This window comes from Mixophyes fleayi, chromosome 2 (genome assembly GCF_038048845.1).
Source record: "Mixophyes fleayi isolate aMixFle1 chromosome 2, aMixFle1.hap1, whole genome shotgun sequence".
NCBI classification, from domain to species: Eukaryota; Metazoa; Chordata; class Amphibia; order Anura; family Limnodynastidae; genus Mixophyes; species Mixophyes fleayi.
The window spans coordinates 154,145,828-154,217,916 of NC_134403.1; positions in this window are offsets into that span (position 1 = coordinate 154,145,828).

The window sequence follows — 72,089 nt, forward strand, 5'->3', positions numbered from 1 at the left end:
GGAGAAGCTCCCCGAAGACCAGGAAGCAGGTAAGGCCCTTCTGGGGCACCACCTCTACCGGGCCCCCGCCCACAGCACACACCCTTCTGATTCGGGCACTAGGCCCGTGGCCACGGTTGGGCACAAGGCCGGTGGGCATTGAGTTAGGGGCAGAAGGCCCAGGGAGTTGGGCACTAGGCCCCAGCGGTTAGAGGGCAAATAGCTCAAGTTGTATAAAGGGCACACGGCCCTAGTTAGAGGCTTAGAGGCCTAAGCAGGAGGGCATAAGGCCATGGTGGTGTAGTCAGAGGCAGTAGAGAGCCCTGACTAGTGTAGGGCGCGGTCCTGTGTAAGAGGTGAGTACACTGAGAGAAGAAGGTAACAGTAGAGCAGAAGGCTCCTGTTGGTGCTGTAGCAACCGGCTAGTTGGCTAGTAGCTGCGTACTCTGGTGAGTAGTTTGCAAAATACTGTATTACTGTTTTTATTCTGTCTGTGTGGTGAGTATTGCTTGTATACTGTATTTTTGGTGTGCTACATATTTGTTTCCAGGTGCAAGACGTCAGGCCACCATTAAAGGTAGGCTCTTGTACTTGTTGTTGTCCTGTACTAACCTGCACTGTAGGGATAAGTGTAGTTACCAGCTGGTACACATAGCTAGGGGAGAGCACACATAGTTTTCCCGTCCCATAGGTCCCTGGGGTTACCCTGGTTTCCAGAGGGGGTGACTGAGTGAGTCAGTTGCAGTGCAGCACAGCTTGATTCAGTTCCAGGGGCGGCCCGTGGTTCTGGTTCAGTTACGATCGGTTATTCCGTGCAGCAGTTGACTCCCAGGTCAGTGCGCTGTTCCAGTGAGCCTCGTGCAGCCGGTCCTTAGGATCCGTGGGTGACCCAATAGCAAGAAGACAGTCTTCTTGGTACGACCTGGGTGAGGGGGTTAGGAACTGCCCTCCGGAGTAGTCCGTGAACACCGGCTGGTATTCCCCGTAAAGTACAGTGAGTAGTTCCTGTTAGTACACCACACCTAGTTAGTTATAGTTGTTTAATATAGTTGCATTGTTTAGAGAGTTGTTAGGGTCGGGTCGCTGTTGTAGTAAGTTTAGTGTTGTGGGTGTACACCTTAGTCTTACTGATAGCGCAGAGGGAGGCTGTGTGTTCTTTATCATCCACAGGTGTCGGGGAGGAGCAGGAGAACAGGACTGGAAGTGGGAGTGTCCCGGTGAGTATAACGCTCAATTCCCGATTTTGGTTAGGCCCTCACCGAGAGGTGTGGGAGGCACTTGAGGCGGGACTGTTCCTGGTCTCAAGTGCCTGTAGTCCCCCGCGCCTTGGCAAGAGCAAAGCGAGGAGGTGGCAAGTGAGCTTGACTAGGAGTGTCTTCGCTCATTGCCGTGACCTCGGACAGCCCTTTCCTGATAGGCCTGGCTTAATTCTCCGTTTCTCTTCTTAGGGCGATCCCAGCAAGTGTACAGAGAGTTTCCTGCTCTGGGGCAGAGGCACGGTCCAGTCATCCACGTGAATCGTGGTAAGTTCCTAGCTACTAGGAGTTAGTTGCCCTGTGAGGCACTTCTCCTCTCGGGTCCTTAAAAAGAAAGAAACCATATTTCCACAGTTGCGGCCGTTTCTTTCTGACGCTTTCTCTCAGCTTTTGCAAAACTTCCTTATAATAATGCTGATTAACTGTTGTGCCTTCTGGAACCCATTCTTCCAAAATTACACCCTTAATATCGAAAAAAAACAAAGAACATTGCTTTAAATTTTGACTTGCTTTGACAAACTTTTTTCATTCTTGGTGATGACGGTGTTTTCCAGTGCATTGACTGTGTTTTGGTTTCAGGATCGTACTGAAAGATCCAGGTCTCATCACAAGTGATTACTTTATGAAACAGGTTTAGATCTGTGTCAAGTTGCTGCAGAATGTCAACACCACATTCCTTGCGACGTTCTTTTTGCTCTGGTGTGAGAACCCTTGGGACCATCTCTGCACAAACTTTCGTCATGTTAAGATCCTAACGCAAATTTTCATACGGTGCCATTGTCAATGTTCATGGATTCAGTTATCATTCGAACACTGAGTCGGTGGTCTTTCGAACAATCTAACTGATATTTTCCACATTTTCTTCGGTTTTTGAAGTGCAAGGTTGTCCAGGGCGTTCATCATCTTCAACATTCTCACGTCCCTCGCTAAATCTTTTGTGCCACTCAAACACACGCGCACGAGACAGGCAGTCATTCCCATAGGCCGTAGTTAGCATTTGAAAACATTCTGTTGGTGTTTTGTGCAATTTTACTAAAAATTTCAAATTGACACACTGTTTGGCTTTTAAATTTAGAATTTTTTCGGCACTCTACAGAAAACACAACCAAACTAAATAGCGACTCACAATCAACTGAAAGTTATAGAGTGTTGCAGCTTGTCATGCAGGTTTAGATTGGTTCAAGGTTACTACGTATGTGTCACGATCACAAAGATTCTCGACCCAGAATTCTGCCAATAGTGGTTACTGCACCAGAGGCGCGGAGTCTAACACAGTGGTTGGTCTTCTCCAGGGACCCCCGCAAGAGGATATGGGTTTAGCGGTTACCACTGCGCAGGTCGCAGCCCTCAGGTGAGTGTAGCAGGGTTAACGGACATACAGCTATGAGAATTGAGATTATGGCAAACTAGATAATAGAAGGCAATGAGAGGCTCTGTGGATGCGGGTAGTAACCCAGAAGCAGAGGAGAGAATCGGAAGAGCTGCAGGTGGTAGACAACACAGACGTGGAGATAAGGTTGTCCAACAAGCAGGTAACAGAGGATGCTGCTATGATCGGCAGATAGCAGGAATTTACCACAGGCGTGGCGATGAAGTTATCCAGCCAATAGGTGAGACCATAGGAGACGCTGCTAGGATCAGCGGATGGCAGGTCTTTACCACAGACGTGGCTATGAGGTAATCCGGCCAGTAGATGAGATAATAGGGGATGCTGCTTAAGATCAGCAGGATGCAGATATTTACCACAGACGTGGCGATGATTAATCGGCTAGTAGATGAGATATAGGAGATGCTGCTATGATAAGCAGAAGGCAGGTATTTACCAAGGACGTGGCAATAAGGTTATCCGGCCAGCAGGTGATATAATAGGGGACACTGCAATGATCAAAGGGTGGCAGGTATTTACCACGGACGTGGCAATGAGGTTATCTGATCAGCAGGTGAAGAGGTCTGGAGACGCTGAGACGCTAAGTAGAACAGGAACCACAGGAAAGTAGACCACGGCTATCACAGAAAAGTGAGGATCAGGAACAGACAATTGAGAGAAGGTCATAGGTGCCTTAAATAGGGGAAGGCTGCCAGGTAGCCAATACGGAGTGAGAGAAGGTTTTAAAGTTTGTTCCGGTCTGCACATGCGCAGAAGTGTTTCTAAGATGGTGGACGGCCGTGGCGCTGCATGGACACCGGCAGATCGGTGAGTGGCCTGGATCTAGGTCCAGAGGAACTAGAGATCCGGCGAGTGACAGCATGCAGTTATAACCGGTTCTGACTGCATTGTTCACTAGGAGGAATCACAGTCTCGTTATTTAATAGACATACCTCGTACTATTTTTTGTTTAAGAGATCTGCTAGTCAACAATCCATTCTGTCTGTAAAAAATATTTTCAGTATATGAGTTTGCAATTAAATATTGGTTGTAAATAACCATACATGTTGTAGTATCAGCAGCAATATCAGACAATCAATATATAAATGTAACGTGTTCCCCAAAATGACCGCAATGTCTGTTTGGCCACCGTAAGTATCATTTGTAATCCAAAATGGTCTAAATACTTCTGTAAGGCACTGTATACACAAAAGCCCATCCATTGTGGAAGATACAGTGGCTATAAAATGTATTCACCCCCTTGGACTTTTTCATATTTTTCTGCGTTACTACATGGAACCATGATGGATTTATTTGAAATGCATTCATACTAATCAACACAAAAGGTTCTTGAGGTTGTGCCAAAAAAAATAATCAAAAGAACTGTGACAGGATGGACCGCCCTGTCCATTGCCGCTGGGGACCGACTAGGCTTACTTTGCCACCATCCCTTTCTTTATCCCAAATACGCCCCTCTTGTCGCAATAGGAGGAGCTTGCTGCCACCACTAGGCTCCTACAGCGGCACCTGGAACTGCTTCCTTCTGGGTAACTCTCGCAGCTAGGGTACTCGCTTGCTGGTACACCTGGGCTGGTATACCTGACCTCTTGCCTTCAGATCAAGGTTGCTGTGGATGGTTTCGCCCTGGCCTATCACCGTGCCTAGAGCTGCAGGTAGCAGGCAAAACACTGGTACTGGAATGCTGGGTCCACCTCAGAACAACCGGAGAACAGATTAGATTTGGGTCTAATCTGTAGGTCACAGGAATTTTCAGCAGGGTAAGTAGTCGTCAAAGCAGGTTCTTGAAGCAAAATTATGTTTTATTAGCTCAAATAGTCTTAACAAGGGCAGTTCACAGTCACTAGTTGAAAGTACTAGTGACATCCAGAAAGGTACAGATGGTATGAAAAATTACATACTCAAAAAGCCAACTTTTTATACAGTTCTGACATAACTCCTGGTAGGGGGTAATGCCGCCCCCTGATCCTCCCCGACCCCCCCACGTCTGAGTTATTTTTAGTATCAGGATACAATATATTTTCCCAAACATGGATTTTTACATGCAATGCAAAGTTATCAATATTTACACTACTCTGTCATATGCTAAAACTTGCTGCTTGCATTATCTAAAATGCAGCCACACCAGACAAGAAGGCAGTGGCCCCCTGTTATGTATACAGGATAACAGACATGTTGGACACAGGGTTAATTAGCATGAGTTTACCTGTTTCTAGACAGTTTCAAAAACACATCCCCTCCACTCTATTGCTAACTTGTGAATTCCCAGAGAAAAGTTACAACCCGAAACAAGACATTTCCATACAAAACACATTCCAATGTGACACAATAAGTGTATTTGAAATTATATACATTGGTGCCTGCACCATTAATTGAAATACATTTCTACAATGTATTATTTCTACATGTTCCAGGTACAAATAGGTTATTTATAAGTGATCCAGTCACACCAACCATTTGTCCAAATTAATTATGAAAAACCCCTGAAAAAGGCATAATAAAATGGCCCCCAACCTTGGACTCTCAACACAACCTGGTAGTGCATAATAAAAAATACCCAGATTATGAAAGGTTGTTTTGTATTGCACCTGGTGAACTTTAAGGCTAGGGCAATACAAACCCATGTGCTGTACTGCGCATGGTCATACTGGGGGGCCGGAAGGCTACAGTGGCATTACCAGGCTCCTATCCAAAATTTGCCAAGGGGCTCAGTGATGCGCTGTTCTGCTCCTACCACTTCATGCTCAATGGTAATACTTGTTATCTGATCTCATCTACTCAACATATCAAATGAAATCAGGTTTCATAATTCAAAATTTAACCAAAATAACTGTTTCCGCTACCTGAATATCTGTACTTTGTTGTGGAACAGTGTCAAGTGAACTGATTTCAGCTCCTGGGACAAAGGATGATTTGTAGGCTTCTAATTTATTTTTGTACAGTCTCTAAATGAAAAACAAAATAAAAAGATTAATATGTCAATAGATAAATAAAGATGGAGCACATTTCACTGGGATCAATGATATGGTCAAGTGCCAGTTTCATAACACTTTTGCTTACTCTCAAATCCCGCTTTAGATCTCTCACCTTATGAGAGACTGTGCTAATAATAGACACAATAATAGCAACCATTAATTAGGAGTGCATATTTATAAAATAAGCCTAAGGAGTTAAGATTCTCCCATATCAGGGAAGGCTATACATTTAAATAAATATTACACACAAGTGCTCCCACTTAGATATTATAACTTTTTGCCAAGTTTAACTTAACTTTATAAAAGCTGTTATTGTTAGTCAATTATACCTGAGGTAGTGAGATCTGAATCCTAGCAGTGGTAGTTCTTTCACCCAATTACCTTATTGGATGATTTCTGTCTGCTGTTTTTTAATGAATTATATTTAGAATGGCTGCAAGCCAGTGATGGCTGCATAGTTAGTGTGTATAGTTCTAAGTGTGTTAGTTACAATATATATATTTATATAGCCTAATTCAGAGTTATACCGGAGTTAAACAGGAGGAAACAGGAAAAGATCATTCTGCCTATTATCACAGCTACACAAGGACAACAGTCAGTATTCACCTGAAACTCCAAATTCTAATCCTGATGTATTCAACTCTCCTTGGCTACAAGTTACATGCAACATGAGGACTGTTTTGGACTCTCATCTTTTTTTCTTCTGACCTCATGGAAGTTTGTTTTATCTGTCAGCTTGTTTTCGCTGCAAAATCCACTGTTTAATCAGCCTGCTGTACTACTTGCTCAGCCACTCCCTACCCATGCTACAGTTATTTCAGTCCCCTACCTTAGCATTGTACTTTCAATTCTACTCTAAGCTTTGTCTGCCATCACAAGTAGGAAGAAATGATACTGTCTTTCAACCACTCTCCTCTCTTATGACTCTGCAATAACTTAGCTACTCAATCACCTGCTCTTTATTACTCTCCATTTAACACTTCCACCCACTCCCCCCCATGGCTGACCACATCATTCCTCTATACTATCCAGACATTCATGAATACACTACATTTGCTGCAGCCTAGCTCTGCACTACTTATCTGATTACACAGGACATTGCAATTAGGTAATTCCTTTAATTCACTAATTTTTGCTATTTTACTCATAAACCCCAATGCTTGCCAAAATATTCTTCTTTCCCTCTTTTCATGGCATTATCTTTAGGACTATATAATTCCTCACCCATTCTGCAGCACACACCTCTGTCCATATTGCCCCTTCATTACTTCACTCACCTCTAGTGAACACTCATGAACTCTTTTCCTATTTAAATTCAATAACTTTAACAGCCTCACTCTGCCGCCAACTAAAAAGACACACATCTTATAATCATATTTCCTACCTTTCTTCCTCCCTGCTTCTATTAGCTGGTGATATATCACCTAATCCAGGTCCCCCCTCAATTCTCCCACACGCATATATCTGAACACTACAGAAATCCAGCAAACCTCAAACGCATCACCTGTCTCCCGTCTCTTCCAAAGTCCTTTAAATGTGCCCTTTGGAATGCACGCTTTGTTTGTAACAAACTTACCTCCCTACATGATATCTTCCTCTCAAACATCCTCAACCTTCTAGCAATAACAGAAACATGGCTCACGCAATCAGACACTGCCTCACCTGCAACCCTTTCACATGGTGGTCTCCATTTCACCCATACCCCAGACCAGGAGGCAGACAAGAAGAGGGGGTTGGACTACTTCTCTCCCCACAGTGCACTTTCACAGTTCTACCAAATGTCCCATCACTCACGTTCACATCTTTTGAAGTTCATGCTGTTAGGATTTTTAACCCATTCTCTATGCGTGTTGCTGTCATCTATCGCCCCCCTGATCCACACCAACAATTTCTTGAACACTTCTCTGCGTGGCTCCCTCACTTCTTATCCTCTGACATCCCCACCATCATCATGGGTGATTTCAACATCCCTATTTCTATTTCACGCTTCAATGTTGCTTCCAAACTACTCTCTCTAACCTCTCTAGACTATGCTCAGTTTTTGATTTCCTTAACACTCCTATCCCCCTCTCGGATCATCACCTTATTAGCTACTCGCTCACCCTCAGTTATTTACCCTCCCTAGTGTCAAACTCTTCCAAGCCTCATCACAACCGCAGGAATATCAACTCTATGTTTTGATCTTACCTTGTCCCCGCTCCGCTGCGCTGTCAGCGTTGTCTGGCAGCTGTATCCGCTCTGACAGTTCAGCGCTGTCTCCCGATGGCGTCCCCGCACTTCCGGGTTCTCCCAGCATCAAGTCATGTGACTCCTGGGCGGGGAATTCAAATCTCTATATCTACTCTGCTCTGACACGCTACCTGTGTCAGAGCAATGTGTTTCCTGTTCCTGGCTACCTGTTCCTGTGTACCTGACTCCTGTGATCCTGCTCCCTGTGTACTCCCATATTCCTTTTACTCCTGTGTACCAACCTGGCTGTGACCTGACTATTCTTTGGCTTAATCCCAGGCACCGCGAATCAGACTGACCATCCCGTGTACCGACCCGGCTGTGTTATCAACTACTCTCTGGATTTCCCTCTGGCACCGTATACCTGATGACCTCCTGTGTACCGATCCGGCTGTGTTTCTACTCCTCTGGACCCATCTCCGGCTACGCACACAATCGACTCTGCGCATCTAACCGGTTACTGCTCCAGACCTCCAAACCCTGGAATTCACGGTTAGTGCCTGTATTTGCATCACCTTTTCATATTGCCTGTTTGACTACCCATCACTTAGAGCCTTCTCCCTTACGTCAGTAGGCTAACCTGGGGGCCGCGACCTGCAGTTCTTCGGCAGCAAAGTCCACCCTACCTTGCGGTGGTTCTTGGTGAAGACTGGAAGGCCGTTAGACTCCGCGCCCTAGGTAAGCCTGTGCAAATACTGGCTAAGGCATCAGAACCGTAACACTCTATTGATCTTCAACACTTTTCCACCTCTCTCCAACACCTTCTCTCCCCAATTTCTACATTCCCCTCCCCTGATCGGGCCCCCTGTACCCCATTTTCACCAAACCCTAGCAACTGCCCTGGATCAAGTGGCTCCAGTGACACTACATACAAAATCTGTAATCTCTCTCTTTCTACTGGTGTTTTTCCATCACTATTCAAGCACGCAGTGATTACTCCCATTTTAAAAAAACAAAATTCTGACCCTAACTCTCTCGCAAATTACCGCCCCATCTCTCAGCTCCCATGCCCCTCCAAGCTTCTCGAAAGAATTTCCTACACTCGCATCACACACTTTCTTACAGCAAACAACCTATTGGATCCTCTTCAGTCAGGCTTTCGTTCTCAACACTCCACAGCGACTGCGCTGACCAAGGTTGTCAATGCTTTGATCACAGCAAAAAGTAATAACCATTAGTCTCTTCTAATTCTCCTGGATTTCTCTGCTGCATTTGACACTGTTGACCACTCTCTCCTCATACAAACGCTACAATCCCTAGGTCTTGAAGGCACTGTTCTATCCTGGTTCTCATCCTACCTATCTAATCGCTCTTTCAGTGTTAATTTCTCTGGATCCACCTCTGCTCCGCTTCCTTTATCAGTTGGAGTACCACAAGGCTCAGTCCTAGGTCCTCTGCTATTCTCTATCTACACCACTTCTCTTGGAAAACTAATAAGCTCCTTTGGATTTCAGTATCATCTCTATGCGGATGATACACAAATCTATCTATCCTCTCCTGATCTTTCACCATCTGTGTTGTCTCGCGTTACTGACTGTCTTTCTGCCATTTCATCTTGGATGTCTTCTCGCCAACTCAGTTTGCGTGACACGCAATACATGTTCTACGTTTACCCCAAGGCTTCCACAGAAGGCATTGGCAAAAGTGCTGAGTGTTTTCTCATGCCCAGAATGCCTGTTACAGTATGTTAACGACCTACTCCTCCATACAGTGACCATGGAGGGGCACTTAACCCTATTGCAGGAATTGTTAGGCCTCCTGTCACATGCAGGACTGAAGCTAAGTCCTCACAAGGCAAACCGGGCTATGTCAGATGTAATATTTCTAGGGGTTAAGATTGCTCACAGAACATAGGTTATTATGGCCGCCCGCGTTGAAGCAGTGGTGAAATTACCCAGGCCTGGTAGCCTGCAGGACTTGCGTAAGTTGCTGGGGGTTGCAAATTTCATGAGGGAATTCATAGAGGACTTTACTACCAAGGCAATACCTCTCTATGAATTGCTCAGATGCAAAAAATCCTTGCTGAACGGTTGGGCAGAAGCACAGAAGAAGGCATATACAACACTAAAAAGAGACCTCTCCTAGTTACCTAGTACTAGCCATCCCCCACCCAGATGGCAAATTGACCATCCAAGCACATGCTAGGTCATATCAGAAGCTCCCCTACAAGAGGTGGGTACAACAATTAGACCACTAGGATACTTTTTAAGACTTCTTTCACCAGTTAAAAGGGGTTTTGATGAGTGTGCAAAACAGCTGGCAGTCATACATTATGCTGTCAAAGTGACAGAGCATATTGTAGGGTTCAGGCCACTTACTGTGCAGACACCCCACTCTCCATTAACTCTCCTTCTGCGGATACACTTCCTGGAGTCTCTCAGCAGGGGTTTGGGAGATGGATAATGGACCTTAGTGGACAGAACATCAAATCTGTCACAAAGCTAAGTATGTTTTGTCTCAGTCGTTAAACACATCTGGGACAGAGCATGATTGCGGACTAATGCCACATTTCCTCACAACAACTTTCTTCAGGCAGATAGCGTACACTGATGACAGAATCATCTTTGTTGATGGGTCTCTCTCTCTAGTTGACGGGACATATTCAACAAGTTAGGCGGTCTTGGATGAGACCACTTGGACCCAGAGCCTGGCTAAACTTCCAGGTCTCCTGTCAGCACAACGCGCTGAGATAGAGGATGTGAAAGAGGCACTTATTCTTCAGCCCCCTGGGCAGCGCACTATATACAGTGACAGATCATATGTAGTGTGATCTCTAACAATACACTTAAGGACCTGGCATAAACGTGGATTCGTGGACAGCCAGAATAAACTTGTGCACCTTTCAGTTTTAAAAGAACTTTGGGAATGGGGTATTTCACATCCTGATGAGGCTGCAATCATTAAAGTGCCTGCACACCATATAGGGAACAACCCCTTAATCCTAGGAAACAATGCAGTGGATGAAGCAGCAAAAATGGCAGCAGTATCTGGTATCTATTTTGATCCAGATGCTGAATTTTTGCCCCCATTCCAGGTGGCTGTATGCCAGAAAGTCCTCAAAGAAGGACCTGTGTCATTTGAAGAGGAACAGGCAAAAGACCCTCCTCTTATGACTCACAGAATTTCACCACAGGATCCCTGGTCTATCAGACAGGGTATCTTGTGCCATGTATCAGGAGAAAGTTTAGATCCACTCCCAGTAGTCCTTTCACATCTCCAAGTGGAGCTGACACAGCTCAATCACCAGCTCTTGGGGCACCCTGGTCGAGATAAACTTTTATCTCTGCTAAAGAGTAAATTATACTGGCCAGGAATGTCCAAAACAGTAGAGTGTGTTACTCAATAATGTCTTGTATGTGCCAAAATCAACCCTAGAGCACCAGCTCTCAAGCCGGCATCACAGTGTGTGCCTCCAGCAAAGGGGCCATGGGCAGCCTTACAAATTGATTTAATAGGACCACTACTAGAAGGCAGTCGCAATTGTCGCTATGCTTTGGTAGTTGTTGATGTGTTCTCGAAGTGTGTAGAAGCCATCCAACAGTGAATGACTCAGTTACCACTACAGCACATATCCTATGGGCGGTGGTAGGACTCCTTCCCGACGAGGCTCCAGGACAACTGATGTGACAAGCGACTGGAATCAATCGCCATGAATGAAGAAGCTGCCGCGACTTGATGATGTCACTGCCAACCGCGACGCTGTTATCGGTACTGTTAAAGGGGTAATGTAAGTATGCAGGCATGGACAATGTACTTTACAAAGCGTTGTACATTAGGATCTTTGTGATTTTTATAGAATATGCCTTGGGAGAATGGATAATTTTTCCACTATGGATCACTTAGGGGTTTTTTCCTGGCGAAGTATAAAAATGTTGCGTAAAATAATGCCTCTAAAATACATCTGAAATGTCACTTGTGTGTGTTCTTCAACTTGAATAAAATAGCGAAAAAGTCGCAAATTGCATTATATCCCAATAATTAATGTGATCAGTTATTAATAAGATCAAAGGCATTGTGTCCTTTTTATGGAGGAACACAGGATCCTTTAACAGTTAGCCAAATGACCATTAGTAATTTGTAAAAAAAAATTAAATCTATTCTGTCCAGTTCATTGACCAACAACCAAAATGTTCTCATTTGTGGGGGCCCAAACAAATCAAGCCCTTCAGCCACAAAAGTGGCAGCCCCTATCTTTGAAGTATATAATATAGTAGGGTTAAATCTGTGCTGACTATAGACAGCAGCCACCTATTATCCTACATACATTCCACCTAAGTATGTAAACATATAAACCACACACAAAATGGAAAATAGGTATGGCGCTAGCTATAGCAAAAATATCAAACAATATTCTTATAACAGGTAAATGGACCTCAATAGGTATTCATATAGTCCATAAGTCCCAAATTTGAATAATGGTCCTCTCCTTAGGAACGGTTTAGAATAGTACGTTGAATGTTGATGTTCTAAAACACATGTGATGATACGTCCTTTCTCTCTTCCAAATATTCAGAGGAATATATCAAAAGGTTTATTCATAGGATTCCATGCACATAAAAGAGATCATAAAAAACACATCATAGTGTAATCTATTTAACATATGGGAACTCCCTTCACCAATAGGTATCAATGTAAGTGGTTCTATGATTAATATAATCACCACGTGAGTATTGAACACCCACTCGGAGTACACACTTACATAAAGGAAATCCCGAAAGTGGCCGATATTAACATCTGAGATGCACTAGACTTATAGGTTGTGACATACTTCTCCTCTCGTTGTATCGTCTTGTCATAAATTCAGAATATAAACAGACACGTAGAAATAAACTTCATCTCTTTCCCAAAATAATCAGGAGCCAGCTGGATATGTCCACACACCGCCGATATTCTAACCGAGTCCAAACAGTCTGGAGTAAGCGTCTCTCTGTTGGTAACCGTCCCCTGCCAATGCGTTTCAATTTTACAAATCTTTATCAAGGCCTTGCGGTCACAATCATACCTCCGTTGTTTTAAACTTCCTCCAACCAATTGGAATGTTCAAATTAGCATGATGTCGCTACGGAGAAAACTCCGGATATGGAATAACACAGTGTAGATAATACTATTAAAGTGCACAATACATTAAACTGATTTAAAGCAAGACATCTCGTCCCGCATGTATCTAGAAGGTAGCATACGAATCATAAGTACTCCTTATCTAAATGAATATGTTCGTTTTCCTAATATCCCTCCTATATTCACCTCCTTCTGACCAGTCACATTATTCTAATAGTACTCTAGGAAACCACTACAGATATAGATTATTCAAACTCAAGTTCCCCTATTATCGGGGGTGTGTGGACATATCCAGCTGGCTCCTGATTATTTTGGGAAAGAGTTGAAGTTTATTTCTACGTGCCTGTTTATATTCTGAATGGGGTAAGAGTCCAACCTCAGAGAGGAGGTGTCCCGCTGTTTGTTTTTATATGGAGGAGAAGCAATCTCTTTATGTTTTTATGTTCTATTAACTACGATTAAATATACGTTGTTTTTTTTAAAATCAGGTACTTTTTTATTGAATTTTAGTACATATAACAGAAAAAACTGACAAAACAAACATTACTTAACAAATGTCAGCCGTTTAGCAAAGCTCTAAGGTTACCCTAGTGAGATCAATGCGAGTGAAGGCATAGATGTAAAATCTATACATAGTACAGAATTATATATAGCGGAAATGAAGCAAGTTTAGATTCAACAGAACAGATACCTACAAACATAATTGAATGTACAAATATCCTGCATAAGATCTTGTCGAAAATATCGCATAAAATAGCAAAGTTTATCAACGCCTAAATATTGGAATTAAATTAATTTTGACCAGACCAGACCAAACAGGGCTCTCACATTTAACTATCCAACATCCTGGGCTACCCTTATTTTTCTATGCTTGGATTCATACCAAGATGACCAAACTTCATGATATTTGTGTTCGGCCCTTCGCAAAGTATATGTGTATCTCTGGTGGTCCATAGTCTTATTTACCAAAGCCCTCCAGTTATGGAAGTCTGGTTTTGTATTTGCAAGCCAATTACGCGCTATGACAACTTTTGCCAGGGTAATTGCTATGAAGACAAATTTATAAATGGGCACAGTTAGTTTTTCCTCTAGTGATATTCTGAATAGACATACTTAAGGTTCCAATGGAGGAACACCGGGTACCACCCCAACAATACATTTCCATATTTTTACCCAAAAGGCATGGACTACCTGACAACATTCCCAAGGCAAATGCCAAAAATCACATCTTGGCTGAGAGCATTTAGGGCAATCAGCGTTCCTAGCCCCATCAATTGTTGCCATAGACATTGGAGTGTGATATACCCTATGCAAAATATAAAAATTAATTTGTTGAAAACGCACCGAAGATGTGCTTTTTAGGATATCATACCACTCCTCCTCATCAATTGTCCCAATATTGGATTCCCATTTTACCTTGAGAGGTAATAAACTATTATATGTCTGATGATGGTTAAGCTCCGCATAAACAGAAGAGATAATTCTGCGACCCTTCATACTCTTGAGCAGAGATCTAACAGGGGCAGTAGCCAATATAGGGGGGTGTTCACAAACTGAGACTGAGTAGCATGTCTGATTTGCAAATATCGAAAGAAAGCCCTCTGAGGGATCTGGAAATCTCTTTTAAATTGTTCAAATGATTTGAACAGATTTGTATCGTAAAGCTGACCCAACCTAGACACCCCCGAACGCCGCCATAAACAGTCCCCACTCAATTTTCGTAATTCAGGTAGAGCGTCATTATACCAGATCGGAGTATCTACATCCACACCTTTCCCCCAAAGGATTTTATGTGCCATATTCCAGATCCTAATGGCTTGTATCATGATAGGAGCGTCTGTCTTACGAGTCCGACCCATCAACAGCACCTGCAGAGGGGTGAACTGGGGCCCCGCCCGCTCACCAATAAAGCCCAACAAGGAGCCGCCATTACAACCACTCATCCATTCAATCAGATGTGACAACTGAGCTGCCATATAGTATAATCTGAGGTTAGGCAACGCCAAGCCACCATCAAACTTAGATTTACATAAAGTGCTAAGTTTTATTCTAGCCCTTCTGTCACCCCAGACAAATGAAGAAAGTATTGAGTTTATGACTTGAAAATTTTTGTTAGGGATATATATAGGCAAATGTTGCAACACGTAGAGGTACTTAGGTTGCGTTATCATTTTAAAAAGATTAATCCTTCCAGTCACAGTCAGTGGCAGGCGCCTCCAGGTGTGGGACCTAAGTTTAAAGTAGTCAGTAATAGGATCAACATTTAATTTAACATAGTCAGCTGGCTTGGAGGAGACCCAGATGCCAAGGTATGGGTGACTCTGTATAGACTGGGCTGGGAAAATACCATGTACTGGAAAAATGATAGATTAATCCCAGTTAATTTTAACTGCTGAGTAATGGCCATAATTATCAACAGTCTCCAATAGGTTATTGAGGGAACCATCCGCCTCAGACAGAAACAACAGCATGTCATCCACGTATAAAGCAATAGTATCTGTAGCCTCCCCAGCAGAGAGACCCCGTATACCCGGATGGGCGCGAATCAAACATGCTAATGGTTCAAAGTCTATCCGGGAAAGTGTATTATATGTGGTAGAATGACAAGAGAATTGTTGCGCATCTGGATTACGAACTCGCCATACATCCACAAGCCCCATTTCCTGAAGGAGTTTAGAAAATGCAGATGGGCGGGAGGAACCCAAGTGTCTCATTCCAGGAGTCTCTCTCCATCTGTCGAGCAAAGGGTCGGGAACATTATTAAAGTCCCCCATACAGATGACGGGAGTATCAGGTGATTGGGAAAATATACGTTTTTTTACTGGTATAATGCACTATATTGCCTTTATTTCTTCTGTCCGGCATTTGTGACAAGACGATACAACGAGAGGAGAAGTGTGTCACAACCTATAAGTCTAGTGCATCTCAGATGTTAATATCGGCCACTTTCGGGATTTCCTTTATGTAAGTGTGTACTCCGAGTGGGTGTTCAATACTCACGTGGTGATTATATTAATCATAGAACCACTTACATTGATACCTATTGGTGCAGGTAGTTCCCGTATGTTAAATAGATTACACTATGATGTGTTTTTTATGATCTCTTTTATGTGCATGGAATCCTATTAATAAACCTTTTGATATATTCCTCTGAATATTTGGAAGAGAGAAAGGACGTATCATCATATGTACTTTAGAACATCAACATTCAACGTACTATTCTAAACTGTTCCTATGGAGAGGACCATTATTCAAATTTGGGACTTATGGACTATATGAATACCTATTGAGGTCCATTTACCTGAATATTGTTCGATATTTTTGTTATAGCTAGCGCCATACCTATTTTCCATATTGTGTGTGGCCTATCGTTGAAGTGCTTGGTTTGTTAAACTATGTGCATGTCCTTTTTAACATAATTGGATGGACCCAAGAATAAGTCCATCTTGCCCTATTTTACATTTTGCCCTTGGTCTATCAGCTTATGTAACAGTCAAAAATTCAGACGTCATGTCAACAGTGTTATAAAGTCAAATACAGAAGTAGAAGTTGCTCAATCAATTTATAGGTTTATAACAGGTGCTTGAAAGGGTGGGGTTTTCCTAAAAGGAATAAACACACTGAAAAATCCTCCAGCATACTGCTATAGCAAGCAAAAGATCTGCCATTTCTACTGTAAATAAAAATGCAAAAGTCTTAGTTGCAAATGTATGTTAAAGCCACCCGCCATTCCACGTCGCATTTGCTAATTGGGTGGTCCTAACTCTAAACAATGAGAGTCCCATATATTTGGCCCATACATATATGTGTTTTTTAACTTGAGAGCTAACTTACCAAGAGGTACCCCAGAAGCCTCCAAACAGCAATCCAGTGCCAGCACTCCCCCTCAGCTACTGACACCAACATGCCTCTCAGACAAATACAGAAGTGGAAGTTGCTCAATCAATTTATAGGCTCATAGCAGGTGCTTGAAAGGGTGGGGTTATCCTACAAGGAACTAACACACAGAAAACTCCCCCAGCACACTGCTATAGCCAGCAAAAGACCTGCCGTTTCTACTGTAAATAAAAATGCAAAAGTCTTAGTTGTGGCTGGCTTTAAGATACACAATATTAGATATTACATATATGTATTATTTATACATTCCATATTTATATACATTCGATATTGATATAGTTGACATATTTTATACATTACATATTTATATGCTTGTAAATATATACGAGTGATGAGTCCTCTTGTTTGATTCACAAGCTCAGCATTACAGCACATATAAATTTCTTCTCAGTAAGGCCTACCTTATTCATAACATAACAAGCAATTATATTAAAACATGGTGCTTGAAAGCTCTGCTCTTGGCACCCGGAGCATACTCTACCCAACGATAAGAGCATATAAAAGTCTGGGGAGGATATTCTATTTGACCACATTGATACAGCCTATCCCAGAGATATACCACGTAGTAAGGTCCAATTTCTATTATGAGAGCAGATATGAGGGGTGAGAAGGGGCAACCCTGTCGCTTGTCATTAGACATCCAGTAGGCTGCCGAGGTCAGACCATTTGGCGATATTGTGGCAGATGGGGAGCGGTGATGAGCTAAAATACCTCTCAAAAATTTACAAGAGAATCTCATCGATCCAAGTATCCCATCCACAAATGACCAATACATGACATATTTTATACATGACATATTTATATACTTGCAAATATATATACACGAGTGACACGTCCCCTTGTTTTATATGCAAGGGCAGCATTACAGCACATACTACTAGTATTCAGTCAGATCTACCTTACTTATTCCATCAAAGAGCACTTATAGTAACGTATAGCAAAACAAGGTGTTTGAAAACTCTGCTCCGACACCCTGTGAATACTTTACACGATAAGTGCAAAGTAGATAAAAAGATGGAGATGCAGGCCATCTTCATCTATTTAGTTTTATCAATGTCTAACTTTATTAGTTCTACCACTGTCCATCCAATGAACTTGCCTGTTTCTGTATTATAAGTGTCTATGACGGATGCTCTGTTACATTCCGAATTTATTGTATGCCTACTGTTTGAAGTTTTTTATTATGGGTGCACTCCACCTTCATCGATCATCATCCAAGTTTATTTATATAGCACCATCAAATTACATAACACTTAGTAATATTTTGCAAAGCTGCCAGATCATCTATTTTGTCCGCTAGTCTAGGGATTGTATCTATAATTAAACTGTCATGTATATGTGCCATATATTTGTGCCACTGCTCTGTCACTAATTGTAGCTGGTCAGATCGCTGCAGACTTATAGAGAACGGTACCAAAGCATCCATCCAAGAACAGTTTGGTGACGAACAATGCCTTTTCTAGCACCTTGCCGTAAGGTAAAAGGGATAACTAAGTGGCTCGGGATCAAAACATGATATTTTGGGTCCATGGCCAGGAAACTCCCCAGACCTTAATCCCATTGATAACTTGTGGTCAATCCTCAAGAGGCGGGTGGACAAACAAAAGCTCACAAATTATGACAACTCCAAGCATTGATTAGGTAAGAATGGGTGGCCATCAGTCAGTATGTGGCCCAGAAGTTGATTGACAGCATGCCAGGGTGAGTTGCAGAGGTCTTCAAAAAGAAGGGTCAGCACTGCAATTATTGACTCTTAGCATAAACTTAATGTAGTTGTCAATAAAAGCCTTTGACACCTATGAAATACTTTTTACTTCAGTATACCATAGCAACATCTGACAAAAAGGTCTAAAACACTGAAGCAACAAACTTTGTGTAAACCAATGTTTGTATCATTCTCAAAACTTTTGGCCATGACTGTACATTATATTTTGGCTATACCACTGTGTAAGGCTGGGTACACGCTACAGAAAAATTCTAGCATATTTACCAATGATCAGCATTCTGATTCCCGTGTACACACTAAGTTTTACACAATTTACCGTCAGATCTGTGCTCTTCATCTGTCATAACCAACGGCTGAAAAGATCCCGACTCTGCACCCCCATGCAGATCTAAGGACACTGCGATCGTGAGTGCATACACACTGCAGAATTGGAACGACATCCTTCCATCCTTGAACGAGATTAGTTTAGTTTCAAATTTTCGTTCAACAACACGATGGATTTAGGAACGATATTCGTTCATTGTTGCAGGGTACACACTAATGTGATATCAGGCCAACCGATCATTTATAATCTGATTGGCCCAATAATTAGGCTGAAAAAAACTGTAGTGTGTACCCAGCCTAAGGATGTTTTTATCAATGAAAACAAAATTACCGGCTCAATTGTCTTTTCACGTTTGTTCTTTATTCTTATATCAGGAAACTGAGTAGGAAACTTTGGTTTCTAAGAAAACAAATTAAATACATCACAACAGACATAATTATGCTCTACAAACAGCACAAATAACACTAAAACCATAAAATATAGTACAGAAAATCTGAAATTGGTTTATGTATTTTGTTTTTTTCAACATCTATAAAATGTGTTTATCCCAACTTAAAAAAATAACCAATTGTAACCATACATTCATGTAAGTGCATTTGAAGAAAAAGGCAGACATATATTATAAACAGTGAGAGCTCCAGGGGAGGATGATCGGAGGAATCCCGTATCCCCCTAGCAGGTGCAGGCAGCAGCACACTTTATACATGTCCTCATCGGCTAAGAGACATACAGAGAATCCTGCCCGGCCACTCGGATTGTGTTTTAAACACATTTAGAGCAGCCGGGCAGCATACATTGTCTGGTCTCTGCCGACAGGGATATGCATATGTTGTCCTACCGCACCTTCTAGAAAAGAAAAAGGGGGCTGCTAACTCTCCCCCACCCCTAAGAAAAAAACTAGGTCTGCCCCTGATTACAAAACTATGTTGCACAATGGTTTTTCACTCAAGTTAAGCAATTAATGAGTTAGAAGGGCCTGATTATAAAATAGGCTGACTAGGCTAGGGAGTGAGGAGCAAAATATTTGGGAACAAAATTGTGACGGAGAGGTATAAACTGAAATTCATTTTAGAATATAAGAGAATAGTAGTTCTACAAAATGAAAAGAAAACATGAAAAAAAATGTTTTATTTACCATGTGCTCCAACTAGAGTTTTCTAAGATTTTAACTGTTTTCTTCTTATTCTATTAGTAGAATATAATATCGTATATTTAAATATTTTAATCATGTGTCGTGCCATAGTGGTATTACACTACACAATTTGTTGCCTTTACAGAAAAGGATAACTATCACAAATTTAAAAAAGAATTGCAGCTTTGTTAGAACAAAATTCTCAGAGGGCTGCAAATGGCCTTAGTCAACCTGTTACCCACCACTGCTGTAGACTGAAAGATCCCACATCTACTCCATGTCTCATGTCTGCACCTCCTCTGTCTACCTTGAATGTACTTGTTATGTTTTTATATTCAACTTTTTATTTTCTATTTTTAATTTGTACTTATTGAAAATGTACTTGTGTAATTGTACTTGAATGATTTATAATTGTAATGTGTACTTTTTATTTGTATGATTTGTAATTGTTTAATTTGTACTTGTGTGATTTGTATGCTGCCTATTCAGTCAAGTGCCAAAGACTGCATATTGGTCCAGCCAAATTAAAATGGGAAAAAGTGTTTAGTGGAGTTAAGGGATCCTGTTACAAATCAAAGTTGGTTTGGACATTAGAGGGTTGTTTGGCTATAGAAAGAGAATGCATGCAAGTTTTGTGTGAACTGTGTAGAGGGAGGTTAATCGTGTAGCCTAGGGCAATTAAGAGGATAGTTTTTGGATTTTGTAATCGGGAAGAAGAAGCAGGTTTTATCATTATTGTTCATCTCTCCTCTTCATTGGTTATTGCTACACATCTGAAAGCCCTGCAAAAAGCAGAGAACCCATGTGATGTGAGTTTAACCCCGATGGCTTGCAGTGATGAGCAGGATAAACAGTGTGAAATGGATCGTTGCCATTGAAAGCAAAACTCAGCCGCTTACTAAACACTGATGTGTTATGGCCCCATGGAGCATTGGGGAAAGACATACAAAAATTGCCCATAGCCTCTGAACCCCAACACTTCCTAGTAAAAAGAGTGAAATAATCCCATGTGTGAATGGTTATTCCGTGTGACATCCGGGGTAGCATAATGCTAGTTCAACACAACCACACCATGCTTTTACTAGCCTCAGCTTTTCTGTGTGCGGCAGGAGAAAGTTAATGGCTCCTAGTCCTGCTCACCCTCTAGATCCAGTAGGGGAATAGTGACAAAGATGGCTGCCTAGTAGGGTGCAAAATTAGGATCTCTTACCTAGTTTTAATCCATCCAATGCTCTCAAACCCTTATGAAAATAGAAGTCTCAGCATCATCATCATTTATTTATATAGCGCCAACATATTCCGTAGCACTTTACAATTGGGGACAAACATAGTAAACTAATAAACAAACTGGGTAAAACAGACAAAGAGGTGAGAAGGCCCTGCTCGCAAGCTTACAATCTATTGGACAATGGGAGTTTGACACATGAGGTTAAGTCTACATTTGCAGTCGGCCCAGCCAGACTGCAAAGGTAAAAGTGACTCATAAGCTAAATGATCCTCTCACACAACAATGTTGGTCAAGGGGTAGTTGTATAACAGGTGGTAATAGGGTAGTGTAGTGAGTTTAAGAGGGTGGTTGAGGAATATTATAAGCTTGTCTGAAGAGGTGGGTTTTCAGAGAACGCTTGAAAGCTTGTAGACTAGAGGAAAGTCTTATTGTGCGAGGGAGAGAATTCCATAGAGTGGGTGCAGCCCGGAAAAAGTCCTGTAACCGGGAATGGGAGGATATAATGAGTGTGGATGAGAGACGCAGATCTTGCGCAGAACGGAGTTGCTGAGTTGGGAGATATTTTGTGACAAGAGAGGAGATGTATGTTGGTGCAGCTTTGTTGATGGCCTTGTAGGTTAGTAAGAGTTATTTATATTGGATTCGGTAGAAAACAGGCAACCAGTGTAGAGACATACAGAGTGATTCAACAAAGGAATAACGATTTGCAAGGAAAATCAATCTTGCCACAGCGTGCAAAATAGATTGTAGGGGTTTGAGTCTGTTTTTGGGAAGGCCAGTAAGGAGGGAATTGCAATAGTCAATGCGGGAGATGATAAGTGCATGAATTAAGGTTTTTGCAGTGTCTTGTGTGAGAGATGTATGTAACATGCTTTAGATATTGAGTCAATGTGGGGAACAAAGGATAGGTGTGAGTCAAGGATTACACATAGGCAGCGAGCTTGTGGGGTGGGATTTATGGTCATGTTATCAATAGAGATAGAAATGTCAGGTATGCTCTTGTTGGTGGGTGGAAATATTATTAACTCTGTTTTAGAAAGATTAAGTTTGAGTTGGCGAGAGGACATCCAAGATGAAATGGCAGAAAGACAGTGAGTTACACGGGACATCACAGATGTCGAGAGATCAGGAGAGGATAGATATATTTGGGTATCATCCGCATAGAGACGATACTGAAATCCAAAGGAGCTTATTAGATTTCCAAAAGAAGCGGTATAGATAGAGAACAGCAGAGGACCTAGCACTGAGCCTTGCGGTACTCCAACTGATAAAGGAAGAGGAGCAGAGGTGGCCCCAGAGAAATTAACAGTGAAAGAGCGATTAGAAAGGTAGGATGAGAACCAGGATAGAACAGTGTCTTGAAGCCCTAGGGATTGCAGCGTTTGTATGAGAAGAGAGTGGTCAATGGTGTCAAATGCAGCTGAGAGATCCAGGAGAATTAGGAGAGAGTAATGGCGTTTAGTTTTAGCAGTGATCAGATCATTGACAACCTTAGTCAACGCAGTCTCTGTGGAGTGTTGAGAACGAAATCTAGACTGAAGAGGATCCAACAGGTTGTTTGCGGAAAGGAAGTGTGTGAGGCGAGTGTAGGCAAGTCTCTCTAGAAGCTTGGAGGGGCACGGCAGCTGAGAGATGGGACGGTAATTTGATAAAGAGTTTGGGTCAGAATCTTGTTTTTTTAGAATAGGAGTAATCACTGCATGCTTGTATAATGACGGAAAGATGCCAGTAGAGAGCGAGAGATTACAGATTTCAGTTAGAGGTGAGATGAGCACAGGAGACAGGGATCTACCAATTTGCGAGGGGATAGGATCAAGAGGACAGGAGGTAGAGTAGGAGGATAAGAAGAGAGTAGAAATTTCCTGTGGGGTCAAATGAAGAGAGTATGTCAGAGGTTGGTGGGAAGGAACTGAACCAATTGCTTGTCAAGGAAGAGGATACCAATTCTAGTCTGATCTTATCAATCTTGTCCTTGAAATAGGAAGCAAGATCCTGGGCACTGATAGTGGGCGGAGGGTTTGGAGTGGGAGGATTGAGAAGAGCTTTAAATGTCTTAAAAAGGCGTTTGGGGTTGGAAGCCTGTAATTCAAACAACTTCATACTCGTAAACATGTACAAATTAAGGAAACATACCTAACACATGGATACTCATCCATGGAATAGATAACCTATGGCTTGATAATCTTAATATTGACATGAATAAATGGCCACTCATCCGTTTAGTGTAAAAAAAGAGAAGCTGACTTTATAAAGATTTGGTGACTACCGGAGCTGCAAGGAATTTCAAAATCTAAATTATTAATTAAGGATACCAGACTGGGGCAATTATTGAGGTTGAATAACCATTCTACAGGTGTAATTACAGCCACATAATATCAATTCCCAACCATGGCCTTACCTGTGAGGAGTTTGTATGTTCTCCCCTTATTTGCGTGGGATTCCTCCTGGTGCTCCTGTTTCCTCCCACACTCCAAAAACATACTGGTAGGTTAATTGGCTGCTAACAAATTGACCCTAGTCTGTCTGTCCCTGTCTGTGTGTGTGTTAGGGAATTTAGACTGTAAGCCCCAATGGGGCAGGGACTGATGTTAGTGAGTTCTCTGTACAGCACTGCAGAATTAGTGGCGCTATATAAATAAATGGTGATGATGATGATGATGAAATCAAAGTCTCTGGAAATTAACATATATGGCAATCAATAGAAGCCAAAGCATGGTCTTCAAGTATATCTGAGCTACTGAAGGTATACGTATTTGAATTGTTTCAGAAGTGGGTGTTGTAGACAAGTTCTGGCAAATGGGATATTCCGATAAAATGAGTAATCTTACGTGGTGATAAACACAGTCCGTTCGGACCAAAAGTACCCTAAACTCCGTGGATAAGCGGTAGAACATACCCTTTTCACAGGGATTTGCAGGTGTCATTCCGTCCTTCCGTCTCTTCTGGGATTCCGTGTCGGCTGTATGCTGAGAGGTATAAACCTAAATGTCACAGCTGCAGCTGGGTTCCTCATGTGCATGCGCATGTGCATGCGTCGAATATCGAACAAGACCCAATAGTTTCTCAATGGTGCTGTCGTGATCGATGTCTGGACGAGTAGATAGTACAGATAGTATAGGCAGTGTAACCAATGCGTTTAACTTTAACAGCTTCCTCTGGGATAAATAGACCTGGACCTACAGGTAATAGTTTATAAAGGGCGCCCTGGCATTTGATAGGTGAATGAAGGGCCAATCAGCAACAAAGTCCATTGATCAATGTCACTGAGAGCCACTTGTAGTGAAAACAGAGGTTCTTCTTACAATCGTAAACACAAAGCATCACATATTAGATGTGTAATGCAAATATAGACTGGAAATATCACATGTAACCAATGGAAATATGTCAATCAGCGGAACAGAGTATCAATGTGACAAACTGAAATAATACAAACGCTGCCACAGATGTGTAATAGCGGCCAGTGAATACAAAAAAGGGGGCTGTCCTGATGTATGGTAAAGACATCCAAATGTATGATAGATGACAGAAAACAGTGTTATTTAAATCAGAGGTTGAGAATAATCTTAACCTTATTTAGGACTAGCACAAGAAGGTATTTCTCCACCAAACTCATGTCCCCCAGTAAAACAATCCGAGATCTCAATCCCTCCAATCCCAAAAAACTACCACCCCCTGTTCACACCAAGAAGCGGGAAAAGAGAACAACTGTCAGAGGAGGACAAGGCGCACACATCTGATCCCAAGGGGTGTGGGCTTCCTAAGGATGTATATGCAGACTTTGGGTGGGTTGTTATTCCAAATAAACTTGGAAAAACATTTTTGCATAGTTAAAAATTTTGAAAAGGGTAATTTAAACGGGAGTGTCTCATTCATCTTTATCGTCCTGTCCAGCCACGAGATGATTCATAGTACAATGAGTCATAAAAGCAAAGCGTTGTAGTGTTTGGATCATAAATTACCATTATATACTACTAAAAGCCTTCTCGGCTTCAAAAGAAAGAATTAGTGCCGGGTTCTTTTGAGTATTTAAAATGTGGATTAGGTTAATAGCCTTCAGCCCTTGCTTGTCTGGCTGGAATGCAGCCCACCTGGTCATAGTGGATTAAAGCAGTGAGGATTGAATACAGCCTATTTGCTAGAATCTTCGCATAGTGATTGATATTATTATTTAATAGGGAGATAGGAACATAACAAGCACAACTCTATGGGTCTTTATCTTCTTTGTAGATAACAGAAATTCTATCTCCTAGAGATTAAGAAGACCAGGGGGCTCCCTCCAGGACAGAGTTGAAGAGGGTATGGAGGTGGGGGACCAGGACATTAGCAAATCTTTTGTTATATACAGGCCATCAGGTCCTGGGGTCTTGTCTGATTTCTGCAATTTTACAATCTGGGCAATTTCTTCAGGAGAAAGCTCTTCATTGAGGTGTAATGAAGCTTGAGGGAAGAGTTTAGGGAGGTTCACTTCTTTTAAGAATTTATTGATTAGATATGTGCGGGAGGCCCTGGCTGATGAGGTCTGGAGTTGAGGGAAGTTGTATAAGCCATTAGGGTATTGTTGGAACTCCAAACAGATCTTTGGAGTGAGGTATGATCACCTGCCAAAGATGATGGAAGGGGAGAGAATATGATACTGTGATGGACTAGCAGAGAGCCAAAGGCTCTGGGAGAGGTTTGTAGAGGAGATTTTGAAGGTGTACAAACACGAATTGTCCTGGGGAAGGGGGGAGCTAAAGGGGGAAGGTAAGTATACCATCCCAAGTGGGCCAAATGGTAAAGTTAGGTGGAACACATAAACAATCAATAGGATAGCAGTAATGTTAGAAAAAATACTATGCAACCATATATAAAATACCGACAGTGTGGATCAAACCTTAACCAATGGAATCAGATATGGTGATATAAACCTCCTTGGACACTGTGCAGTTGAGAATTGGGGGTCTGGGGAAGCAACACCTGAATCTGAGGGGAGAGAAGAGGAAAGGACAACAATAGGGAAAGAAAATATTTCAAACAATTGTAACAGATATAAAGTTAAAATAAAGCTAGTAGGCAGCAGTGGTGTGATAGTCTCATCCTGGTAATTAAGCATCATCGGGGGACGTTAGGTATAACAAATCCAAGGGCCGAGTTAGAAACATGTAAGAACATGTTCTAGGTTCTCAAGAAACAGGTACATTCCTTGGAGGCTTTTGAGACTGTAGTCCAATCCCTTCTCAGAGTTCTCTGAGGTCTTGGTATAGAGGATGAAGAAGAAATGTTGGAGTTTTGTGAAGGGTCTTGAATCTTCAGTGAGAGGCCTAGTTGTTTGAGTAAGGCCTGGGCTGCATGCAATGATTTAGCAGAGAGTGTGTAGTTCAGATGCCAGAAAATGAGTTGGAAAGAGATTCCCCAGCAGTATCGAATATTGTTAGCAAATGGGACTGTAGTCACTGGTTGAATATCACAACTTCTGGCTAGTGTAGTAGGGGAAATGTCCTGAAAGATGTGTAGAGTATGACCTTCATATTAGAGATTTGAAGTTGCTTTGATTCTGTCAGGACAATCTCCTTAGTTGTAAGAAGTAATGAAGGTAAAATATGACATATCACAAAAAGGGCTTATCTAGGGATCTCAACTTGAGTACTCGATCTCTTTTGAGTAGAAGAGTAACTCTGGGATTTCTGGGGCTAGTTGGGAAAAGAGCTTGTTGAGGTAAGGGTAGACTGTTTCCAGTCTCAGAAATACCTTTGATATGAAGGTTGTCCTTGGAGCCCGGTATTCCATGTCCTCCTGACATACTTGGATGGCCTGCAGCTCTAGTTTAATCTGAGTTAGGTCCTTCTCTGCAGTGCTCTGATATGTCACTTTGTCCTTCACTCTTCTTTCTACCTGATCATTACGATTTCCGGGTGCTGTTACGTCTGCTTTAAGAGGTTGAAGGGTGCTGTGCACTTCTGTATGGATAGATTTACATAACTTTTTCATTTCTGATATTAATGAAAGGAAGTTTCTCCTGGTAATGGGAGTTGATGCTTCGTCAACTATCTTCAGGGTTTTGAGTATTAGCAGAGAATTTATGGCAGAATGCTGATGATAACACTGTGACATATGTTGAGTGGTGCAGTGTGAATACACAGGAGCTCAGCATACATATACATTCAACTTAACCATGAGGTGGGTTTATTACACAGAGGAAAGATGAAGCTTCACACATGCACCGATTATATCAACAGTCAGACAAGAATAAACTTCATAGGAATACGACCTACACACACAGAGATAACAGAGCACACTTATTCCTAACACCCCTCCTCGTTTGAAACTGTCTCTAGTGATAACAAACTTTATTCATTCACATTTAAAGTTTAGCTAGACTTAACAATTTAGAAGAATTGACTTAACATCTTTTGTCTGGCAGTAAAATACACAATATGACATGCAATGACATATTAAACATATTCCAGTCCACATTTCTGCAAGAAAACTAGGTGATGCAAGTCCCTCAGTTAGTATGTCTGCAAAATTTTCTCCACTTGCAGTGTACTTTACATTAATCAGATTGTTGGCAACTAAGTTCCTGATAAAATGGTGTTGGATTGCTATATGTTTGGACCATCCATGGTGCTTGGTGCTTTGGGATAAATCGATTGCACCCTTATTGTCACAAGCAATATTTACCACATTATTATCATTGAAAATCTCATCTCGTCCAAAATAATTTAGATTCATATGGCCTCTTTTGCACCTTGCGTTAAGGTCATATATTATTACACGTTAACCCGTGCATGATACTCATGCATTCTAGTCAAATCAAGCTACTTAAGGTGTTAAAAAGGTTCTTGTCATGCATTTGGGCCTAGCCCAGGCCTCCTCAGGGGAAGAGCATTACTTCCCGACGCAAGCGCCCTTTTTTAACGTGGTTTTGTCCACATGTCACCACCTCATCATTTTTCTCCATCACCTCATCCTTCATCTTCATCGCCACATCCTTCATCAAGCTACTTAAGGTATTAAAAACTCCCCACTGTCACCCCCGGCAACCACCAAGCACTCCCAACTGTCACTTCTCCTTCAAGAAATATATAGGTCAGTGTATAACTCTGCCCAGCAGGTGGCGCTGCAGCTTAGTTTTTTTTTTTCACACACGCCACTAGGCATTTATATAGTAGATTATTAGTATTATTATTATTATTATCGTAGATTTGTAAGGCACCAGAGTGCTCTGTAGCACCGTACAGAAGGGAAAACAGTACATACAAGAAACAAGGACATACAAGGTAGACAAAATAAATGCAGACATGAAAACAAAGCATATGAAGGACCCTGTTCATTAGAGAGCTTACATTCTAAATGGAGGAGGGCACAGCTGAAACAAGAGCAGCAAATGTGGCTCAGAGTGGAGATTGGGACAGTTGTGAGGGTGCATTAGTGTGAAGAGTGTTATTGAGGATAATGTCACCTCTAAAAAAGAGATGGGTTTTCAAAAGAGCATCTAAAGATTTGAAGGCTGTGGGAAAGTCTGATTAAGTATGGTAGGGAATTCCATAAGTGGGGAGCAGCATGGGAGAAGTCTTGTCGGCGGGAGTGAGAGGTGGTTACCAGAGACGAGACAAGGCGAAGGTCAGAGGTAGATCTAAGTGTTAGGATTCACAAGGATGAGTGGGATCCTTTTGTTCTGCCAGGGATTGATGGTACTTCATCCAGAGGTGCGGAGTCTAACAAAGTGGAAGGCTTTCACAGAAGGTTCCCGCAAGGGAATTTGGGCTTGGCAGCTTACACCCTGCAGGTCGTGGCCCTCTAGGAGAGTTCCCAGTGAGCAGTGATAGAGAACCGAGTACAGAAAAGAATGTATGCACCAGATAGCCACAAATGAGAAGGAGTACTGAGTGATGCTCAGTGATAGTCCACAGAGAGATAATAGGTGATTTGCAGCAGCACACTTGGAGAGATGATAGTTATGATCTGCAGTAGTTGCCACTAATGAGTGGAGCAGGTAATAGATGATTGCATCAGCACACCTGGAGAGATGACAGCTATGATCTGCAGGAGTTACCTTTAACGAGTGGAGCAGGTAATAGGTGGGTGCAGCAGAGTGCATGATCTGCTTCCAGACCAGGAGTCTGATGGACAGAACCAGCACTAAGAGGAGCTGGGGGGAGCCTTATAAATGAGAGGTAACTAATGAATGAGCGGGACAGTTTAACACAGGTGAGATGATCACCTGCGCATGTGCAGAGCCGATTGGCAGCCGTGGGTGAGCGGCGTGTGACACTAAGAGGGCGGGAGGAAGAGTATTCTGATATGAGATTTGAGATGTATGCAGTGGTAGTGTTGTTGACGGCTTTGTAGGTAAGGGTGAGTAATTTGAATTTGATTATGGAGGACACAGGGAGCCAGTGTAGTGATTTGCAAAGTGGTGCAGCAGATGTGGAGTGGTGAGAGAGGAAGATCAGTCTTGCAGCAGCAGTTAGGATGGATTGCAGTGTGGATACATGGGTGTCAGGAATGCCAGATAGCAGGAGATTGCAATAGTTAAGGCGGGAGATGATGAGAGAATGGATGAGTTTTGGTTGCAACAGTTAAGGCGGGAGATGATGAGAGAATGGGTGAGGTAGCATGTTGAGTAAGAAAGGGCGTATTCTGCTTCAGTAGTTGGACACATAGCTTTACTGATTGTCAATTGAAATAGTACCTGCCTGCCTGCTTTGTACAATCCTTAGACCTAACAGTTGATGTGATGGTCCTAAGTCTTTTAGCTTGAGCCTCTCACTTAAAGATTCTTTCAGTTGTTCTATTTGGGCTTCCTGACCTAACAAATAATCAACATATACCACTGTGATGAATAACTTTTGGTTTACCCATTTGTGATGCAAGCAATGATCAGCCTCCGACTTAAAAAAATCAATTTCCATCGGAACAGTGTCCAATTTAAGGTACCAACATTGCGCACTTTGTTTTAGTCCACATAGTGACTTCTTCAGTTATCATACCATTCCTTCTTGGAATTCATTGCTGCTCTAATGCGGTGGAAATTCCATAAATATCTTTTCTTTAAATTCTTCATTCAGGAAAGCAGACTCAAAATCTAAATGGTGCAATTTTAAATCATACAGTGCTGCTAATACTATGACATGTGAAAGGATACTATACTTTGCAACTGGTGAGAAGATCTCTTCAAAGTCGATACCAGATCTTTGGCAACTTATCAGGCTGTATAGCAAGCAATAGACCATTCAGTGTTGCAGAACACCCATTTATTTTTAATCTTTGTTGGTCACTTGGTTTGTCCACAATAACCCATGTGTTATTGTCCTTTAAAACCAGATTCACACATATCAACGCTTTTGCTCATTTACATATCCAGCATGACAACCTTTGTTGAGGATGTAGTGTTGGGTGCATCAACTTTTAATGTTTGAACTTTAGACTCTGTTTCATGAATAACTATATCTTGGGTTTCATGAGTTTTCTACCCTCAATGTCCCACAGTCGATAGTATTTGCTTTCATTACAGTACCCACTAGGTGATGAAATGGCTGATGAAATTTCCAGGGGTATAGGAGTCATAAATTGACTGCTGAAGGTGTGATGAAATGGTTTGGGTGGAAAGGTCATGAATTGGTGGTTGTTGAAATGGTTGAGAAGGGTAATGAATTGGTTGGGTTGATGAAATGGCTGGGGGTATGATTAAATGGCTGACGGGGAGTGGTCATGATATTTGTATTGTGTGGCATTCAGTTGGATGCTCTCTGTATTGTGTAGTGGTCATCAGGATGTTCTCTGTATTCTCAGCAGTCACTAGAATGACAAATACTAGACAGATGGGGTTGGCATATGTTTGAATTTCATTATAGCTGTCACGAGCCGCGGCGGTACGCCGCATCCTGGCGTGATCTAGCAGCCGGGCGCGTGCTCTAGTTTCTATGCTCTGTTTTTATTCTTTGGGATTATCCTTGTTGCATAGATGTAGGAGGGTTTAGGGACATCCTTAAACTCCAGGGGGAGCTCTCATATGATTTAAACTGGTTCATTTATATTTCTATACATGCTTCCTGGTTATGTTATTACCTATGCCAGTTCTAGCTAGTAATTAATTAGCAGCCTCCTGAGGCTGATTGTCAGCCCTGTTCTACTCTGTCCTAATTGGCTCTCAGTACTATTTAAGGCAGTGAGGTCTGAGCTTCACTGCCGGTTATAGCTTCCAGTTACCTGTCTGCTAACCTGCTCCTGTGCTGTTTGGTGTAAACCTTCTGGATTGAACTACTGTGTATGACCCCTGCCTGTACCTTGGACCTTGCCTGTGACCCTGATTTATTTGCCTGTACCTTGGACCCTGCTGTATTGCTAGTGACCCCAACCTTTGGAGAACATCATGTAGTCAAAGGTGCTAAAACAGGTAAGAGCAAATGGCACAGTTTGTCTAAATTTGAAAGCTGGAGAATACTCCTAAATATTCATATTCAGGAGTATTTCTATATTTTTTACATTGGGGTGGGCAATGGGCGCTACAGGTGTATTAGCCTAGAGCGGATGGATCACTTAATCAGGCCTTGTCTAACACAAAGTATTAAAGGGCCACCAAACTCTAAATTAATGATTTTAGTCCCCAAACCTCAGTATAAATTGCTCTTTCCACCTGTTGTACAACGTTTCAATTAGAAATCCTGGAAAACATTGTTAACTCATAATAAAATAGAGCACCTTTATGTACCTAATACCATTATCTTAGTGGCTACACCACTGTGTAAGAATCATTTTATCAATGAAAACAAGAGTACCTGCTCAAATGTCTTTTCACTTTTGCTCTTTGTTCTTATGTCAGGAAACTGTGTAGGAAATTTTGGTTTCTAAGAAAGTAAAATAGATACATAACAACAGACATGGTACATTAGTAATTCTGCTCTAAATAACATTAACAGCTTAAAATACTGTACAAAAATATTATATACATTTGAAACTGGTTTTATGTATTTAGTTATTTTCAATATCAATAAATGTATTATCTTAAAAATAAAAAAAATAAACAATTTTGCTCACACATTCATCAATGTGAGTGCAGTTCAATGCAAAGGAAAACATATAATAAAACTATTTTGCCAGAGGTGAATTGGTCTATGGCCTTATCGGGAATTTTCCCAGTTGGCCTGTTGCCTAACAAGGCCGTCTCATGTGTGAACTGTATTTTTTTTTTGTCCTGAGAACACAGACATATGCTTAACAATAATAGTAAATTAATAATTCTATCTTATGTTCTTTGTCTCAGTTGTCATAATGATAATTTAAGTACGACATCCAAACTGATGTTGGGAATACGACATTATAACCTTTATAATAGATTCAAAAATCCTTAATATCGTGTACTATTCTTCCTGGTGTAAATTATTCACATACTGAGCCTGAGTCATTAACGCACGTATCTGCCTGTTTTTAGGGTATCAATTGCAAAATCCGTCCGAGCATGCGCAGAACTAGGAGATATGGGTGTCAACAAACCCAACACTGCCACGTATTTGGACGCATAGGACACTTACCACAATCTGTGATTTTGGGGATTGAACAGGGTGGGGAAGGATCATGTAGCCATAGTACTTTACAATGAGGGCATTCCCGTGCAGCAATACCGCACACCAAGTACGTGCACACGCATGAGAATGTGGGTTTCCAGGCATAAAGTCTACACATCGTAGGGGTCTAGTTTAAATCCCCGCTGTCAAACGTATAAACACACACATGCACACTGCATGTCATCTAATGGAATTGTGAACTTTGCCCCCTACACCTGCAAACATGCCTCTCATTAAACACCACTATATTAAGACCCATTGGAGGATACTCATTATGACGCCATTTTGTCAAAGTGTTTTCTGACATTAAGGGGACTGCATTGAATTAACTAAATATTTATATTCTTTCAGCACTATGTATTTTTTTTTCGCTCCTCTTTTTTTCGGTTAATGTTTACTCATACATTTATACCCTACTAGTGTTGCAAAAATTACTTCACTGTTATGTGTCTGCTATGTGCCTGTTTAATAGTAGTTCATTTTTTTTTATCTATTCTTTGTTGATGATTTTACTCCTTACAGTTCCTCCAACTCTTCCCAATGCATTTATATTTTGGTGTTTCTTTTCTTTATAAACTTTTTGTTTTTACTTTGTTTCACAGTTACATAATGAGTCTGGCAAACCCAATTGCAGGTGAAAGTATATTTACAAATTTTCTTGTCCAAACATCTGAAAAAGTTTACAAGCCATGAGGTAATTTAATTTTTGGACCCCTTTCTCTCACATATAGCATTTCTTTGAAATGGTCGCGGCCCAGGTGGCAGAGCAGAAGGGTAACAGCCGTCAACCAGCAACTGGTCCATCATCGCCAGCTCTTATGTATGTGCCAAGAACTGTAAGTGATATCATTGCTCTGTGTGTTGTGTTCCAAAAATCACTATTAAGAGTGGGATTCCTTGGGTGGAAGAGGCCGAGGTTGCTGGCCAGGAGATGGAACGCGTGGCCCAAGCACCCCTGATTCTGGTGATTAGCCACATTTAAACAATATATCCTGCCCACCTACTTTGCCTGTAAGTCAATATTGTTTTTTTTAAAGAAAAATACAAACATAAACATAAATACAAGCATAAATATGTATAAAATAATCCAAAACAGCGCTCCCTGCCATAGCTGCCTAATACCTCAATGAATGCCACTTCATTCAACCAAATATAAAATATATCAAAGGTACATAAGGCGCATACAGCAAGTTCAACACAAAATAGCAAGTTCAACACCAATTGGCGTACTGGATAAAAAGTCCACAATGTCCACCGCAAAAATTTGTTTCTTTTCAATGATGAAATTTTTCTTAATAGATGTTATAAAAGCGGGTGTCACATGAAAGGACTTTACTTGTCTTTTGTAGTATCTCCAAACGATCGAATATATAAAATTTGAAGATAAAAGGTAAATGAATACTGGGTTAGTAATTGAGCTAGTGATAGAACCAGCAATCACAAATCTTACACCCAGGAATACCAAACTTCACCGTGTGTTCGCTAATGGTTACTATGAACACCACCACACGTGTTTAGTATAACAAAAGGAAACTGAATCACTTACACAATGAAATCAATCCACTCGTAGGTACAAATTCCACACTGGATTCCCTTGTCAAATCATTTCCCGATCATAACATACAGAAAGGGGAAGATATATGGAGATAATCTGGCATAATATCTTCATGGTTTATTTCACACAATGTATATAAAATCACAACAATAAAATCATATTTAGGTACAAAATCCCAGCAAAAACAACTAATAGACTCATACCAGACAGAAGTGAACAGTCAGCGTGTAGATCAAAAAAGTCCCGGGCAATCACAGCTTGACAGGCCACTCTCCTCCGGCTTGTGTAACACTGCTGTCAAAGTGGGTGGATCTGTGCTCACCGACGCGTTTCAAACCCTGCCTCTGGGGTCTTTGTCAAGGTATGCACAGAGGCCAATCAGCTCCCATTTAAACACGGGGTAACCAATCAACAGTCAAATACTCCGGTTATGATAATAAAATCTAAATAATATTCTTCTTTATGCTTATATGACCGCTCATATATATTCCATTAGTGTTTATACATAGTTATAGTACAATTTAAAATGCAAGTACACATTAAAAATAATAAAAGATGATATTAAGGACGGCTCATTTACTCCGGCTGTGTCCTCTTATTGTCCGTAGTAACTCTCACAGCCCTAATCTGTAATCGGACCCTGGCTATACTTATAATCACGTCTAATTTAAATATATATAGACATATACGCCAGTACGCCAATTGGTGTTGAACTTCCTATTTTGTGCTGAACTTGCTGTATGCGCCTTATGTACCTTTGATATATTTTATATATACAAGCATAACATCAAATTGTTTTCTTATTTACAAAGTTTAACAAAACTCCCAAAAAACACAATGGCCATGTGCCCCTAATTCGTGTGAAAAATAAAAATGATTTAGATTTCCATGGCCTCTTCATCTTTAATGGAATTTTGATGGTGGTTGTAGATGTATCTGGCTTCCAGTTACCCTTGATGTCAGTGGATCAGCAGAGAGTGGGGGTGCAGCAGCAAGTGGGGGTTCAGCAGACGTCAATTAAATGGCAGGGGGCTAAGATGGCAGAGAGGGCAGAGTTAGATTGGTAAGTATTGTAATGGCAATATATGGGCTTATTTCCAAAATAGGGGGGTTGTGATAAATGCTGTTTGTGCAGAAATGGATTCCATGGAAAACCAATCAATTTGGCCTGGAGAGGGGAGTGGAGCCGGATTGTAAAACTGGTGAGGGTAAGGATGTTGCATTTGAGTAGGAGTTTGATGTTGCATTCGAGTAGGAGTTTGTGGTCGAGGTGTAGGGTCGATGAATTGGACTGAAAGCTGGGGAGAAAGGGGGGAGAGGATAGATGGTAAATTGGTGCTGGTGGGTTTGTAGTGATATATTGGGTAATAAGGTCAGTTAGACGGGTGAGGGTAGTGTTGATTGTGGTTTAATTGTGCTCCATACGGATGAGAGTAGTGTTTATTGTGGTCAGGTTACTCTGTAAATTGTGCTCCAAACTGTCGAGGGTATTGCTTATTTCCATGGTGTTGTGCTGAATTGTGATCTTGGATTCCTTTTTGATAACATTCGCACAGCAAATTCTGTACACTGACTTCTGCTTCCTCTTCCATCTGATACACTTCAACATCACAGGCCTCCTCCATCCGCTCATCATCTAAAGTATCTGCCTACTCATCTAAAAAAGAAAATATTTAAAACAAAAATTACTAAGATAATTGTGAGTAATATTAAAAAGCTAGCTTCATTACATCTTTCTGTATCCACCAGTTTTTGTTTGGGCCAAATAATGTTAGTTTACTAAAGTCCATTCAAATGTACCTGGTGGTGCTAGAGGCTCCAAGAGGGGTGGGCTTCGTCCAGTGTCAATGCGGCCCACCTCTTGCACCACCTCATCATCATTAGAAGCCAATGATGCGGTCAGAAGGATCTGGAGGACCACCGCATGTCACATGAGCATGCCTGTGGTGGTCCCTCCTTTAAGCGATCCTTAAACTCTTGTCACCTGAGAGAAAAGATAAAAAAAAGAATACTGTTGACATTAAAAACAGTACCTTTCATCTGTTTTTATAAAAAAAGAAAACTCTCTTAATCTCCTAAGTATTGGACCAGGATTGAAGAATTACCTTTTTTATCTCAGTCACTTTGCATCTTATAGGAGCCACGACATTGACCTGCATCATTGTTTCCCCCCAAATTCTTAATTTGGATGGTGCCCAATAACTGGCGACTGCAATAGTGGGTCCTCGCCACCACCACCAACTGAACAAGGATTTTGACCTCTTGCTGTGTAAAATTAGACTGCATCTGCTTAGTCCCGGCAGCGGAGGATCCAGAGGCCTGGCTGTGTCCTGCTTGTTCAGACTCAGACATTGCCAATAAATATAAACCATAAAGTATTCATTAGTCACTTTTCTTACATCCCACGTAAACTGTCATACATAGAGCATGGTACTTACCAAGAATTCAATAGATATAGTTCAGAGCAGCTACAACTATATTTAATTTCACAAAATGGCAGGGATGAATGATTGATTGTCCAGCTGTTTTATAGCGAATGCAGGTGCATTCTCCTGCACAAGCTGGGGTACGTTCAGGTTTTTCTCACCCCAATAGGTGTGCAGTATGTTGAAAAGTCTCATTCACTTGCAAACATGTGGTCTTCCTCATTCGCCCGTGCCAAGCTGTGGGTCCTGATAGCAACACTTGACCGTTGTTTTCGGCTCGCATCTCTGTATGTCATTAATAAGCAATAGCCTACTACAAACCTGGCAGTCCGCAGGTGGCTCTGTTTAGAACTAGGAACCTGCCACTCCATCATCCAGCTGCAGAGGCGATGGAGTGATTTGAGGAGAAGACAGCCCAAGCTCTTTGCAAAATTGAGGGCTAGGATTGCTAGGCGTAGGTTCTCTATTATTTTCACTTTGTCATATTTAAAATTAATCTTGCTGCCCCATTAAAAATATAAAAATTATAATATAAAAATATAATACTTGCCCCAAAAGCAAGATAGCTTCTAATAAACTTCATTGCTCAAAGTACAACACCTGCTAGGTAATAGTCATGTATGTGATTAGCAATTTGTTACCTGCCAGATCAAGTCCATAGTGGTTTACAGGTGTGTTTATTTAGGCAATGTTGGATATAGGATATTTCACATTACAAGTTAACATTATCTGGAAGTCTCTATGTATGTTTAAGACAGAAATAACATTTCCAAATAAAGTAATGGGCCATATTTATTCCAACAGAACGTTGACGCATCCACCGCCACCATCACCGCCATGGGGAGGCAGGTATAGAGGTGAAGGCTCTGGAGGAGTCTGCTCTGGAAGAGGCAACCCAGGAAAAGGCAAGCCAGGAGGAGGCACAAAATGGGGAGGGGCAGGAGGGCCCAAGTTTAGAGAACTCCATGCTCCTATTCAGCAACCACCCAGAACAGCAGGCAGAGGAGCCACAGGTGTTAGTTGAAGAAAGTAAGTATAGGGTTGTTGTAATGTAGTACATTTTTACAATTTTGTTTGATATGGCCAAATCAAGATACACTTAAGCAGGACATCCATCCCAACTATCCTTGCAGTTGGTAAAAAGTCCTGACTGAGCAGGACAGTCACATAAAATTGGGACTGCACTACCAGAATCAGGACAGTTGGCTACCATTGCCCTTGGCAGTGTGGAATGGAAACCCCCCTCTAGAAATCCTGCGTTTGCCCCTGGCACTACAGAAAATTTCTCCTGATGCGATATCATTAATAATTTCACCAATGACTGAAAGTCCTGATCAGCATGCTGATTCATGTGTACACATAATACACGTTTTACAAGATTTACCTTCAGATCTGAGCTCTTCATCTGTCATAACCATCAGCTGAAAAGATTATGACTTTGTAAACTCTATGGAGATCTGCCTACACTACTGGTCGTGAATGCATACACACTTTGCCCAAGATCGTTTATCTTTTATAGATTTCTAGTCCATTTATAAAATCAAATCAAACGATACAATGTGCTTTGGAACAATAAAACATGACCGTGGGAGCGTTTTATGTGTGATTGGCACAATAATCAGATTAAAAGCCTATCATGTTTTTTTCATTGAAAACAAGATTACCTGCTCAATAGTCTTCTCACTTTTGCTCTTTGTTCTTATATCAGGAAACCATGTAGCAAACTGTGGTTTCTAAGAAAGGCAACAGGCCAGGATCATTAACAATTGTTCTGCACAAATACCACTAACACCTTAAAATACAGTACATATATTTTATATATCTGCAATACATATGCAACTCATAATAAACACATTAGGCCGCAATTTAGATTCCTGATTGCCTTAGATACAAACACAAACATACTAGATTCCATTTTTGCCAGCAGCGAATTAACCTATCAGTATTTTTTAGGACTGTGGGTGGAAACCCAAGCACCTGGAGGAAACCCACACAAACACTGAAAAAACATGTAAACTGCAGACAGATAGGGCCCTGTTTGTACCTATATTGTTAAACAACTATGCTAACCACTGCACCACAATAAGAATACCTAATTAATCAGCATATATTAGTTTTTCTCTATTCAAGATCTCTGCTAACAAATAACTGATCCTGTCTGTAAAAATGATTTTTAATTATGTGAGTGTGCAATTAAATACTGGTCGGAAATGTGTAATACTGGCCATACATGCTGTGGTATTGCAGCAATATTTACACCAAAAGGCAAAAAGATACTGTTGTGGAGGCATTCCAAGGGTCTATACTATTTAATTACTAAGTTTTAATTACAATGCATTAAAATTCTAATTATAAACTGGGTTATCCTTTAGAGAAATATCAAACAAAATTAGAGATGTAAAAAGCAAGAAAAAAGTGACTAAATGATGTATAAAATAGTTAATTGTAACCCAGGGGATCTACAACACCTCATAGGGAACCGTTTGTATATTTTTATGTAATAAATGTTTTAAAATGTCTTCTTCTATATGCTGGGGTAGTATTTTTCACACATAAATAATAAAACCACAAGTAATTATTGAACCTCTTTAACACACAGGGATAAATCCATGATCATTTGTGAAATGGTTAAGTTTATTAGAATTCATCATGTTTTTATACCTTTTCATAATATTCCATATGTATTTTGTGCTTTTCGCTGCATTCTAATTGCATGGTTACAATATAGGCTTCTTAGATGCCCAAGCTAATTAATAAGTTACACGCCACCCCTTTTTTTTTAATAGTTATTATGATTCTACACATCAGATATTTATAACATAGGTAAACTGTTTCCCATCATACTGCAGCGCTAACACTAACAATTAAACAAAGTTCAGCTCCCTGTGTGTTATAAATCTTATCAGCTGTGAGACATTACTGTCATCATATTCACATCTTGTATTACACTGATTTTAATCTGTGTTTGTCCGTAAATTAGTCTGCAACTTTTATTTATGTCGGGAATACACAGAGTATCTCTATTTTCTATCCCACTGCTAAGTTACATTCCCAATGCAGATGGACCCCTTATGAGATTTAACCACAAAGGAATCCCATCTTATTGATTGCAGTGTTATAATGACAGAAACACTGTTGAAGCACAACACTGTGCAAATGCACATGGCATCATTGCCAGCTCCAGAGTGCAGCTCATAGAGGTTATCAGGCGCGCAATAAGGAGGGTTTCCAGTAAGGGGCAGGCGGCATCTGCCCCCCTGGGCTGCTCCCATAGTAAGCTACCTTGGGCTGGGTCACTAGGCCACCTGAATTTCCTTTAAAATGTTCCTAATAGGCTGCTGAGTCTAGCTTTGCCAGCCCTCCCCTGTTTCCAGTTAACCCCCTAAGCTCGAATCACAAACTCTTGATGTCGGCCACCCAGAGGATAAAATCATAAGTAGTAGGGCCCTTTAATCCTTCATTTCTGTCACTGTAAAAGCCCATTTTCTAAAATGATGCAGTGGGACCTCAACCTCCTTTCTCCACATTAAGGTGATAAACGGAGGTGTGCGCACTGAAGAGCAGCAGCACCTTCAGTCTTCTGATTGTACAAGCTGCATATCTTTCAGTGTCTTGCCTGTGCTGCATCCTCCTTCCTTCCAGGTGAGAAAACACTGTAGTGAAAGCATAAAATTACATGTAATGTTGGACTGGGTTACATTGGTCAGATGGAACTACTGTGATGTCCCATTTGTCAGATGAAAAAAAAGTGTTGCACAAAATTCCTTGGTATTTTTTACATTGCATCATAAAATGTGTTTCTGGCCCAAGTCTATACACACTTCACACTGCCTGGCTACCCACAAGTGCCTTACTATGCCAGGGAAGCCTACCCCTTACCTCCTAGGTGTCACGAGGTTAACACTGGAATTACCACTGACTGGTATTAGCGCAACTAAACAGGGAGGCGCAGAGTCTAACACACCCCTAGTGCTCACCAGGGACCCCCGCAAGGAGGTATGAACTTTGCTGCATGAGGTGCGCAGGTCGTGGTTCTCCCCTTCATTCTCTTCCATGCTGTCTGTACTCCCCCTTCACTCTGCCGTGCTCCCCCTTCAATCTGCCGTGCTCCCCCTTTACTCTGCTTTCCCCTTGCTTCCGTTCCTTCACTTACCTTTTCTATCAGCTTCTTTCTTCTCTTCTGTCTTCTTCCCGACTTCTCTCTGCGGTGCTCCTCACTGAATGACATTCAGTGTGAACGGAGCAGAGAAGAGTCGGGGAGCGCCACGTTCACGTGATTATTCTTTTTTTTTTTTTCAAGTTTCCTGCTCCACCCACCAACGAAGAGGGGGGCGATCAGGGTCGGGGCCTACCGGGGGATAGCCTGGTCCACCATGGGGCCAGTCCAACCCTGTCTCTCTGTCTATCCGATACCAACTTTGGTTATTAACTCTGTACAAGTAGCCTGGGATAACGCATGTAAATATAACTTTTTTATGTATGCAGTGGAACTATAAAACTATTCCCTCAAATTATCTCAGACTTGAGAAGTTTTCTTTAGCACATTTGCACAGGATTAATCTTTTGGATTACTAAAGGAATTCAAGTGGATATCCATTGATTATATATTGTATATCTGTTAGTGAACCAGCTTACTTGTCAGTTAATTTGTGCACCAATAACTTTATTTCACTCTGAGTATTATCTATATGTAATGTAGCTTCCAATTGATAAAGTATATATATGATTTATCAGCTAATTGAAGTCTTTTTGTATGTTTTTTTAATTCATTTATACAATAAATGGTTTTGAATTATCCGCAGTTCACATCTGTTCATATCTATAAATTCACTATTGCAAACTTCATTTTCTAAATAAAAGACTCCCATTGTTACAACCACAACATTTTATTATAAAAAAGAAAACATTCTTACTTAAGAACTCTGTTCTTCTTTCTGCTTAACGATCCAGTTTTAATCCAAAGTGAAAAAAAATTCCAAGTCATGTAAAAGAAATAACCGCCAAAAATATCCCAAGTTATGCAAAAAAAAATAACCCCCAAAAAATTCAAAGTGATGTTAAAAAAAAATAACCCCAAAAAATATTCCAAGTCATGAAAGAAAAAAAAAATAATAAAAAAAAATATTCCAAGTGAAGAAAAAAAAAATCTTCCGTCTGGCAGCTTGATCCCCAAAATAATCCAGCCAGAACATGCTTGAATAAACAAAGTCTTCAGGAGATGCAGCATCAGCTGCTGTAGCAGAAGCAATCCACCCAGAAAGAAATTCTAATAGCTGCCAGGTCTATTTATAACTGAGGGCTGTGTCTCTGGGAAAGAGCATCCTTGAATGAAATACTAATAGCGTCTCTAACGCTGGCATCAGGGACACTTATTCCTACGCTGCAGCCCCAGGTTATTGCTGTCAGCACGGGGCTGGGTACCCCTAGGGCGGAGTGGAGGCACATTTTTTTTACAGTCCCCAACTCCCTAGGGAATCCAGCCCCATGCTGACCACCCTATGGGACCACCTGCTGCAGGTTTACCTGCTATGGTGCCACGGCGCCTCTGGCATTTACATTTTTTTCCACCATCACATTTCTTTTTTTAAAAAATTATAGGTGGCAGCTGCTCCCAGGCCTTGCTGTAATCATCGGGCCGCCCCTGGTCTGAACGAGGCGGGCCTGACAGTTGAAAACAGGTAGCCTAATAGCAAATCTATTTGCCATTAGGTGCCTGTCAGTACGGCTGCGGTTCTTAGACTGGTTAAAGAACTATACAAAAGGTTTCTTGGCGCCAGAGTGTGGAATGTCAGAAATAGAACAACAGACAGCTGATAATGTTAAAGAGTCATATATTGAAACAAAAACATAATGTAATAAAACCAGTAGACTGTGATAATAGATATAAGCAAACAAAAGGGTAAATACCCAGTAGGTTGAGCTGCACAATACAGTCCTATTATTGGTAAAAGACTGAGATAAAGAACAATAGGGACGAAACAGTACTTTATCACCATAAGGTCCCCAAAAGATGTAATCTTAGAGATGACACATCTAAACAGCTACAATGGATATAGGGCACGATCTGCTAGGAGTGATATCCTGTTTCAAAAGTGCTGTCAGGTGTTGTTTTAAACAGGTCTGTGATAAGGCAGTGTTATCTGGGTTTAAGTAGGCTGAACCCAAAAACCTTGTACCTTGAATGAATGCAGAGCAAACTTAACCAGAAATGTTGGTTAATTTGTAACAGGACATAGGGCAGAGTGAAGTAACTTGCAGAATATAAGTATATATACCTTGCAGCAAACTCTAGGCAAACAGCTTTGTGAATACACAGGTTACTACTACTATGTACTACACATGCATGTAGTAATGATATCTATATAACATGTGGGCCAGACACTTGCAAGTTGCACATCCCAGCAGGCTCCGTCACTATTGGCACAGGGTGGATGTCACGCAGAGAACTGGGTACTAGAAGAAGAGGCCGTACATGCGCAATAGCGCAGATGTGGACAGGAGCCTGGCGGTGCCACACTTCCGGCCAGTAAACCACCAGGGACTAGGAGGTGGAGCATAGCGCTCCTCTTCAACAACACTGATAACTCATAATAAAAGAAGCACATTTATATTCCTAACACATTCTCCATTGGCTACACCACTCTGTAAGAATATTTTTATCAATAAAAACAAAATTACCTGCTCAATTGTCTTGTCACGTTTCTTCTTTTTTCTTATATCAGGAAACTTTGGTTTCTAAGAAAGGAAAATAAATCACATCAGACATGGGACATTAATAATTGTTCTCCACAAAAAACACAAATAACACTGGGGGCTAGATTTACTAAGCTGCGGGTTTGAAAAAGTGGGAATATTGCCTATAGCAACCAATCAGATTCTAGCTATCATTTTGTAGAAGGTACTAAATAAATGAAAGCTAGAATCTTATTGGTTGCTCTAGGCAACATCCCCACTTTTTGAAACCCACAGCTTAGTAAATCTAGCCCTAAGACTGGTTTTCATCTGCTTTTCATTCTGCTCGCTACTCAGATCTGCTATATAGTTCAGGTATCTGACTGCTGATTGAAAGGCTTCCCTTTATAAGCTCTCACCTATCCTGTACTTATTGCCAGTGATAGTGTTACACATTAAATTCCTGGTTCCTGTATATGCATCTTATGTGATTCCGACCTTCTGCTTCGAGCAGTCCCTGGCTCTGCATTCAGCAGTCTCCTAGTTTCTGATACCTAGTTGTACAACCTATTATTTACTAGTTCCTGATACTTATATACCCGCATTTCCATAAACATTGTGCAAATTTCTACATTACTACAACAAGCGTTATATACCTGCATTGACTTAAAGACTGTGTATATTTCTGCATTGCTACAAATACTGTTATACACCACAAAGATTGTGTTATATTAATGCATTGTCTTTTGGCCGTGACTCAGACCTGCACTGCTACAGAGTCTGTGTTTTAACCTGGCTTCTCTTGATTACTGTAATATCCAGTGTGCTCGTATGCAGACCATTGTTATATGCACTGAACTGCAATAGCCATTTACTACAGAACAACCTCATATTCATGTGACTCCCTAACAAGCACCTAATACAAATATAGTTTACAATTGCAAATGTGTTTATCCTAAAACAAATAAAAACAAAACAAATCACATTCATTTTTGAGAGTGCAGTTCAATGCAAAGGCAAACACTGTTATAAAATGATTTTGCAGATTATTTTTTTTCACTCCAGTTAAAGCAATTAATTAATTAGTCCATTTAGTTTTTCCATCTTTTTCTTTATCTTTGTTTATTGGTTTATGTTCAGTTTAAATTCTATTCATCCTAAGTGCGTTTAAATTTATTTTATAGCAGTTTAGGCAAAGGCAATAATGTGTCGGTTTTACCTAAAGAGCAACTATCACAAAGTTGAAAAAATAATTGCAGCTTTATCAGAGGTCAATGATATTCTTTAAGGTGGCCTTTATTTAATAGATAAGAATAAGAGGAGGTTTGTACTTACCATAAAATGTATCATTCTGCATCCATTTGGGGGACGCTGCTCAACATGTAGTATAGAGGGCCCTGTGCTGGGATGAAGGCACTGCTTTAAACTATAGCTTGTGTGGCTTGCTCTTCCCCTCTTTGCCCCCTGCTTGGAGACTAATCAGTTTTTTTTAACTAACAAAGCCCAAAGGAAAGGACTGAAATAGCAATCAAACACGAACCACACTCAACCCAAAAAAAAAAACCAGAGAGAAGAACAACAAGGGTCCTCAAAATGGATTCAAAGAAATTAATTTTATAGAAAATACAAAAATCCTCTTTTCTCAGGCATCCTATTTGGGGGACACTGCTCACCATGAGCACATTACAAAGCTGCCCCTAGGGGTGGATAAGTTCAGATACCGGTGCCGCAACACTTTTTGGCCAAAGCTGGTGTCTTTTGAAACATAGACATTTAACCTGTGGAATCTGGTAAAGGTGTGGATGGAGGACCACCATGCTGCCCGACACAACTGTCCAACCAAGGTTTCATGCTGCGCTACACAGGAGGCACTCATAGGCCTAGTAAAGTAAGCTGTAATATCATCCTGAACAGAAATACCCTCTGAGATATAAGCCTGATGGATGGTAGCCTTAATCCACCTAGTAACTTCTGTTTTATTACTGGCCTTGTGCGTCGCAAAGGAGAAGGAGGCTAAGTTTTCAATACAAAGAAGACAATCTGTCCACATAAATCCTCAAGGCCCCATCCCCATCCAACAAGTGGAGAGATTCTTCCCTTCTAGATGCCAAATTCCTGGCACAAAACATGGATAACAATATCTTGGTTCAGATGAAATTTTGACACCACCTTGGGCTGGAAAGAAGCCTTGGTGCACAGAACAACTCTGTCATTGTGAAAGACAAGATTTGGTGACCTGCAAGACAGGGCAACCAATTCAGACACTTGTCTTTCTGAAGCAAATGGACAGTAAGAAGGACACCTTAAGGAACAGATCAAGAGGCTGAAACAATTGCTTCTGTACTGTTGAAAGGACCAATTTCAGACCCCATTGTGCTACCAGTGGACCAAAGGGTGATTACACATGGAGAACCCCTTAAAGAAAGGTCTGGACCTTGGGAAAATTAGACAGTTTTCTCTGGAAGAAGATGGATAAAGCCGACACTTGGACTTTTAGAGAGTTTAATCGCAACTCACCATCCAGGCCATACTGTAAAAAAGACAAGAATCATAACAATTTAAAGGAAGAAGTGGACACACATTCATCAGTCTGTCCAATCGGGATACTTCTACAGTCCTAACCTATTGGGAATATTCATGAAGTTTATCATTTAAAATACTTCCGCAAAGGTAGCTGTTCAGACTTCAGGAATGTGTCTTCTGAGTCGTCATGTTTAAACTTCCCACACACTGTAGGTCCCTATCAGACACTGTTTCTAGCTGATCGTAAATATATGAATAACAACAGTGGGATTATCAGTGCACTGCTAAACAGAGAAAGAAATATCCACTAACTGCCTAGGATAACACAGTATCAAACTGTTAAGGCCTACGACCATCTAGACGAGCTTTTATTATTATTAATTTTTATTTATAAGGCGCCACTAGGTGTCCGCGGCGCCGTACAGAGACAAACGAAATAACAATACGAGGAGAGACGGCACCGAACAGTAAACAATAATCACAGTAACTCAGTGAGCTCAAGGCACAGCTAGAGGGGCGGGGGAAGGTCAGCCAACAACGGCACCAAGAAGGGAGGGCACGGATTAGAGGGAGACCCCCAGGGGAAGAGGAGGAAGCGAGAGGGGATGGGGAAGAGGGTCCTCAAGGAGTAAGGCTAGGTAGCTGGCGAGCAGAGTAAAAGTGGTGAAGACAGGAGGAGAGAAGACCCTGCTCGAAGGAGCGTACAATCTAAGGGGAGGGGAAGACTGACAGAGAGACACAGGGGAGAGAGGGAGAGAAGGAGGAACGGAGGATAAGGATAGGGGAAGGGGAATGAGGGGGAAGAGTCAGAAGAAAAGGTAGGAAGTTAAGTGGGAGACTGGAAAGCTTTAAGAAAAAGGTGGGTTTTTAAACACCGTTTGAAACTGGACAGATTAGAGGAAGTTCTGATGGAGCGGGGGAGCTGGTTCCAGTGAAGGGAGGCAGCGCGGGAGAAGTCTTGGATACGCGTGTGGGAGGAGGTGATCAGGGGGGAAGAGAGGCGACGGTCATTGGCCGATCAGAGAGGACGGGATGGAGCATGAATAGAGAGGAGGGAGGAGATGTAGGGTGCTGTGGAGTTGGCGAGGGCCTTGTATGTAAGAGTGAGGAGCTTGAACAGGATTCTGCAGGGTAAGGGGAGCCAGTGAAGGGATTGGTAGAGGGGGGAGACAGAAGAGGAGCAGCGAGAAAGGAAGATGAGCCTAGCGGCAGCGTTAAGTACAGATCGAAGGGGAGCGAGGTGAGAGTAGGGGAGGCCAGTAAGGAGGAGGTTACAGTAGTCTATGCGGGAGATGATCAGAGAGTGAATAAGACATTTAGTCTTATTAGAGCTTTTCGAACAGATAGGATAGAGATCTTCACCTATAGCAGTCGCCTTTCCCGTAGAACTTAATATGCTCACAGGTACTCAGATGCCCCCAGGTCTTAAGCTCAGAGTAGTAAAAGCTCATCAAAGATGGCCACAGCGCAGGTGGAATCAGGAGTGCTTGCACAGGCTGGAGCCGATGGTCAGAAGCAGGCCGAGGTCAGGGTCACAGGCAAATGGCAGAGTGCAGTATACAAGCCAAATGGTCAGGACAACTAGCAATGGTTCGGAGTCCAGGTAACAGACAGAGGGTCATACACAGAAAAGCAATCCAAAGGTGTACACCAGCACAGCACAGGAGCAGGTAAGCAAACTGAGTGTCAGGACACTATAACCGGCAGGGAGGCTAAGCCCTCGCTCCCTTAAATACTGCTACTGGCCAATTAGGACTTTGCCCTGTAAACACCCCCAGGAGTTTGGTGACTCATTAAAAGTAGGGATGAGCGGACTCGGATTCTCGCAATCCAAGCCCACCCGAACAGTGCGGATCCGAGGCCGATCCGAGCACTGTTCGGGAACTTCCTGGCGGCAAACGGAGCCAACCCGAGGCTATGACATCCAAGTCTCGCGTCGGATCTCGCGAGACTCGGATGTCATAAATACTCACCTTGCGGGCGCCATCTTCATTCTGGCTGTGATCACTCGGGAGGGAGGTTGTAGTTAGGGAGCTCCTGATCAGTTTAGTTGTTCTTTGTGCTTTGTCCAGTGCCCTGTCCTGCTGAGTCAAGTGGTGCTTTGTCCAGTGCTCTGTCCTGCTGAGTCCAGTGGTGCTGCCTGTGTCCTGTGCTCTGTTCTACTAAGGGCATAGTTATTTCAAATTTATTCAAAAGTTATAAAAAATTAAAAAAATAATTATAAAAAACTTATACAAAAATTGTGTTAAAAAAATATAAACATTTTTTTAAAAAATTATACAAAAATAATTGAAAAAAAACATAAAAAAATTAGTTTAAAAATACTAGGTACTGATATTTCAAAGTCAGACTACGTTCACTGTTGCTGCTGTACCAAAAAATAATAGGTACTGCTATTTAAAAGTCAAACTACGTTCTCTGTTGCTGCTGTACCCAAAAATAATAGGTACTGCTATTTAAAAGTCAAACTACGTTCTCTGTTGCTGCTGTACCCAAAAATAATAGGTACTGCTATTTAAAAGTCAAACTACGTTCACTGCTGCTGCTGTACCAAAAAATAATAGGTACTGCTATTTAAAAGTCAAACTATGTTCACTGTTGCTGCTGTACCAAAAAATACTAGATACTGCTATTTAAAAGTCAAACTACGTTCACTGTTGCTGCTGTATCCAAAAATAACTGCGGCCTTAACAGCTATGTTGGTGTTAGACATGCATCCGGTGTCCGCCATCTGTGCAGTGGAATTCAGACCAGTTGGAGGATGTAGGAGCAGCCATCTGTGCAGTGGAATTCAGACCAGTTGGAGGAGGTAGGAACAGACATCTGTGCAGTGGAATTCAGACCAGTTGGAGGAGGTAGGAGCAGACATCTGTGCAGTGGAATTCAGACCAGTTGTGGGAGGAATTGTGGCCCCGGTACCAAATTGGGTGCCGGGGCCACTCTACTACGCAGTCCAGATAGATGCGTATCAGATATTAAACTACATTCAGTGTTGGGGCCAAATCCAAAAATAATTAAAATGCACTGTCATGATCGAAAACAAGAGGTAGTGACGCACTCGAACTACACCCTCTATATGCTGCAGAGGATGTAGGAGCAGCATATAGAGGGTGGAATTGAGACCAGTTGGAGGAGGTATTGTGGCCCCGGTACCAAATTGGGTACCGGGACCACTCCACTACGCAGTCCAGAAAGCTATCTCGGTGCAACGTTTTGGACTAAAAACAATATTGTGAGGTGTGAGGTGTTCAGAATAGACTGGAAATTAGTGGAAATGATTGTTATTGAATGTTATTGAGGTTAATAATAGCGTAGCAGTGTAAAAAAAAAAAAAAAAACTGGATTTTAGCGCTTTTTATGCTTTTTTAAGAATAAATCAGAACCCAAAACCCTAAATCAGTACCAAAACCTTTCGTCAGGTGTTTTAGCAAAACAAATCAGAACCCAAAACTTCAAGCTAATCAGAACCCAAAACCCAAAACCCAAAACACTAAAAGTGCCCGGTGCACACCCCTAATTAAAAGGGAGCTAATTATCCTGCAGGCTTGGTGATGCGCGCCCGGCTGCTCTGAATTGCCGGGGCGCAAGCGCAGTCATTTTATCTAGCCCTGGCAATGGTCAGGCCAAATCAGGCGGCTCCTGTCACAAACGCCTAACAAATTTAAGTTATGAATGGATATCAACTTAACACAAGTGGCAGTATATGAGTAACATAGCAAGATAAAAATAGATAGACCGCTTGTTAGTGGGTGATCCTACTCATTAGTAGGAACTAGTTGCAGACACTTCTTAAAAGAATATACAATCATGGGCAAAAGTTCGAGAATGACACAAATATTGGTTTTCAGAAGGTTTGCTGCTTCAGTGTTTTTAGACCTTTTTATCAGATGTTGCTATGGTATACTGAAGTAAAATTAAAAACATTTCATAAGTGTCAAGGCTTTTACTGATAATTACATTAGGTTTATGCAAAGAGTCAATATTTGCAGTGTTGACCCTTCTTTTTGAAGACGTCTGCAATTCGCCCCCTGGCATGCTGTCAATCAACTTCTGGGCCACATACTGACTGATGGGCGCACATTCTTGCCTACTCAATGCTTGGAGGTTGTCAGAATTTGTGGATTTTTATTTGTCCACCCGCCTTTTGAGGATTGACCACAAGTTCTCAATGGGATTAAAGTCTGCTGAGTTTCCTGGCCATGAATGTTTTGATCCCCGAGCCACTTAGTTATAACTTTTGCCTTAAGGCAAGGTATTCCATCATGCTGGAAAAGGCATTGTTCATCACCAACCTGTTGATGGATGGTTGGAAGAAGTTTCTCTGGTAAGATGTTTTGGTACCATTCTTTATTCATGGCTGTGTTCTTAGGCAAAATTGTGAGTGAGACCACTCCCACCAGTGCAGAGCTTGCTCAAGAATGGCAGGTGTGAGTGTATCTGCGCGGACAGTGAGGTGAAGACTTTTGAAGCCACTTATTTCCAGGAAGAACATCAGGGACAGACTGATATTCTGTAAAAGTACAGGGATTGGACTGCTGAGGACTTGGGTAAAGTCATTTTCTCTGATGAATCCCCTTTCAGTTTGTTTGGAGCATCTGGAAAAACGATTGTCCAGAGAAGAAAAGGTGAGCGCTACCATGAGTCCTGTGTCATGCCAACAGTAAAGCATCCTGAGAATATTCTTGTATGGGGTTGCTTCTCCACCAAGGGAGTGGGCTCACTCACAATTTTGGCCTAAGAAGCAGCCATGAATAAAGACACAATTCTATAACCAGATTGATAGTTAGAATATGAATGTACTAATTTATATTCGTGCCCAAGTTTTGATAGTGTGATTTCTTACTTATCCGCCCATGATCTCATATACTTGATCTTTTGATATTGTTTTTAATTGAAATTGGTTTATTTTTATTATTGTGTCCCTTTATCCATTTGTTTTACCGACTTTTGTTTTTGATTTTTCTGTTACTTACATTTCTTGTTTGGCTTCTTTGTTGATTTAAGAAAAGTAAAGTATTTATTTTTTAGAAATTGTAACTGAATGATCTATATGTCCTCCAATTAGAGGAATATATAAACACACATATTATTAAATCACTTCAAGTTTAATAGGAAAATTTGCCAAAGTACTTTTCTTTACATATGTTGAAACTCCAAAGTGGAATTGGGAAATCCACCAAACCTAAGGCGGCATGCTAACCTATATAATATCCACCTTTAGGTAGCGCCCTCACATTTTCTATGAGTGCTATGCTTTAAAGACGCAGCAAAGAATGGGGGTTAGCAAAAGAGGGTGATTGCATAGGAACCTCTACGGAAGCCGAAACCTCCTATCTGGTTGTTGCCAAGTCTCACCCAAAAGTTCTGGAAGGAACTGTCTGCTTAATCTTCTTTTTAAATAAGGAAATGTTAGGAACCACCAAAAAAGGTTGTTGTGAGAGGCGAGATGGCTCAAATTACTAAACAGACGGGCAGCCCATCAGAAGCGGCCTGTCATTCTGAGGAATAATTGGATAGTTTTCTAATTCACAACAATGGGACATCTATATTTCTTTCAAGCAATTTGTAGTAGGTTCTTCTCATGTTAGTTATTATTCTGTATTTTATATTTTTACCATTTTGAATAGACTACAACTACAGCAGTCAATGCCTAGCTATTCAAAACAAACATAGGGGTTTCACTAAAAGTAATACTGTTGTGTAGCACAATGCCAACTGGATTAAATAAATGTAAACACCATTTAACAGAAATATTATTTTACATGTCATCATTTGAGTGAAACTTGAATCAATCATGCAAAATAATCAAAAATAAAATGAATAATAGAAGCTTTGTGCTGTAAGTTACATGTTCATGCTAAATTTCCATTTAAAAAGGGCCTGATTCATGTTCGGCTGTAAGTCCGAACATGAAGTCAGTTTGTGTGCCGTATCTAGTGGGAAATAGCTTTGCCCATGCTCAGAAACAGACTTTATGCCAATGAAAGCAATTCATGTCCAAATGCAAATGACACTTATAACTGCCTACGACTTGAAGGATGGAACGGGGAAGGGAAAGGGCAGCTGAATGTAGGCAATGTACACTAAGAGCGTGCCTAGGGTGTTCCTAGGGTGTTCTCTAAAATAAAGGGGTTTTTTTTAATCCATATAATTTGCCTCCGCTACACGGCAGATGTAAGTGCTCTGCAGTGATGACTGGCACGGCATTGTATTTGTATGAAAAACTACATATATGCGTTCCACTAGATAGAAAAGAACATTTGTAAGCAAAAGAGAATATAAAGGTGCACTGTATGTACAGTGTGTATTAAGAACATCCTGATTTATGTAATTAATGTAAAATGACTATATATATATATATATATATATATATATATATATATATACACACACACACATATATTCACACATACAGTCAAGTCCATAAATATTGGGACATCGATGTCGTACTTCCTACACTGTTCACCTGATTTGGATGTAAATACCCTCAAATTAAAGCTAAAAGTCTGCAGTTAAAGCACATCTTGTTAGTTTCATTTCAAATCCATTGAGGTGGTGTATAGAGCCCAAAATATGAGAATTGTGTCGATGTCCCAATATTTATGGACTTGGCTGTATATATATATATATATATATATATTCACAACAAAAAGTCCTCTTCTATATATCCCGACTATTCCTCTTTTCCAGGCTCTGTTTCAAACTGCCAACATTGAGCAGAGTTCAACACCTCCTAACAAAGCGCTTCCCGACAGGCTAGTTTAAAAAGCCGTCCTCTCCCTTTGTCACTATATGATTCCTCTCCTGCATATATATAATCTCTCCTGCAAAGGGTCAAATGAGGTCATGGGGAATCTGCAGCTTAAGGCTGCAGACGAGGTAACACAGGTATAGCATTGGGCTCTGAGACGCACCGATCTGAAACATGTGACAAAATGTAAAAGTGTGATTTTTTTACTTACATGCTTTGAAGTATTTTATTTCCACAGGTAACAACAGAGCTAATAGGGGTGTCTGTACCGAATAGGAGTTTCAGAGCACCTGAAAAGACGTACTTTAAAGCAAAGTGGGAGAGTCACCTGTCAGTCAACCCAAGGCTGTGGGAGGAGTCACAACTCTAAAAGACTATATTGTGCATATGTGCATTGCAATCGATGCCAGTTAGTGGCCGGCTGGTAGTTAGGGAAACTGCTGTATAGGCAGATGTAGGTTGCCTGACAAAGCTGTTTGCTGATGTTGTGATGCAGCCAATAAAGGGCCACTTGATTTGCAACAAGAAGTTGTCCATGTGACTGATGTCTGCAGGGTGCCCATGTGACAAGAAGGGTGATCTTACTACTATAATTATATATATATATATATATATATACATATACATACACACACACACACACTAAATGAACAAAGGTATTCGGACGATTGACCATTACACCAACAGGGACTGTATTTATATTGTTTTCAAATACATTTACTTTGTATTAAAGTTGGTCCTCCTTTTGCAGTGACAACAGCTTCCACTCTTCTTGGAAGGCTTTCCACAATATGTTGGAGTGTTTCTGTGGAAATTTTTGCCCATTCATTCTTAGAGCATTCATGAGGTTAGGCACTGATGTTGGACGAGAAGGCCTGGCTTACAATCTCTGTTCCAGTTCATCCCAAAGGTGTTCAATGGGGTTGAAGTCAGGGCTCTGTGCGGGCCAGTCAAGTTCTCCCACACCAAACTATGTCTTTGTAGTCCTTGTTTTGTGCACTAGGGCACAGTCATGTTGGAATAGTCAAACTGTTGCCACAAAGTTGGAAGCATAGCATTGTCCACAATGACTTGGTATGCTGAAGCATTAAGATTGCCCTTCACTGGAGGTAAGGGTCTTAGCCCAAACCCTGAAAACAGCCCCATACAATTATCCCTCCTCCACCAAACTTCACGGTTGGCATAATGCAATCAGGCAAGTAACATTCTTCCACCATAAGCCAAACCCAGATGGGTAAACATAATCCAATAGCCCTCAACTCTGGCTATAACAGTTAGGTCCCTAACTAGTTACTGGCCACTTTATGTGTGTGTGTGTGTGTGTGTGTGCATGTATGTATGTATGTATGTATGTATGTATGTATGTATGTATGTATGTATGTGTATGTGTATGTGTGTGTGTGTGTGTGTGTGCGTGCATGTATGTGTGTGTGTGTGTATATGTGTGTGTGTGTGTGTGTGTGTGTGTGTGTGTGAAACCACCATTATTTCCTCTAGTAGAAATGGCAAAGTATCCAAATTGCCTATACTGCAACATTTAGCCATAACATACTCATACTCACTTTCAAACGGAAACGTATCTTGAGATCCGCTAAGATTTCAATACAGCTGGAACTATGCTCAAGTTCCTTGCTTATTTTTTAAACGCAAGCTGCGTGTAGGCTGCATCCAAACATGAATCAAGCCCCAATGTGCACCTTACCTGTTCACATGATTGTTGCAACAAATGCTTATATTTTTCCCTCAGGCGCTCTATTTCCACATCCTGGCCACTGTTCAATAATAAGTATTTTAAAAATAGAAACAAATTAATTAATACATTGGATGACAACATACCGCGACATAGTAATCTTGCAGCAAGTTATGTGATAATAAAACCTAAATTTACACTAAATAGCTTAATTAATTATATGGAGAAAGTATTACAAATGTGCTTTAACGCTTAACAACTGATTAAATATTAGCTTTGATCATTCTAGTGCAGGTTAGAGTAATGAAATCAAATGTATTATTGGTTGCTATAAGTTAAAGCACTATCTATCTGCACCATGTTATTATATAATAATTTACATCTTTTGGGCTCATTCATACAGTAGTATAGTGGTGCTACATAAATGTAGTGCCATTTTACCACATTGACATCATGTACTGTGCACTAGTATTAGATGTACTACACTGTGTATGAGGTCAGCTCATTAATACCACAATGCATGTTCAGCGCACTTCAATGCCACTTTGTACAATCTGTACATTGTTTTGCAGAATGGCAGTAAACCTCCTGAGGTTATTTTTAGCTCTTTATTATCATACTCCTAGTAAGATAAGTTTAACTCCATGGTGCTTATGTCCTGCAATGTTGATTAAACAAAAAAAACTTTACTCATGTAAAGCTCTGCACTGACAAAAGTCATTTATTCAAACATTCAAATCAACAATGAAATCAAATATTGTAATATTTTGAAATACATACTTACCAGCGATTAAAGGATTTGAACTGTTTTGCAATATTATCCTGAAATAAAACAAAAAAATACATTATGTAAGTTTAATTGTCATTGTATCACATGTGAAAAGTCATAAACAAAGTATCAATCTATTTAATCTAATTCATTTAATCAATCTATTGTTTAGAGAGCAAGATTTGGATAAGATTTATGGATGTACAGACAATCATATTTATTGTGGATGCTTATTGATTTTTTCCTTTACTAACAGCATATGTGATGACCAATCAAAGTGAGTGCTACACTTTCATCAATTTGTAACTTTTCCTATGGTTATTGTTTCATCCTTTATAGTTTACATCTCTTAACTTATTTGTCCACTGGTGTTCAGCATCAGTGGTCTATGTTCATGATGTTCAAGTAATCAATATGTCCAGCATTTTCTATGAAGTCCCATTGACTGATTGAAGTTTCTCAAGGAAGCACATTTTTTCCCGTGTTGAATTCCAAATGTTTGCACTTCATTAATGCTTTGCTCAGAGTTATGCTAAATAAATAATAGCATACATTTTGGAGAAATCAGCTACTTGTAATAATGCCAATGTATCTGTGACAGGATGGACCGCCTATGCCACCCTGTCTGTTGCTGCTGGGAACCAGCTGGGCTTACTTTACCACCGTTCCCTTTTGTTATTTCGAATATGCCCCTCCTGCTGCAGTGGGAGGGGCCTGCTGCTGGCGCTCAGAATCACGTTCCTTCTGGGTCACTGATGCTGCTAGCGTGTCTCGTTGCTGGTGTACCCGGACCGGTACTCCTGACCTCTTACTATGGATCAGGGATGCTGTGGATGGATCCCACCTGGCCTATCACACTAACCAGGGCTGCAGGTAGCAGGCAGGTGATGGTACTGGAAGCACTTGGGTCCAAACCGCAGACACAGCCGGAGAACGGATTAGATTTTAGGGTCTAATCTGTAGATCACAGGAAACAGCAATATTGAAGATGTTGTCAGGCAGGTCTTTGAAGCAGAGTGATGTTTTATTTCTTAAGTGTCCTGACCAGGACAGTCCCACTGATTTAGGGTATCAGTGGTCAGGTCAGATGGAGTCAGAAGAATGATACATTTCAGTGTAAAAGTCAGAGCATTTATACCTTTCAGACACATGCTATTTTTAGCATTAGGATATACTCTATTTAGACAAACATAAATTTACATACATTGTAAAGCCGCTACTTTTAGCATCAGGATATACTCTATTTATACAAACATAAATTTATATACATTGCAAAGCCACTAGTATTTATACTTAGCTTTAAAATTCTTAAAACCTTGCTGTGATTTCCTGCACCTTTGAGATGCAGGAAATGTGGCAGCACGTTTTAAATTAAACCTTCCTGTCTCCAAGTTAAACCTCACACATCAAAAGATCTAATTAACACATGCCTTTCATCAGCCCGTTTGGAATTCATATTCACACAGAACAACAAAGGAACATACAACAAGCTAGTTTCCCAAACCACAATACACCAAATGCTTGGTAAATACAGGCTTATTGTATCAGATATATGCATCAGAAATAGGCATATCCTATAGCAAGTTTAGACAAGGAACAAATTTTCCTCCTACTTCCATCTGGAGCGAAGGAGTAGAGAGAGAGATTGAGCCATTGGAGACTCTATTCCCATCAACTGCCGTAAGCATCAAATGTTGGGTCAACGGTATCGGATTGAGACGGAGTTCAGTCACTAACTTGGAGGAAATAAAGTTCCCTGCGGACCCCGAGTCCACAAAGGCCCAGGTGGGAAATGGGCCATTGGGGGAAACCAAAGTGACAGGCATCAAAAACTCTGACTCCTTTCGAGAGTAGGGAGAAAGGGACTGGGGTCCTAGGTTGACCTCCCTATTATCACCTAGGAGGTGGCCAGTTTTCCCGGCCTCTTGGGACAAACGGAGAGGAGATGACCTGGTTCACCACAATATAAACAGAGCCGGTTCCTCATTCGTCTTTCACGTTCCTCTGGAGAGAGACGGGAACGACCGGTCTGCATGGGCTCCTCCAAGGGTGGAGTAGGAGAGATATCGTTGGGTGCCAACCGAGGGAAAGTTCGGCGAGTGCAATCCCGTTCGAGACCCCTTTCCCTGTTGCGAATGTCCACCTTAATACACAGGGATATGAGGTCATCCAGATTGGAGGGGAGATCACGAGAGGCTAAATCATCCTCGATGCGATCATTGAGACCTTGCCAGAAAGTAGTGATGAGAGCTTCGTCGTTCCATCGGAGTTCGGCTGCTAGAGTCCGAAATTGTACCGCATATTGTGCTGCTGTGAGAGAGCCTTGGCGTAATCCTAGGAGGCCGGAGGCGGCTGAAGAAATTCTTCTGGGTTCATCAAATACTTTGCGGAACCTCTCAATGAAGACCACAGAATTTTGCAGCATAGGATCATCCCGTTCCCAAAGAGGGGAAGCCCAGGCCAATGCTTGCCCAGAGAGGAGCAAAATCAAATAGGCCACTTTAGCTCTTTCTGACGAGAAGTTCTCAGGAGCCAAATCAAATTGAATAGAGCACTGGTTGAGGAAGCCACGACATTTCAGCGGATCGCCATCATATTTCTCGGGCGGAGGAAGGCGGAGGCCTGTGACGGCAGTGCCCCTAGAAGTGACGGTAGGATCTGAGGCAGTAGAGGATGTGGCGGCCGTAGAAATAGTAGGTGGCGAGACTTGCAGAGAGTCCAGACGGGAGATGACTCCCTGAATGCATTGCAGTAATTGTGTCTGGTTGAATTCTTGTCGTTCCACTCTTTGGCCCATTTGAAGTAATAAATCGCGGGCCGAAGGTTCGTCCGGTCCGCTCATGGCCAGAGTATTCTGTCACGTATTTCACTAGGAATATCACTGACTGGTATTTGTGCTACTAACCTGAGAGGCTCGGAGTCTAACACACCACCGGTGTTCACCAGGGACCCCCGCAAGGAGGTTTGGGCTTTGCTGCGTGTGATGTTCAGGTCGCGGTTCTCCCAGGAAGTCACCAGTGCAGCGAATGAAGGGTAGACAGACAGGCCGAGTCGAAACCAGAGAAGTGAGGTACCACGAAGAGAAGACAAGAGTAGTCAGGGACGGTCCAAAGGTCAATACCAATGCGGGCAGCGAAGTACAAGGGAGATCCGGGAGAGAGGTCAAAAACAAGCCAAGGAGTCAATTCACAGGAGATCAGGAACAGTATAACAACGATAATGCTGGAGCTGGATAGAACCAATACTTTGGCACTAGACATGTATCAGAGGCTGCTTTATGTACTCTAAGGTGCCTCCTGATTGGGTTAGGGAGATTTTGGCGGTTTAGACATGCAAACCTATGGAAACATTAAACAGCTCGTTGCCATTCTACATTAGGGGTGGATTGGCCAAAAGCCTTACCGAGAATTTTCCGGGTAGGCCGGTGGTCTTCTGAGGCTATCTGCTCTTTGATCTTTTCATTCATTCGTTTTTGCTTTATTTTTTTTTTAGTTTTAAATCTAACCACAAGGGGGCGCCCCGTCAGCCGACAGTGAAGCAGTCCTGGAAGTAAATCGCCAGGCTGCCTTTCACCGAGGGTGGGCTGCAGCTTGCACAGAGTCACCATATGCAGGAAGGAGATATCCTATATAGTGCAGCGTCCTGGAGTTCAGATAGGCAAGTTCACAGCTCTTCCATTAACCAGTGCGGAATGGACAACATCAGTGTGAGAGGTCAGTTGACTCACATATAGGACTACAGAGCTGTGTTTAGTGTTTTTAGTGTGTGTCACTATTTAAATTGGGACAAAAGTGTGTGGCATATTATCACCTGGGGGCACTACTGTGTGGCATATTATCATTAGAGATGCTCACTGGCCCCCGTGTTTTGGTTTTGGATCTGGATTACCTTTGGGTTTTGGTTTTGGTTTTGTCAAAACTGCCCTTGCGTTATTTGGTTTTGGTTTTGTTAGCTATTTTTCACAAAATTCCATTTTTGGGGGTAAAATCACATAATTTCGGTATTATTTTGTACCTACATTATTATTAACCTTACTAATACTAAATTTCAGTGATTTCCATTCAATTTTTACCATCTCACAGGTCACAATATGCTTTTCATACACTTTCAGCCAAACACTGCAGCGAGCTGGCTGGATGTTAAGCGACAGAGCAACGTCACAAACACACTGCAGTTTATATCACATTAGGAGAGGTAGCATGTACAAGTTATCAAGCAAAGCAGTTGATCCACAAGGAGTGCCCCTTTTGTGGCTGAAGTACAAGTTCAACATGGCCCTTCCTAAACAAGCTAACAATGGGCTTTTTAGAGTAATGGCAGAAACACACATCGGTACCAGGAAAGATTAATGGTGCAAGATGGAATTGTCCTTGGGCCCTCCCACCCACCCAATATGTTGGATCTTAAAAAGGACATGCACACTTTAACAAACCAAGCACTTCAGCGACAAGAGCTGCCACTTTTGTGGCTGAAGTGCTTAGTTTGTTTGGGCCCCCACTAAACCAGCTATCAATGCCATAAAGGGAGGTTAGACCAACAGTGCTGTAAAATAAATTTTTCACGGTCAAGATGTTGTCGTCGTCATCTTCAGCATCATCCTCACCCTCATCAGTGTGTACATCATCATCACAGACAATTAATTAATCTCTGCTGGAAGCCACCATTAGAGAAGTGTCAGTACTTGGATGTATTTGCCAGTAAAGGCCTTCCTCATGGAAGATGTAGTTCATTTTGATGAACATCATCTTTTACACATTTTTAGGAAGTAACCTCCTACGACGATCACTGCCAAGGTTCCCGGCTGTGCTGAAAACTCTTTCTGAGTACACACTGGAGGGTGGGCAGCTTAGGTATTGCAAAGCAAGTTTGTACACGGGTTTACAAATTGCTTGTTTTTCCTCCCAGTATGGAAAGGGACTGTCTGACATTTCGATTTCAATGACCTCTTGAAAATAATCCTCCACCATCCTTTGCATATTAATAGTAGGATCGGATGGAGTTATGGCCGAGGTCACACTTTTTTTGCTAAATTCTTTCAAACCAGGCCAGATGTCAAACTGTTGTGGTCTGCCATCTGCTTCATCACTGCTTCTCTTTGGCAATTTCTTCAGCAGCTGCCTGAGAAACTGAAGGAAGAGATGTCGTCAAGCCAAGGACCAGTTCAGTGGTCAACTTGCTGACCAGGAACTCCTTGCATCTCTTCAGATATCATTCAGTTGAAAGCAAAGAATCTACGTAGGTCTTAAACCTAGGATCAAGAACAGTTGCCAAAACATAGTGATCTGACTTCAAGATTTTAATAACTCTTGGATCATTGCAAAGCGAATTAAGTACTTGATCTACAAGGCCAACATACTTTGCGCAAAATTGCTTTCCTTCATCTCCTCCTTCAATTGTCAAGCTGCTTTTCCAAAAGTCGAATTACGGGAATGACTTGGCTCAAGCTAGCAGAGTCTGAACTCACTTCACACGTCTCAACTTCAAATGGTTTCAGCACCTTGCACAACACAGAAAGGATTCTCCACTGTGCAAGAATGGAATACATTCCCCCTCCTTTCCCAATGTCATGGCTTGTGCAATACGCTTGTATGGCTTTGCGCTGTTCCTCCATCCTCTGAAGCATGTACAGGGTGGAATTCCACCTTGTTAACAATCCTTGCTTAAGTTGGTGGCAGGGCAAATTAAATTGTTCTTGGAGCTGCTGCAATCTCCTATATGCTGTGGCAGAATGCTGGAAATGTCCCAAAATTTTACGGGCCACCGAAAGCATCTCCTGCACCTCACGGTTATTTTTCAAGAAGCTCTGCACCACCAAGTTTATTGTGTAAGCAATACAGGGAATGTGATGGAATTCACCAAGCTGTAATGCTCGCAAAATATTGGTGGCGTTATCAGTAATGACATATCCTGGGGAGAGTCCAAGTGGTATAAGCCATGTATCAATGACATCCCTTAGTTTTCATAACAAAATATCAGCTGTATGCCTGTTAGTGAAGCCAGTGATACAAAGAGTAGCCTGCCTGTGAGAAATGTTACGTAGCGGTGTACATGCTGCTGCTGTTCCTGCTTGTGAAGGCAAATGACCAACCCAGTGGGCTGTCACAGTCATATAATCTTTTGTTTGCCCACTTCCACTTGTCCACATATCTGTGGTTAAGTGTACAGTGGGTAGAATGGCATTTTTGAGCCCAATTATTACATTTTTACGAACGTTCTGGTACAGTTGAGGAATAGCTTTTCTTGAAAAATGGTGTTGCGGTGGAATTTTGTAACGGGGGAACAAAACCTCAATTAACTGTGAAAAATCAGCTGCGTTTATAGTGGATATTGGATGCAGATCTAACACTAGTATAGTCACCATGGCAACAGGGGGAAGTAGGGGAGGAAATAAGAGGAAGCAGCACATAACTAGTGAGTGATTAGAACTGCTGTAGTCCTCTAAGAACTGTTATATATATTTCTACTGATTTCCGTCATTCTTTTGACCTTATTTCCTCCCCTACTTCCCCCGGTTGTTTATTTTAACATAAAGATGATTTTTGAATCAATATAACTGTGAATTTAACTTAGCAATACCATCTTCAAGTGAATCTTCAATCTCAACTAGTTTGAGGCGACAATCAATTTCTTTCCATTGCTTCCAGCTAATGTTGCTATAAGTGTCTACATCATTAGAAATTAATGTTCTGAGATCTGTAATGCAGTCTTTACATTTACCTGTCATGCATTCTTCATTTTTTGGATCACAACAAACAAATTCAAGCAGTTGACTTGTTTCTTTGGGAAAGTTCATATCTTTTTTGCTGATTGCTTCGACAATGCACTATCATACAGTTTGCATGATACTTACACACACGCAAACGTTGTGTGGCATTTCACATGTAAGCATAATATGTTTGGGATGCAACTCATGGAACTTGGAAAGTTTCACTGGAACATCACCAGTCTTGGTGTTCAATTTGTCACGGGTGGCACAGTTTAAAAAGTTTAAAATCCTGATAATGCAACTGTAAAATTCAATTAACGATTTTTAGAGTTAATGAACTTAAGCAAATGCTTACTTCTAACCAACTGTACACCTACCCTCAAAACCATTATCTCACTACAAAAACTTTTGTATGTTTTTTGTCATGGTCAGGACAATTAAAGCACTTTATTTTTGCAAGTTAAATACTATACATAATATTATACATAAATTTTGCAAGTTAAATACTTTTCAAAAAATTCTCGGATGAATCTTTAAGTAAACACTTTAAATAGCATCCAGACTCACTGAGAACCTGCAGAACATAAACAGCTGATGCATATGTATAAGTCAAAGATGATAATAATAATAATAATAATATGAAATGGTGGCAGCTTTGGAAACAAACGTTCTTCAGTAGGCAGCTACCAACATATGAATTTCTACCATGATTTAAGACAATGTTGCCTCAAAATAATTTTTCTTTCATGGAATATTACATTTACAGTATCTACTGACAAAATAATTAAAAATTGAACCTTTATATTGATTGTGAAAAAACAATGGTCAGGTTCATCTTCTCATGGAATACCCCACCAACTCTGACTACAAAATAGCTTGGAAGATTTCATTCTGTAAGAATAGGATTTAAGAAGTTTTGCTTTACTTACCTTTATCAAAACATAATATAATAACTGAGATTTGCTTTTACTTACCTTTAAATATTCTTTGTTCAGTTCAATTAATTTCTTTTTAATATAATCGTTGTACTGGTTGAACTCTAGTAAGGAACATGTGACCTAAAAAAAATGTAAAGAGACAATGTACAATGCTTAACTGTCTCCAAGAATACTTAATTACATGGCATTACATGGCATGAACATAGTGCAACACTTAAGTACCGACATTAGATTGTACTTTACAAGCTAAGGTCAGATTTTGGATCATGTATCTGGCATTTTTAATTAGGTGAGACACCACTAAAGCAACCCTTAAAAGAGTTCAATTCTGTACTAATGTAAAAAAGAGGATTTTTTTACTCACCATAAAATCCATTTCTCTGAGTCCAATTGGGGAAATTCAGGGTTGGCGCCACCATTAGGCATCCTTAGGCAGCTGCCTAGGGTGCCAGCCTCTGGGGGGGGGGGGTAGCACTGTGGCCAAGGAGTCAATGATAATTATCAAAAAAGTAATAATTAGTTAAGTTTATGTGGGTTACGCGATCTCCCAGGTCGGATCGCCCGTCCACAATATAGAGTTTCTGCAGATCTAAGCGGTGCAACACTGTAGCAGCACCACATTTTAAAATATTCCCGGTATCTGACTTCCGGCTCCTGGCAGCGTTGTGACATCACAACGCTGTCAGTGTAGAGGAGCCAAAAGGAGTCAGGCAGAAGTGAAGACAGAGGAAAGAAGCAAGAAACAAGATGCGGACAACAAGAGAAAGGAAGAAAAGGGAAGAAGTGAAGGTGAGTACAGAAAAGGGAATGGTACAGAAAACAGGGGGGTAGTGAAAGTATTCTGCAGAGAACTGGGGGTTGGGAAGAGCGAATGCTACAGAAAATGGGGGAGAGTGGATATTGCACTAAACAGCGGGGGAGTGGATACTGCAGTAAATGGGGGGAGAATGGATGCTACAGAAAATGGGGTGGGAGAATGGATACTACAGAAAATGTAAGGGGAGAATGGATGCTACAGAAAATGGGGGGGGAATGGATGCTACAGAAAATGGGGTGGGAGAATGGATGCCACAAAAAATGGGGGAGATGGATGCTACAGAAAATGGGGATGGGAGAGTGGATGCTACAGTAAATGGGGGGGGGAATGGATGCCACCGAAAATGGGGGGGAATGGATGCTACAGTAAATGGGGGGTAGATACTACAGAAAATTTTGGAGAGAATGGATGCTACAGAAAATCGTGGGGGGAGTGGGTGCTACAGTCAATGGGGGGGGTGGATGCTACAGAAAATGGGGGGTGGATCCTACAGAAAATTTGGGGGAGAATGGATGCCACAGAAAATGGGGGGGATAAATGCTGCAGGAAATGAGGGGAGGAGAATGGATGCTACAGAAAATGGGGAGAGGCAGAGTGGATGCTACAGAAAATGAGGGGGGAGTGGATGCTACAGAAATGGGGGGATGGATGCTACAGAAAATGGGGGGGGGTGGATGCTACAGAAAATGGGGTGGAGAACGGATGCTATAGTAAAAGGGGGGAATGTGGATGCAATAGTAAATGGGGGAGAATGGATGCTACAGAAAATGAGGGGAGAATGGATGCTATAGAAAATGTGGGTGAGGAGAATGGATGCTACAGAAAATGGGGTGAGGAAAATGGATGCTACAGAAAATGGGGGGGTGGATGCTACAGAAAAGGGGGGAATGGATGCTGCAGAAAAAAGTGGGGGGAATGGATGCTACAGAAAACGGCGGGAGAGGATGCTACAGTAAATGAGGGGGAGAGTGGATGCTTCAGTAAATGGGGGGAGTGAATGCTACAGAAAACGGGGGGGGGGAGTAGGTGCTACAGTAAATGGGGGGAGTGGATACTACAGTAAAACTGGGGAAGAGTAGATGCTACAGTAAACTGGGGGGGAGTTGATGCTACAGAAAGCGGGAGGGAGGATGCTACAGTAAATGGGGGGAGTGGATACTACAGTAAAACTGGGGAAGAGTAGATGCTACAGTAAACTGGGGGGGAGTTGATGCTACAGAAAACGGGAGGAAGGATGCTACAGTAAATGGGGGAAGGGTGGATGCTACAGTAAATGGGGGGATGGAGTGGATGCTACAGAAAATGGGGAGGAGGAGAGTGGATGCTACAGAAAATGGGGAGGAGGAGGAGTCTGGAGAAAATGGGGGGACAGGGGGATTACACTCATAAATGTCCTTAAGTATGGGATCTATGTATTAAAATAGTGCGGTGGAAAATTGCAGCAATGCATAATGAAGCACTGCTTTAATTCACCTTGCTGGGGCTACTCTAAGGTTGTTGAGGAACCATTTATATCTTTTAGTATTTGTCTCTCCTCTGTTGCTTTCTATTAGTATAATTTGGTTAGTATAAAATGGTTTTTCAACCATTAAGCTGTTTATTTATTAAAAGTTTGTAGACCAAAGGGTATGTGAGAAACAATCTGGTTGGCAAGAGAGTATGTGAGAGGATGGCAGTTTGGCAGGGGAGCATTTTAAAGAAGTGATGATGGGCAAAAAGCTGGCTAGGGCACTTAGGGCAGCTGTATATGTTGGAGATAAGTTGGTGGGCATGGGGGGCATGTGAGTAAAGCTGGTGTTATGTGGCTAGCATATGTGACACAAGCTGATGAGCAAAGAGTGACATATGTGAGAATAGCTAGTGGGTAGATGGGCATATGTGAGAGAAGTTGGTGGGTAGCTGGGAACATGTCAGTGTGTAACAGGTTAGTGATGTCAACCTTTCTTTTTTTTTGATTGTTTTGTTCTGAAATATAACATTTGGAGCCTCCCCTCTAGATATCCTGTGTTTGCTCCTGGGCAGCAGTGAAGCCTGGATAGCATTCTGCGTCAGACATCAGTGCTGCATAAAAACATCTGGATTGCATCCGAGGCAGCCAGGAGGAGAGAAGAGTTAATATTTTATTTTAGAAATGTTAAGTGTGTTAGGGGCTAGGAAATGAGATGTTTCTGGGGGAGGAGGGGCGGTAAGCTTAAGCTTTGGCTAGGGCGCTGAGCAACCTTACATTGGCCCTGGGGACACTGCGGCACATTGCGGTATAGTAGGTGGTAATGGAGCTAGGGCACTTTAAATCTTAAAGTGAAGAACAGCTCTTGAAGGTTCAACCTCCTGGCAAAATTTCTCGGTTAGATGTGGAGAAAAATTACTTGGGTGGAGCTCCAACATAGGACATCTCTTTCGATAATGCATCTGACCCATATGTCCAAAGAAGACATGATCCATTAGTCCCAAAAAAACAAGAGGCAGGCCACCATCATGCGGCTTACATTCCTGCAGGGTTTGGTGCTCCACACTTTCCAGACTAAGGTTCCTTGTTCCTTTACTGACCCTGTCTTGGTGCAAAGGAATGGCCACTAGCTGAAGATCCTCTTATTTTTCCTGAATAACGAAAGGAACCGAATCTTTGTGCCCTAGGTTTGGGAGCATTTAATGAGAAGAAAAAGCTCAATACCCCAGCGGCTACAGAAGCATTTTCCAATCCTAAGTAAAAGGGCACTTGTTTGAAAAGGTAAGGCTTTCATAGTCATTTAAGATTCCATATGAACCTCCCATTATCTTAGCCAGAGGGCACAACTGGCTCCTACAACCAATGCTGAAATTCTAGACTGAACAACACCTAGACTGTATAACAACTGTATCAAGAACTGTGTCTCCCTTACATGGTCCACTAAAAGTAACAATTCTAAACTGGGCATAACAATTTTCAAACCTTCCCCTAGCAGTTCAACTTTTTTCTCAATTGTCTTGTTATTCCAGGCACTGAATAGAAGAGGTCTGAGAGATGCAGTTACAGTTACAACAAAAAAAGTTAATTGAGAAGAAGCAGGAAAATTAAACTATATGTTTCTTCTTTCTCTTGAACCCTTAGACAGGGATATATCCAGAGTCTCTGGTTCTTAAGTGTCATGAATATTAAGGATCTGGCAAACAGCAAGTACTAAGTTGTTAATTCCCTGTCTACTTTAAACGTCATCTTCCCAACCAGTATGGTTCTCAAATTCTGACTCCTGGATTCTTTCTTTCCTCCTGAGAGGAAAATTCTGATTTAGAGTCTATTAAAGCTCATGTTGGACACCAGACAAATCCTTAGGGATATATAGGGAATAGGTGTGAGTTCTTCACCTATAACAAGATGCCTTTCCTATAGAGTGCAATATGCTCACAGGCACTAGGATGCCACCAGGATGTGAGCTCAAGTTAGTAGGGACTTATCTGAGTGCCAACTAGTGAAGAGATACGAAGACTAAGTACCACACAGACAGACTGCGGGTAGAGATGTATCACAACAAACTGACAAGAGAATAGCCAGGAACAATCCAAAGGACAGGGCAGACAGCAAACAAGGAGTATCCAATAATGTAGGCAAGGGGCAAGATGGCAGTAGACAGAAGAATACCAGTAACAAGACAAAGGTCAGTCAACAAGAACCAATGCCTGGATCAACAAAACTTCACTAGGTGCACACACAACAAGAATGCTGTTACTGGCAGGGTAGTTCTGCACTCCCTGTCATGTAAACTACTGAGCACCAATCAAAATGTTCCTTAGGACTGAGCCCCCAGAAGCTTCTTGCTGCAATTTTGTTCATGTGACCTCTGACAAGCAGGATGGAGCATCCCAGCTGCCTAGCAACCTGCTGCAGCCAGGATGAAGAAGACAGTGGCGGCTTACTGCAGTGTGAGTCACCGCAAGTCAAATGGCACTCACGACAGAGTCCCCAAAGTATTCAGTTTGGGTAGACACCTGTATCTTGTGATGTTTCTCAGCTGAAACAAACCCCATTAATGTCTCTAGTAATGAAGAAACTCATGTCAATACTTGAACAGATATTTCTAGACTTTTAGTTCAAGATGAGAAGGAGGATTAATTAATGGCCCTGAGGAAGAGGGTTGTCTTGTGGTCTTGCAACAAGTATTGAGCTAGCGACTTTGCCAATTCTGAAACATCAACTGCATTAACCCCAGACGTACACAGACTGCGGTCCTCAGTCTCGCAAGTGGAACATCTGGCTATAATGATCCATTTGGTAAGTTAGCCTGGAATACGGAGTGTGAAATAAAGTTTAAGAGTTTTAGACATGGAACTTATTCCCTTCTCAGACATCATGACAGGTAGACAACAGAGAGGGGTGCTGTAGAACACATCTATGACAAAAAGGACTTACAGACAAATGAAAAATTATAATTTTGTATAATATAACAATAATACCCTGCTGTATATAGAGAATGCTAAAGTGAAGACAGAAAGACTGTCATGTTATATTGTCTGGTTAAAGAACAGACTCGACATTTTCACAAATATACAGTGTATAGAAAAGCTTAGCCATTTTCCCTTTAGGAGTATATAGAGAAGAGCAGCTTCAAACAGTCTCTGAGGAGAAAGAGCCTGTTTTGCAGGCTTTTCTGTTAAAGGATAAACCCGTCAAGGGGGATGTGCAGTTGCTATGGGATAAGCACCTCCCGCTAATTGGTAGAGTTCAAACGTGGCTTTGTTCTTAAGTCATTACCATCTGCCCCATTTCCACTAATGATTTGGATTACGTTCCTGTCCATTGCTATTACTGTTAGTATCAACTATCCGGGTGACCCCTCTCCTGAAACCTAATTCTTAGAGCGGAGGCAACAGAACATGCACCAGGCACGTTACCCAAGCTGAGTTAAAAAATTGGAAATTAAATTAAACAAAATAAAAAAATAAACATATCCTTTCATTTGCACAGACAGCACAGAAAAATGATGTGTTTCCTATGGCACTTAAAATAAAACTCAATGTATGAAGTTTTCAGTATAGCGTAGACCAAAACTGAATTGAAATAGAGAAATGACATTAAACCAAATGCATAGATATAGTTACCATGATAATAATTTTTGTCTTTGAACATTAAACTTGTCATAACCCTGTTTGTAACTGTAACCCACTATATCTTATAATTAGTCTGTTCAAAAAAATCCATGAAACCAGAGAATACAAGTATTAGAGGTGTAGCACAAATGGAACAACATTTATCAAACATTCCACACAAAAACTGTTATTAGAGTGGCAGAAACCAACCAGACAAGTTTAGAGATGATCAGTCTTGTTAAGAGTCCCAGCTCTAACTTCAGAAAAACATACAGCGCTGCACCTACTCAAGTAAATATTTTTAATACTTTCCTACTTCTTTTCCCAAGTCCACTTCCATAGCAAAGTAACAGGGGCGAGGGCCTTAATGGCACAAAGCATTGTGAAATACATAATCATGGACTTGCCCTGCTGCACAATGATGTAAATCATAGCGTTGCGCGGCGGGGGGTTGGGGCATCACGGAATTGTGCAATTGTGGACGGGCCTGTGGTAACTCAGATTTCATCTCCATGCCCCCTGCACTTGCAACTTGGAACTCCTGGAGGGAAAGTCAGAAGACTGGGCAAGTATGGCATATATTACTGCATACAATTATGTGAATTTACACTAGATAACTTACCTTATTATCATAAGATATATACCCTTCTCTTTTAAGTTTACTTAATAATGGTCCTTTATGATAGAACGATTTCAGATGAGGGTCATGCAAACTGTTATATTCTGTTCCTAGTAATAGACAGTTTGGGTCACTAATATCAAATCCAATTCCTGGATGATGAAGCTGAAATTCAAAATTAATTCTTTATAGGTAAAATGCCAAAGTAAGGAAATGTTTTCCATATGTTGCTTACTAAATAGAAACAAAAAAGTCTAATTCTATGAATGCAAAACAAACAAATTACAAGGTGTTAAACTTTGGCTTTCAAAATAATTATGTTATAATGGTGAAGTAGTCTAACAATGCCAAATAAAGTAAACTTATCAAATCAATCTCTCTAACCATATTAAATGTCCAGCTCAAACACCACAATTTAAAAAATAATATTTGATTAGCCTTCCCAACTAAATTATTATAATAAAGCAGTTTTTCAAAATTTACATTTATTACAATATTTGTTTTCTATTTTATTGCCAATTTTATTATATTTATTTATTTATTTTTATTTAAAAAGGGTTTTTGGAAAATCCATCTCTCTGATTCCATCTGGGGAGACTGCTTTACCCAGCTAGTGGGCGGTAAAAGTATCCTTCACCTCCTCCTTTGCCCTGCACAATTTTCATCAATTGTTCCTTCCCATCTCTCATTACCTACTCTAGCTATTGCACATTTATCCACATCTCTCACATCTATTCATCATGCACCTACTCAACTTACACTCCTTCTCCTAATCACTTTCACCATACGTCTCTTCAAACACCTGATCTCTCTACATAATCCTATTTCTCCCTTATTCTTTCCCCTTCAATACGTTCCTCCTCACTAGTCTGCTAACATGAACTGTTAATGTTTTATGCACCCACCACACTCACCAGCCTACATAAACAGAAATAAACCTCACACCCACAAATAATCCTCACACATTCTCTTTCTCACCCTGCTCCTTCTCATGGCTGCTATTGATATCTCACCTAACCCTAAGCCCCCTATAATCCCCACTAGCAGATGACGCTCCTTGCTCCACCCCACCCCACAACTGTCCATCCTTCCAATCCCGCAAACCTTATCCACATATTTTAACTACCCTCTCTTCCATTCTCCTGTGCACTATGGAACTCCAGATCTGTTGTAACAAACTAGCATCCATTCATGATTTATTAATTCTAAATTTCTCAACCTCCTTGTCATTGCAGAAATCTGGCTCACCTCCCCTGACACTACATCCCCTGCAGCTCTCTGCTCCTGGGGACTTTCCCTCAGCCAAACTCCCAGCTCCGGAAAAAGACAAGATGGTGGAGTACGCATTCTTTTTTCTACAAGTTGTACCTTCTAAGTCATACCCTCTGAACCCTCCCTCTCATTCTTTTCCTTAGAAGTCTGCAGTATTTGTCTATTTCATCTTCTCCACCTCTGTGCTGCTACCATTTATCGCCCCACCCAGCTCCAGTTTCCCAATTCCCTGACAACTTTGTGGCTTAGCTCACTAATTTCCTATCCTTTGACCCATCTACTTTAATACCATTGGGATTTCAACATTCCCAGTGATAATCCCACTGTCTCGGCTGATACTAAACTTCTTTCACTTACTTCCATCTTTTAGTATCTCCTAGTGGACCTCATCTTCCATCCACTGTGATGGACACTCCCTTGATCTTGTCTACTCTGGCTACTGCTCCATCTCTAGTTTCTCCAACATAGCATTGGCACTCTACGACCACAACCTCCTTTTCTTCAGCCTCACCTCATGTCCTCCACCCGGAACCCAGTTCCACACATACAAAGCTCATCCGCTTCTCATCTTTACTAAAACAGCTACTTTCTCCTATGACTGCATTGCCCTGCCCTAATCAGGCTGCCTCTTTCTACAATAAAACATTTACTTCAGACCTAGACAATGCAACTCCAGCTACCACATACTATCTCTGACAATCCAAACCCCAACCATTGCACACCAAACAGACCCACTATCTACAAAAGGGCTCCTCCACTGCAGAGCACCACTGAAGGAAAACTCATTCCTATTCAAATTGCCTCCACTTTAAATTCATTCTTTTATCTAACAGCACAGTATTTTTAATTGCCAAACAAACATACTTCAAATTTCTAATATCCACCTAGTTTTCTAACCCGCCTCTTTGCCATCATAAACTCATTTCTTAGCCCACATGCACCTCCTCCCCTTTTCTCCCTCACAGCCCATGACTTTGTCACCTACTTCAAAGACAAATTCGACAGCATTCAACAAGATATTTCCTTATGCCAATTTCCACACACTCCATCCACTGTACAAACCTTCACCTACAATCACCAATCCACCCTCAATTTATTCTCTACAGTAACTAAAGATGAAGTCTCTGCACTCATCTCATCATCTCATCGTACAACCTGTCCCTCTACCCTATTCCCTTCCAACTTCTCTGCTCCCTCTCCCCCACTGCATGCCCACCGCTCATCTCTTCAACCTGTCTCACAGGCTCATCTCACCAATTCTAAAGAAACCATCTCTTGATCCAGCCTCTCTCTCCAACTTCTCTCCTTCTTTTGCTCCAAACTAGCGATTGGTGTACAACAACCTGTCTCACTTTCTCTCCTCTCACTTCATTCTAGGCTCTCTGCAATCAAGTCTCAGGGCCATTTCTCCATGCTCATTCACCTGGACCTTTCTGCTTCTTTTGACACTGTTGATCACTCTCTTTTCCTACATATCCTTCACTCCATTAGCCTGCGTGAATTATTTCCTGGCCACTTCCAACCTATCGAGCCATATCTATAGTGTTTCCACCTC